The sequence below is a fragment of the Anser cygnoides genome, chromosome 2 (genome assembly GCF_040182565.1).
Source record: "Anser cygnoides isolate HZ-2024a breed goose chromosome 2, Taihu_goose_T2T_genome, whole genome shotgun sequence".
In the NCBI taxonomy this organism is placed as follows: domain Eukaryota; kingdom Metazoa; phylum Chordata; class Aves; order Anseriformes; family Anatidae; genus Anser; species Anser cygnoides.
In genome coordinates, this window is record NC_089874.1 from 56674489 (window position 1) to 56746577 (window position 72089).

The 72089-nt window shown below is 38.9% G+C and overlaps 1 protein-coding gene across 8 annotated transcripts; it reads right to left on the reverse strand.

The window, feature by feature from the left end:
* Positions 1–3165: 3165 nt before the first annotated feature.
* Positions 3166–55170, reverse strand: RAMP3 (receptor activity modifying protein 3). Of its 8 annotated transcripts, XM_048049014.2 has the most exons (6): positions 54950–55170; positions 43809–43895; positions 37062–37106; positions 35065–35197; positions 14163–14265; positions 4582–4712 (listed from the first exon to the last, which is right to left on the reverse strand). In XM_048049014.2, exons 1-5 carry the CDS (start codon positions 54999–55001, stop codon positions 14208–14210), a joined length of 375 nt encoding a protein of 124 aa, XP_047904971.1. In that variant the 5' UTR covers positions 55002–55170; the 3' UTR covers positions 4582–4712; positions 14163–14207. The 8 variants fall into 8 exon arrangements, with proteins under 8 accessions (XP_047904962.1, XP_047904961.1, XP_047904964.1 ...); XM_048049005.2 differs by lacking the exon at positions 14163–14265 and having other exon boundaries at positions 3166–4712; positions 37077–37106; positions 54950–55130; XM_048049004.2 differs by lacking the exon at positions 14163–14265 and having other exon boundaries at positions 3166–4712; positions 54950–55129.
* Positions 55171–72089: the final 16919 nt, after the last annotated feature.

The following is a 72089-nucleotide window of genomic DNA, read 5'->3' on the forward strand; positions in this document are numbered from 1 at the left end:
TGGCTCAAATCCAAGCCTGATTCCCATTTGGAATAGGAATGATTTCATGTGACATTGCCTATCTATTCAAAACCGGTTCACATACAAATTCCCATACAACAATCACTGTTTTGTTCAATTCTGATAAAGTATGTATTTGTTTTTAAAACAGTTAACCAAATATAAAATACCTAAAAGCTCTCTCCACCTCTATCTGACTAGATCTATACACAATGTTGTTACAGAATTTGACCGGACAGAGACATGCTTCATCACTTTTATCAGTTGATCTCCCAAGTTTATTTTGGTTCTGATGTGGCTTATCTCCATGTTCTTGCATGCAGCTGAAACATGTTGAAGTGGCATACGTGCCTCTCATGGGTTTATCATCTGGATAAACTGGTGGGAGCTCCTTGTTGAGGTGACAAGAGGGCACATAACCCTGACTGTTTCATTCAGTGTGTTATTTATTGCATTAGGAAGTTTCTATGTACAAGACAATAAAACCCACCTCCCAAAGTCAAAAACAGTATCACATTAATGTGGCTCCATACAGTTTAGAGCAGAGTGTCTTGGCACAGTTGGTATTGGCAGAACATGGCCCATTATGCACTATTACTGTTTGTCCCCTTTCCAAACACTCTGCTGAGATTTTACCTAAAAACAAGGTAGTAGCCACTGTGCTCCATGGCCTCTAGTAATACTCAGCTTTTAATACCTCAGGTTTCCTATTCTGCAGAAAATCTGCCTTTCTTATTAAATTCACAGAACTGTTTTGGGGTGTTGGTGCATTCTTGCAAAATTATGTTAGAGAAAGAGAAATGAAGATTTTTAACTCAAATTAAATAGCTCATGCCATGTCCTGAAGTACTTCTCAGTATTAATGTACCATTGCATGCTCTTATGTATTTATGTCTAAGCACCTACAGTTTCATTCTTCTTGAATTCAGAAGTAACATTGGTCATTAATTGCCCTTATCCTCTCAACACATCCATGAGGCAAAAAAAAATGTAACCTTTGTTTTCCCATTGGAACAGACACCACAAACTCTGCTCAAGACCTCTCATTCTCTGGGAATAAGGTACTGTCATATCTTTGAAGATTATGGCTTAAGAAAAATAATACCCACTATTGCAGAGTTACCTCTGAGATGTCCTGCTGCCCAGCAAAATTCATACTTCACATCCAGTTCCAAAAGATCCAAACAATGTATTTGAACCGGTACATATCTGCCACCAGGATCCACAGATTATATTTAGATAGGCAGAGACACCACCACCTACGCCAGGCAAAGAAAGGGATGATCCTAAGTCTCATTCCCAGAGGCAAAGGGTTTTCAGCCATGACTGACACACGCAAATCACTAAGCCAAGACAGCCTGAACACAGAGACTCTTCCCAAATCAAACGGCTCTGTATAGGCTAAGTAAAGATTATTTTCAAATCTCCGCTTAGCTTTACAAGGATCACAGATTCAAAACCAAGTCTTTCATCTCCAAGAATGGGGATTTCTGATACAGTCTGGTCAAGCTCCTTGCTGAAGCACCCATAGAAATACATACTTTCCTAGTTTTTCCTGAATGCAAAAAATTCCACATACAAGAACAGTGATACCAACTGTCTTTGCTAGCTGCTTAGTCAATTCTCTTCTGGCCTAAGTATTGCCTGCATCCAACCACTATTCTAATTAAGAAGAATTTTGGACCAGTTATTTTCTTTCTGTTTGAATCTCTGCCTATTTTTCCGTGAGACTGTTGTAACATAAAGTGAAATTCCAATTTCAAAATGAGCCAGATTCTTGGTCCTAGATGTGATTTTCTTGCCAATGCAAATAGACTTTGGGGGAAAGGTAGTCTCATGCTCAGAAAATCACCACTAACTCTTGCTAACACATAGTACAGGTAATGTCAAAAGATCCAACAGTTAGTAATCTGGTTCCCTACTAATGCACACAGTGGTTAAAAACTGGACTCTGTGGTTGCTTTTTTCTTTACAGACAAAGGAAATGAAGTGTTTCTACAGATTTAACCATCGAGGCTGCACTAAATTAGTGATGTCTTTTCCCATGCAATGTTTCAACTTATCTGCCCTTCTATCAAATGTATTGAAAAAATAATGCAAAATCCTACTTAGTATGGGGAAGACATGCACGCGCGCACATACACACACTGATTACATTTTCATATCCAAAGCGCAGAGCAGATGTAGAAACCTTCCCCTACCCCATTACATGCACATGAAGGAAAATCCACTGTTCTTTAAATCTTACATTTCTTACACACTTTGAAACCTTCACTCTAGGTTTTATTTTTAAATTAAACAAAATCCATTTAAACATGGCATTTGTTTAAAGATCATAATGCACATCTAGCAGTAAGATGTCATCAATGTGACAGTTTCTTCTCCAATTATTTCCTAGACCAATCTGTTTTATAATGAATTAGACTGGTTCATACCTATCAGGTGACTAGCTGATCAGTTGAATGTGATTTCAGATGAGCCAGAATTGGACAAGAACTTGAAGGAAATAAGGCAGTCATATTGAAATGAACATGTTTCTGAAAAAAGTAAGAATTTTTGCCACGTGGTTTCCAAATAACTGTTTTGCTTTTAAACTTGTTTAGATTTAAAATGAAATGAGTTAAATGAAACTCCATGCAAGCAAAAATAAAATTATTTGGTTCTGGCCACACAAAATGGTTGATGAATCTTTTGGTTCAAATGAATGCTCTTTTGTTTTGGTTTTTCTTTTGTTCACCACTGGTTTTGGAGGACAAGAACTTTTTAATACGTAAAACAATAGTTAAGTTGAAAAGTAAAAGATAATCCTTAGTATATATTTCACTTTTCTTTTACAACGAGCAATTTTCTATTAGCTTACAGAGAATGAAAAAAAAAAAAAAAAAAAGGAAAAATACACAGGAAACACCTTATGAAATGAATCATTCTACCACATAGGGTAATGGAAAAACAACCCAGTGTGTTCAACTCTTGTGAAAGGATGTGAAAACAAAACAATACAGCTACAGGTGTTCTTTATGTATTTATACATGAATGATTTTATAAAGGGAGCGCTTTTAATTTGATTCAGACCTGGAAAACACTCCACATACAGATAGACTTCAAACACCAAGCCAGAATCTTAAAGGAGAAAATCTAACTAGAGTAGATATAAAAGACCATTACTTTTCCATTCAAACTGTATTTTATTTATCTGTATAAGGTATAGCAAAACAAACAGTTACTTGTAACAGATTTTGGTCACTTATAACAGAAGAGCTTTTGCCTGGAAGCCATTCTGTGAAATGACAGAAAATAAAGGTTTATAATACAAACACAGAATTTGTTTTATTTTGGACATATTTATTTAAATTGTTACATAGGAATAACTTTATATAATAAGACTTTTTAGTGGATTTTTCTTCTCTTTCCTCCTATGTCTATTCCAAGCTATGCTCATACTTCTTTTGATGTCCATACTTCAATTTCCACACTCTTCATGGGATGAAAAATGCTTTATGTACAAAATCATCCTCTGAAAGGCACCTCAATCAACATCACACCTTTGTGTTTATTTGTAGGATGTCACTTGCACAAACTGAAGTGAGAACAGGGAGTTTACAGTGAACACAAGTCATATAGAATAATAGAATAATAATTATAAAAGTGAAAAATAGACTGGTATATCAAAGTTTCTTCCTTAGTGCATTTATAACCAAACAATATCCTCTCGCTGTTTTTCTGAAAGTAAGACCTGTATCCTTCCCAGAGTTTGTAAGCCATGCAATTCCAACTAACCATGCTCAAAGGCATTACCTAAGCTATTTTATAATGTGGCATGACTTTTCTCCTGTGTGAATAGTCACAGGACACATAAATTATTCCATTTGCCAAGACAATATTTCCAGTTCTTGATAATGATGTTTGTAACTATCTTCCAGAAAAGTTGCCACTTGTTTACATATCCACGTTCAGTTCCTTTGCTAATGATCTTCCATCCAAATCACAAGGTTCACAGATGAAAACCTCAACTGTCCTGAATGAAAACTCAAGAGATATCACCTCCCCCATAGTTAATGTTATACTGTGTGTACATACACTTACATACAGTTTTGCAAAACTTAGTTTACCAAACAGGTTTACCCATGGGAAAGTAACTTTTTTCTCTCTTGCAGCTAAGGGATCCATTTGCTCAGAGACTCCCGTTTCTGAGAATTGCCTGTAAATTCCAAGATGATGACACCCGATGGTAGTAGAGAGCTTTGCACCAGCAACACCAATGGCCAAGGTCAGCAGCACTATTTTTGGCGGAAGTAAGCAGCTGTTTGTTCACAGAAGCACTGCCTCTATCTCAGCATCTCACAGGTTCCATTTTTGCGGATCTGAAATCTTTATGTTGAGTTTCTCTTTTTGTCCTCCTTTCTTAGTTTTTGTTTTGGAAGAAGGAAACGGGAAAAAGAAAGCCCAAGGGAACAACTTACGCCAGGATATCACTTCTCTTACTGCACCATACTACCAGTGTTATCATGGCACATGTTAACATGACTGGGATCAAGATCAGAGTTATGAGAATTTCATCTGGCGGATCTTCCCAGAGAACCTCTTCTGAAGTACAGTTTGAAAAGAATTGTTTATGAATTCTAGTGATAAAGCCCTCTACAAGGGGGTTTGGCCAAAAGCAACTTGCGTAGAAGGCTTCGTGTTCTGTGCACTGGGTAAAGATATCATAATACCTAGGAAAAGAAGAAAATGAAGAGAAGTTTAAATAGAACACATATGTATATTATACTTACAGAAACCAAAAATGGGTGCGATCTGTAAGGTTGGGTCTATCATGTAGATATTCTGCTGAAGGAACTGTAATGGAACCTGTGGATATCAAACAACATAATGAGTCAGAGGGAGAACTGACTCACTTGTACTCATACAACCAAGAGATTTCATATGAAATACTGAGCTTCTGGATAGACAGTGGTCAAAATCCTGTCTTTTGGGTACAGTTACTACAGCCTGGACCTCATAAAGTCATTTAAGCACTGCAGAATTAGAACCCCTCAGTAGAGACATCTACAGTATCATTAAAAAACATGCACACAAATGTGGCATGAACAGGACTTTTTGAGCAAAATATGCATAATTTGTGCCTCACCCATCATTGGACATGAGCTTGTGGCAACAATGATGATATGATGTTGGAATTGAGCCACAGCATACATTACTGTGTAATAATTTCAGTTCTGTTGCACCCAAGGCAGCAAGAAGACAATGGGAAAATAAACACAAAAAAAGTCAGCTTTTGACAGCCTTGATCTTTGACAACCTTCTCAACTCCAGCAAATGCCCAACAGGGAAAAAAGAAAAAAAAATCATTCCTATTTATGTATGTTCTCAATACTCATGAAAGATTGGGAAACCCTTGTAATGCCAAATTTTTTTTTTCAACACAGCATGTGCTGAAACTTATTTGTACAAGGATAACTCGTATTTATGAGAATTGGCTCCCCCTCATAATAAATAATAATAAAAACAAACAATAAGACCTAATGAGTAACTGGATGGGTTTTGTGGTGTAAGCCAAAAAAAAATCAGGAAGCAAATGGGGTATGGGGGAATAGATCAGAAATTAAGAAGATGAATAACAACTCGTCAGTACATGAATAGGGGAAGAAATAAGGAAGCTGAATTATTGTCTGTTGCATTTTTTATATATATCTTTCAGTCTTATGTGACTCAGTAACCTCACTTCAAAGGGAAAGAAAAAATAGAAAGGAAAGAACAAGAAACCACATGATACCTCAAGGGACAGCATTCTGTATTATTATTTGAAAGCCCTACCCTCCCTTTCAGCATGCTTAAATAAGGTAACTTGTGATGAATGACTCTTTCTTACATTAAGTATCACCGGGGACAGATGTTCACTCAATCCTTTGCTATGAAGTAGTGGATGGGAGAAATTCAGTGTCTGGGTCAAGACTGAAGACTTCTGTCTCTCAGGAGAAAGGAATCCGCCTGCCCCTGCTACAAGAGCAAAGGCTGGGAATACAGGCTGCACAGTAACATTCTCAGAGAAGGAAAAGAGGCCTCCCAAGAAGTTTCTTCTGCAGCCCCATTTTCATTCTTTGGGAGTTTGAGTTTATACTGGGATAATCTCACAAGTCCACAACTTGATGCTCTGTCACACAGATGCATACAGACACAATGTATGTATATTTTTAAGCAAAGCAACTAGAAAGGAAGCTTTTGTGACAAGGTCAGCAGCCACAGCCAAAAAGAAAAACAGGAAATAAGCTAAAAATAAAACACAAATATTAGCTGTTTGTTATTTTATTAGTGCCATTCTTCCATGTGACCCCATTGCATCCATTCTCTTTGTTCTTGGACTAAATTAGAATCTAAAGATGTCTAGCTGAGTATGGAAGAGACAGTCCCAGAGGACCTGAAATAAAATACTTCTAAGGGCATGTCTACGAGGATTGACGGACTACAATGCCGACATGACAGAGCTAGCATCGAGTTGCCCAGACAGGTCAATGTTCTGTCTAGCACAGATACCTGGCAGGGCTCCAGAGAGCACTAGGCTCTGTTCCAGCCCTGTTCTGTGCCATGCTCTCGCAAGCAAGCCTGTTCCACCAAAGCTGCTCCTGCTCCTTGCTGCCGCAGCCACCTCAGTTTGCCTGTCTGCTTGTGCAGAGTAACAAAAACAACAAATCCAGGTAACCTGAAGACTTCACAGAAATGGACCCTAAACTGAAAGATTTCATGATGCTTTTTTTTTTCCCCCTGGATGGTCATAAAGTCATATAGGAAGTTCACTATTCTTCCACAAATTCTTTGTTTGGTTGTTGGTTTTTGGTTGTTTTTTTTTTGTTTGTTTGTTTTTTCTTAAATGTTAGATGGTGTAATCAAAAATATTTCCCACTGATTTTGCTCTTCAAGCCCAAACATAGCCAAAAAAATCTGGTTAAACGGTGCCAAAAGGCCAGATAAAAATAATTAGGGAGTTACATTATATTGAAAGACTGATTCCCTACGAGACAAAATAGAATATAAACATTATCTTAACAGTTTGAATTCCTCGCAACTTTCTCTTAATACTCTCTCTTAAAACAAAAAGGTTACCTGCATTGTAACTCTTTTTCCTTTCAATTGTAGAATGTAAGTAAGGCAAAAATTCAGCTATTTGAGAACTATGTGTCTGACAGTAAAGCTCAATTCACTCAAATGTTGGTGCAATTTAGCAATTCAGAGTTTATACACTGCAACAGAAAGCTCACATTTTAACAAAAAATTCTCTGCATGGTACTGTGTAACAGCTGCTTTAGAAGGGAGCAACTGAATTGTAATTACAATAGCGTGGGCGTTTTGTAGTTGATCAATTGGTTTGCAAGTGGGTTTTTTGCTTGTCTGTTTGTTTGTTTGTTTTTAAGAGGAGGTAGTGTTTAATAAATATTTAATGCAAATTTTATTTTCCTATGCTTCACTGTCTTATGCTTTATGTAATGCCCTTTATTCAAATTGTAAAGGCTAGAGTAGGAAAAACTTTCCTTCTGTAAAATAAAATGCCTATCACAATGAAATCCTGGCCTGATGAGGCACTTCAACACAAATGCATAAAAATTACACACTTTGTGAAAGGAAAAGAAAAATGCAATTTTCTACTTATTCCCAGAACAAGTAATTGGAAAGCAGTACAGTAGTACAAGCTCCAATACTTCACATCTCAGATTATAAGGACGTGTGGGAACATTATTATTCTCTGTGCTGAGCCATGTTTTGATCTCTTTTAGGCTAGCTACAAAGACCTTCATTAGTTAATACTCAGAAAAGGTATATTCACTGGGAGCCATATCACTAGCTTTGTGACTAGTGGGTTGAAAAATGAATATAGCCATGAGTTTCATCTCAGTTTACTAGGCCACTACTTCAGAACAAAAACTAAGCATAGTCTGAGCACTGTAATTCATATAAAGATATGCTTTCCACTGGTATGCTCAGGAGAATCACTGTAAATTTTATTAAGGAACCAACTACTTGGTCACAATGCATATTATTTAAAGTACTCACTTTCAAAGAACTAAAAAAAAAAAAACACTTAAATGCTCTTTGAAACACTCTCTGAGCTGTAACACAACTGTCTAAAATATTTAAAATGTTCTAGAACAATACTATAATTTTCAGAGTGAAAATACTTTCTCCCCAGCACTTTATGTTTCCACTTAAACAGATAGTAAAAATCACATGGTTAGTTTTTTGTAAATATATATATATATATTTATAACCAAGATATATATATACTTAGAACCAAGAACCTGGACAATGGTTATTTATTATCAGGGATGCTAACACACACATGTGCCTTAATGGGACAGTGCTTCATGGATCGCCCATTCACACTAATTAAATAGACATCTGGATGTATCGCATCTCACCCATCTCACGGTATGTAGTCACCTACCACTCAGGGAACTGCACTCAAAGTGGAGGGTTTGAATCTTATCTACATTTTCCCACATCCCTAGGGAGGAAAACAGTGATTTCTTTCTCCCTTTTCCTCAAGCTCCCTGCGCAGAAAAACTACAGAGATGATTGATTTACAAACACAAAAAAATACAACCCCCTCCTCCATATTTCTATTAACAATGAGGCCAAGAAACCAAATAGATTGCTTCACTACGAGCTTCCACGAATAAGCACTTTCCAGTGAAAATTGTTCTTTCAAGAAATCCCAAACAGTTCTTATAATGCAGAGTACCATATATCATGTTATTTAAAAGAAGGCTTTTGAAGGCCTCTGACAGTAGACCACTGGCAGTTCCAGTAAGAGAATGCCCCCTATCCAGCACTCACGGACAGACCACCCCTGAGACTCTCTGCACACATGCAGACAGGGATGTTTTGCTATTGCTTAATGAGATGGATCAGGAATTAAGAAAAAACAAACAAACAAGAATCATCCCAGTTACACTATCCCGTTTTACATAAATCAGCTGCACTATTAGTGATATAATACAACGATGGAAAGGTCTTGCTTTCAAACAGCCAGGTACACACAATATGAGTTATTTTTTGTTATTTTGAGTCTACTGAGTATTCAGAAAATAGGGGGAAATTCTATGTAGCATAAATAAGTCTTGGCATAAATCAGGAAATAAATAATTCAGGGGCGCTTGTTTCTGCTACTCCACAATCCTGATTAAGAATTTAGAATCACTGTTCCAGGGTACTACTAATTATGTGGAACATTTCAGTAAATAAAGATGTTTTAAGCATCTTCTTATTTTTTTAAAGATTCAACCAAGAAATTTCCTTAGACATAATCACATGCTTCATTACAGTTCAGACTGAATGATCATCCTTGTCATAACCTCCATCCAGACTGGAATGAGAAATGCTGAAATAATAATTACAAATAATATGCAATGAGAAAGGCTCTTCTTACAGCATTTCCAGTTGAAGTGGAGGCAGAACATACGGAACAACAACACCACCCCTCCCCCCCAACATCTTGTATGATATCTAGTCAGATTTTATATAATTTAAGGGTGTAACTGTCTGGATGAATTTCAAATAATATTCCAAACCTTAAGATAATTATCTGCTGAGGTTTCACCATTACATTTAAAAGAAAGCCTTAGTATTATCAGCTATGAACCTACAAATATGGTGGAATGCTTCTGAGCTTTTTTCATTTAACATATCAAACAGATTTGTTACTGTATCTATCTCACCATTCCTTTACTAAGACATCTGCCAAGAGGAGTGTTCTCACAGAAACACTTGAACTTCCTAATCAGATTTGCTGTTGTGCATTTCTATTACAGAATTCAGCCAAAAGAAAATAGCACACCACAAAATGTAAGGAAGGAAATGAATGTGGAAAAAAAAATCTTGCTGGTTTAACGACATCATAAAGTATAGTTTACACTCGTGCCACTGAATAATGGACAGATTTACTCACTTGGCTTGAAAATAATAAATACATAATGTCCTTTCAAATAATTACAGATCTCCGTTCTTGGCTTCAAATCAACAGCTGGCCAGAAAATGAAAAATGGCTGAATAAATCTAACAGAAAACCCCCAAATACATAACTATTATTAAATATTATTGTTTGTTAATTTCCTAAAAATATAGCAAGAAAAGATAAATGTAAAGAGTAACTGTAGATTCAAACAGTAGTTTATATACATAATATTAATCTCCAAAAGGCAATAGAAGCTACAGTATTAAGCAATTCTAGAACAGGGAGGAAAATATAGCCTGACACCAGGTACTACACTATAAAAATCAGAAATTTAGTAGCATTGGAATTTTACCAAGGCAGAAGCTACTACTAGGAAGTGGACTTTGCCTTCCACCACTCCTGAGCTATATTTTAACAATAACTTAGTTGTAAACACAATCCATGTTGGGGGAACACCAGTTTAGAGAGGGAGCATTCCCTGAAACCAACATTATGCAACGGCAACAGGAGCCAGTCCCATCACTCCTGTGTATTAGACAAATTCAAAACACGAGGTGGATGGAAATCCTAATCCTGCAAAAACTTAACCATATGTATCCAACATCTTAAATGCACCTCACGACCCAAGTAGCCATCGCCATCAGTGACAATGTGTGAAAAAAGATGTACTTAATATACTGAAGATTCCACACTGGTTCTCAGATGCTGTCAGTCACCTCATAAATTCTTACCTCTGTGGCAGAGAGAGAAACAGAGATAAAGGGAAGGCACTGGGCAGGGCAAGGGAAAATGTAGGATTCAAGAGCAGCGCGTGGAACTGGCATCATGGGATTCAAACACCAAAATGCTTTGCCAACCGGCAAATTTATTTGTGTACTGTATCTTCCAGATAAAGAGTTTCGTTTAATCCTTAGAAATTATTAAAACATTGCAGTGTCACTCTGCTCTATGCAGTGATCTGGCTCAAGAACTATGGCTTTAATACAGTTTGTCAAAACCTTTATTTACTATCCTATTCCATAAGCAATGAGTTATGTCAGAGCACATTACTTAATCATGAACTCTTCAGGGACAAGGGTTAAAATGAAGTAGGCAAACCTACTCCAAATAAATCCTTCTAGAGCTAGCTTTCAGAGGAAATATGTATGTAGCAATGAACAAATACACACTATTTTAGTGTGCTCAGTATTTACAGGAGGAACTTAAAAAATGTATACTATTCATGTCCATTACAACAAAATTCTGCTGGCAATGAGATTTTATGCATGTATACATTTATACGCGTATACATACAACTGAACTTCAGAGGCCATGGAAAGCTAAACAATCTTCTAATACATTCTGCTGGAAAAAATGCTTCTTGATTTTTGCAAACCTTAATGGCAGTTATCACTGTGGTGAACATGGGTACTATTGGAATTTGCCAAGTTGAGGCAATTCCCCTCACCAGTTCAACGCAACAGATATTAAGCTGCTATATTAATATTAACATGCACACTGGACACTACATTTCTGGCTTAGAATTGTATGTTACTGTAAGAATAGGATCATTTGTGAGTCACTAATTTTAAACCACTGCTCAGTTTATGAAGTTGAATTACAGCTTTGGTGATAGAGCAGCTGATAAAAACCTAGTTACAACTAGCAGCTCATTTCTGTGTAAACTCCCAAGACATACCAAAGTGTTTGCTAAAAAGCTCCTCAGTAAACAGATGTCCTCAGATTTGCAGCAGCAGCCGTGCTAACGCAATTCAGAATGAACTTAGCATGTAACATTGCAAACAGGACTGAAGACTGGGTCCAGTACTATTTTAGGAAGTCTGATGCCTGTTCTGTGCCCTGATGCAACACCAGCAGATACTGTAGTAACACTGACATTTGATGGAAAACAGAGGGAACAGCAAGAGGGAAAGGAAGGATCATTTGTCATTCATTTTATGTTGTGAGCAGAGTTAAAGCATGTAGTCTGTATCTGGAGGGACATGAGCCATTATGGGAACTACAGTAAGTTGTTTAAAGACAGATTTTTAACACTGTTGAAATCCCCATAGTCACTAAAAACCCCTGAAATTGTGTGTGTTATTCTGCAGTAAACAGATGACTTGATACACATGAATTCCCTGTGAAGTATATGCAAGTCCTGTTTTTTCCCTCTTCTCTTGGTACTACTAAAGTGTCTGTAGCTGAACTGCAGCTACAATCATTACAAAATTATTTGGGAATTCAGGTCATATTACCAAAAAGCAAGGGTGGTTTAACTTTGCAGAGATAACAGGTTTTCTATGCTCTGTTGTACTCCTCCCACTCCAGCACCATGATCTGCACTTTTCAGGAATCAGTTTCTGAGCCACTGCACCATGCAGCACCATGCCGGACCACCATGAGGAACTGTGGTGGCTTGCCCTGCAGACACTCAAGAAAGGGAGGTGCTGCCAACACAGTCTGCATGGGCTCTTCAGTCACACATCTCTGTTCCTTCTTTGTCCCTCTGTAAAATGACGCTAAAGTAGCATTGTCTAACCTCACAAAAATAGTGTGCACTAAGAGACAATGCAGTCTCTAATGACTACCTTAATAGGGACCATATGAGTCATATGCAAATAGTTGCACTCAGTTTAGAAGTCCAAAAACTTTCCAAGTACATAACAACAATCCCTGTGTTAGATTGCCATGCAAGTGTTAAAATTAAGCTACAGTAGCTGTATGTTTCTCATTCTCAATTCTGTTCGCTGTGCTGCTTCAACTGTAGGTAATAGGTTAAGCAAAGAAAAGAAAGCCATCCCTTTACATTTTCTGCTATAAAACAGCCAAAAAAATGTGGCATATTTTCAGCATCACTTCACAATTTCTTCATTCAAAAAGCCACACAAGTAAGCATCCCTGCAGTGACAGTGAGAGACCAGATTCACAGATTCACAGATTTTTCTAGGTTGGAAGAGACCTCAAGATCATCGAGTCCAACCTCCGACCTAACACTAAGTACTCCACTAAACCATATCCCCAAGCTCTACATCTAAACGTCTTTTAAAGACCTCCAGGGATGGTGACTCCACCACCTCCCTGGGCAGCCCGTTCCAATGCTTAATAACCCTTTCGGTAAAGAAGTACTTCCTAACATCCAACCTAAAACTCCCCTGTCGCAACTTTAGCCCATTCCCCCTCGTCCTGTCACCAGGCACGTGGGAGAATAGACCAACCCCCACCTCTCTACAGCCTCCTTTCAGGTAACTGTAGAGAGCGATGAGGTCGCCCCTGAGCCTCCTCTTCTCCAGGCTGAACAAGCCCAGCTCCCTCAGCCGCTCCTCGTAAGACTTGTTTTCCAGACCCCTCACTATTTTTTCAGATAGTACTGAAAAAATGAGTAAGCAAAGAAAACCATTTTGGATGACTGTATAGTTTTTGTTTCAAAGTCAGAGAACAGTTAAGAAATGCCACCTAAAATAAATCAACTGGTTTCTAAATATGGGATTGTAATATAAAAAAAAAAAAAAGTAAGACTGCTATCTGAGACACCGACTTTTGCACTGAAACGTCCAAACATTTAAATGGTTTCTATTTTTTTACTAATGGTTATATGAAAAAAAAAAATAGTATGGCTAATAATGCCTATGTTTCATCCAATACCTTTCACTCATTTATTTACACAGGAAGCAAATGTTCTCTTTGTCTTATAGATGACAAAACTCAACTATAATACAGATCCACAATTTGCCTGCAGCAAAGTAGTTCATGGCAGAAATGGAGATAGAGCATGGGTCTCCCAGGCCCTAGATACAACCCGAGCTGCTTACTAGGACTGTAAAAATCTGGAGAGCCTGAAGTACCCAATCCAACTCAGAAAGCAAGGCAAGAACAGAGACTATACCTACATTTGAGGCTGCTCCCGTTACTGGTTATTTCCTCACAGGGAATCACACTCTGACACAGACAGGGGAGAAGCAATGACTTCCCACGGGGTGCAAGAACACAAGCCATGTCAGACTGTGCATTTGAGGGGCTAAATACCAAATACCCTATCCTTGCTGGTAAATCTGCATCCATACTCCATAAGAAAAAAAAAAAAAAAAGAGAGAGAAAGAAAAAAAAAATCTTCCGCTCAATTTTGAAGTCCATTTTAAGCTTTCAGTATGACAGGACAGGTTTTCTATATAGTTTCTATATAGTTATATAGTTTTCTATATAGTTTCTAGTATAGTTGATACTAATTTGAGAGACTCACCACTGCAGACAAGATGCATGAAGACAGCATTATTTATCGCCACTTTTAAAAGGTAAGTAAGGAAACTACGAAGGCCCAAGGGGTCAAGGTTTCTGGTTCCTGCCTAATGAAAAACAAACTTTGATTATTCTCCTGTAACTGCAACTGGGGTACTAAATGACTCTCTCCTTGTGAAATTCCCACTAATTAAGCTCCTCCTACAATGCTTCCCTCAGTGAAAGCAATCTCTTTTATGTAGCTGCCCACTTTTGTGAAACTTGTAGGAACTTCATGTCTTAAGATTACCTTTTCTCTTCCAAATGTTGTTAAAGTCAGCTAAGGGGCTCAACAGCTACTAAGAGAAACTGGCACACTGACACACACAGAACATGACTACATGTGACTTAATTCCTCAAGAAACCAGGCAGTTGCCAGAAAGTGGCCTGTTTTTCAGCGGAAGTGGAGCTCTTTTTCTAGAGCTTTTCTGCTCAGTCTTCAGTCTTTGCAATTACTCGGATAACAGAGCACCAGGTCTGCTACAATCTGACAGAGGGGAAAGGAAGGATGTCCTGAACTTCTTTCTGTTCTTTCCTCCGTGTCTGACTGATATGCATAGGAAAGGAAAATGCTGTCCATGGTGAACTCATGGACAGAAAGCAAAATACAAAGTTACACCTGATCATTTTTCTCAGGACATACATAAAAGTGCAACAGTATGAAAGAGATCCATCAGTGACTGAGACCTGAATCTGCTTGCTTGCAAATAAGGACTATATGAACCACCATCTTTAATTCACAATATTTACCTGGTATGCAAGATACCCTGTACCTCAGTCCTGAGCAAATGCAAGAGGCTCTGTTCCCAGAGAGTTCATGGATGTAAGTTCCCTTTACATCCATGTTGCTGAAGATTGCATAACAGTTCCCAGGCTAAAGAATATTTACTTTTAAATTAATTCTGCAAAGTTATATACCTCCTATCTCACTGTGTTTCCAGACAAAGCAGACCTCAGCACACAGGCCAGATGAGCCCCCAGACAAGCTTCAACAGAGCCCTGATAAAGGGCTATCAACAAAGAAAGCTTCTGGCGCATTGCACAGCAAGTGAACCACAACAACAGAAATCAGACACAAAATGGAGGTGGGACTCATTACATCTTGCTTTGATATTGCTTCATTCCCCTGCAAATGTATTGAGTTTGTATTTTTCACCCAATGATCAAAACCCTGCCTAGATTCAGCAAGTCACTTGCCAATTTTAAGTTTTGCACAATTCCAGCAAAGCTCACTACAGGAAATTTATGTTACATGGACTTGCATATCCTAACAACTTGAAATCATACTTTTGAGATATGCTGCAAACAAATCAGTAAATGTGATAAAACAGTAAAACAGATTTAAGGATTCATAATACTTTTGCAACTACTTTAAACTTGAGTTTCACACCTGTTGTTTCTCCCTTCCATAATTTCTCATTAAAACAATGATCTCATAAAAGATCTTTGATGTTTGGAAAAAACATACATTTCATAACAGAACAGAATATCAGGAAATACACAATTCCATTTATCTATAGACCAGTTAAGCTCAGCTACACCAAAAGAAATCTCAGGTGTTTCTTATGTACATGGAATTGGGAATGTTCTTAAAAGACCCAATAGCATTTATGTGCCCTAAAGAAGCTGATCTTTCAGAGTAAGCTCCGGACACTGACTCCACTTTTAAATACAAATTTTTGCTCCTGGCAATACTTTTGCAGAATGTTTGCCATCACTCATGGAGTCTTGTCACCACAAACTCATCTGTGACCACTTGCCACCTCTTCAGGTACCAAAAAAGGGAACATGATTCTTGACATACGAAAAGCAGTTTTTGTACATCTAAACATATATTGCTCATGGCTAGAAAGGTTCTTCAGTATTTTCAAAACATCTGTCAGACTTATCACAAGACCTGTTTTGCAAGCCTGTTTGTCCTAAGATTACATGAACTACTGTCGTGGTGGATATTACTAACTGATGCCGCTTTCTACTCTCTCCAAGTACTATTGGCTTTTTTTTTTTTTTTTCTCCATAATGCAGAAATTTTGCTTTTGGAAAGACATACTGTGCTGCTAGTTTTACAGCAAGCAAAATGATGAATGGGTACGGTTTAAAAGACAGAAACCTGCATGAACAGCAGCAGAGTTTGTAGTTTTGCCTGGGGCCCTGGCTAGAATCTCTGTTGAATAACTACATCTCTAGTTGAATAACTAATCAGTTGAAAAACTAAGCCTCAACAGTAAAACAAATGCATACAAAACCACAAAGAGATTTTCTCTAAGATTATTATCAATAATATAAAAAAAAAAAAAGCACGGGGAAAAAAAAAAAAAGAGCTCTCCTGTTAATTAAACTAAGCAACAATGAATTAGCCCTAATCCTTCGAGAATTAATCCCAAACCAATCATATTAATCTTGCTACCGACAATCTAACTTTTTCAAATGGAGATTAAAATCTAGATGAGCATGGCCATTTTTAATTAACTGCTTTACTGGCAAAGTAATGTGGGAGTGGTCACTGCAAAACCATAGCCATGTTCTGCTAAACTTAGGTCTAATGAAATGTAGCATTCCCCTAGTAACAGAGCTCCTCCTCCAGCCAAATCACTGAACACACTAAAAAATCCTAACCCTCAAATTCAATAGCAGAAAGAAATAAACAAAATTACAGCTAAATCACAGACCTAGAGTGGAATTCCTCAGCCATAATGTTTTATTGCAATTTAAATCATCATTTCCAGACCCAGACCCAGATAAAGGAGGTGGTATTCTAGTGGGAATGGCAGTAAAAAAACCTCCATGTATATGGCCTACATAATGTCAAAAAACTTCTGCCTTTAATATCATTAATAAAGTGACAAGGGACTAAACAGTATAAATCTGGCTAAGCAGCAAGATAATAGTTTCTCAATAATTATTTGCTGGAAAGAACTTTGATAACTGTACCACAGCAACTTTCCCAGTATTTATAATTATACAACATGAGTCCATAACCGTTATTCCTACACCAAATGACTCATAAATAAAAAGATGCTTTTTCAGTATGTAGATCTGTTTACACTTGAGCCACTAAACAGTGCAACACAATTACAACACTGTAACTTTCTATTAGCCAGCCTGAATATTAGACATGGTTTAGCTTTACCTACATGCACCTCAGAACAAGTTAATGTACCTCATTTTTGCAGACAGTTTTGCTCAACTGTATTCTTCTATGGAGTTGACTAGTATCATTACCAATATATGTGGTTTAAAGGAAGTCAGTTGAGCTGACATTACATCCCATCTGGTGATGGAGCTTCTATGTGGACACATCCACTGCGAGACTCCTTTTTCTTTTTCTTGTCCTTTTCTAGGAAAGCACAGTTTCCTAGTTTACTCCAAAAGCAATAACTCATATGGATGAGATGAAAACCTGTTTGATCTCATTTAATAATGAAGAGATCATTTGAAGAACAGTAGCCAATAGGGAACATCCATTCTTATTAGTAAATGTATTTTTATGCTTCTGCAAAGTGAGTCGTGTTTTTGGCACTACTTGGTAATTAAAAATAGCAAGACTCACATTATCTAGACAAGTGGTAAGTGCCCTTGTTGATCAAGTCCCATCCCATTTATATTCAAAACAGTATCACCGAGTCTAAGGAATAAGGAATGTCATGGCAACATTTGTAAAAGATTACTGAGCTTCATTGTTCCAAGACTGCTACTGCTCCCCCAGTTTCTTTCAAGAAAAACAAAGCTGAATGTAAATGAAAGCTAACAACAGAAGGAATGTTGCTTGACATATTCCTTGATATCTTCAAGTAAGCAGGGTCAGAGACAACAAAACTAAAAGACACTGAACAATGTTCAGGAAAGCTATATTTGAGTTCATATTGTTACAAAATATATGTCTTCCTTCCTGGAGTATTTTGACTGAGCAAAGCCCTTCCTGTATGTAGAAAACCTTGGTTGCATAAAGTTTACAAATCAGATGGTGACATTGCATCTTTAAACACCCCTACCACAATCACAGACAAACTAACACTCATCACTTATTTCCTGATCATCATTATCTTTACCTCCTAGCTCCCACATGCAGCTGCCAAAATTAAAAAAAAAAAAAAAAAAAAAAAAAAAAAAAAAAAACAAGTAGCTGTGAACTTTCCATGCACAAACTGGTATTCACTTGATAACAGTCAGTAGAGAACAAAACTCCAGCTTCACACAATATTGGAAAGGAGAAATTATACAAAAGCACTACGTAGCTGAATGGCTCAGAGAATTTAATTGTATTAAACATCCTAAGTGAAGACAGTTATCTTGATACAAGAATATTATACTGAACAATTCAATACTGTTCAGCACTGATTCTTCTTTAAGAAAAGAAGAAAAAAACTTTCCCCCAAAATCTGTGTAATTCATATTAGAGTATTAATTTGAAACTTAACCTCTCTGACTCTGAACACATTTAAATCCTGCATTTTGTAAAAGCACTGAGTACTTCCAAACCTCGGTGACATAGCATGTTTTTGAGGAAAAGAAACATTACTTAAGGACAGTTCTTTCTAAAAATCAGTGTTCTGTTTTTTGCTGTTTCTACAATGGGAAATTTTTACCCATGGAAAATATCTTCAGTGCATACAAACAATACATTTACAGTTTAGCAGTAAGGACGTTACTTTGAATTCTTACTTAATTCAAGGTATCAAATGCTACAATTTTGATAGACACATCTCTAATGAACGGGAATTACAACAATGAGTACATAGAACAAGTTATAGCGAACTGAACTGCTGCAGGCACCTCTTCTGTCACTAACAGTCTCCAACCTCTGAATTCAGAGAGACAAAACTGTGTTACCTGCTGCTGGACAAACCCAGCAGAAAAGTTCTTCTGCCAAGGAACAATACATCAAGAAAGATGAACAGCCTGCTACTAGAAAACAGCTTTTTTGCTCAGAATATCTGCTAACACATGCACACCTGCAACGCTGACATGCTAACAAGATAAAAGTAAACATCAGAATCTTTACGGACCCACATAGAGTTTACTTCCAAAGATATACATTTTTATATGACTCTTTGTCTTCTCGTTTTTAGTTTGCTTTTCAATACCCGTGAAATGCTTAGTGGCTACTTCAGTATGACTAGTCCCTTACGCTGATCTCTAACTTCTGCATTTTGGACAGAGATACCAAAAAACTCTGTCAAGAATTGATGTCTGTGTTTTCAGTGCTCATCAAATATCTTGTCCACTATTTCTTAGTGTCTCACCCTCTTATTGTATGGTGCAAACTTGGCAACACTTTTTATGTAAAAACATAATATCTTCAATATAATTTTTCCCCTCAAAGTAGCATCTGAATTCAGAGCATTTTCTTTAGATTTTTTTTTAACTTTCCAAAAACGTATATCCACAAGACACACCCATATGTAAAGTACAAGAACTAGAAAAGGGAGGAAAGGAAAGAAAGAAGTGAGGTATAGTTCTGAAATTAACAGGGTTAATGTGTGACAATTCCAACTAGCACAATTGAAATATCCTTTATGTAAGAATACAATTGGCCAGATAACATGCTAGGGAACACCCTGGTCTTAAAAACTTGTACTGCTTCTCAGACCACAAACATACATGACAGACAACATCAGTTCACTACAAGTAGCATGAAGCATTGCATATCTGCCCCTTGGAGTCAGACAATTCAAGCTTGTGCTTCTGTAAATTAAATGAAGACTTTAAAACCAAGTTTCAAAGATCAAGTTTCAAAACCATTGTCACCTTGGTTAATTATTGAACTCCTTTCACCTTCTTGGGTTTCTCATGAAAGGAGATGACATGTTTCCGGCACAGGCATTCAAATACATCTTAGAATCATAGAATCACAGAATGGTTTGGGTTGGAAAGGATTTTAAAGATCATCTAATTCCAACCTCCCTGACATGGGCAGGGACACCTCCCACTAGCCAAGGTTGCCTAAAGCAACCTGGCCATTAACACTTCCAGGGATGGGGCATCCACAGCTTCTCTGTGCAAGCTGTTCCAGTGCCTCACCACCCTCATAGTAAAGAATTTCAGCCATGTGTTTTTGTGTCAATTTACTCATCAGTATCTAAAATTTAACATCTAAAATTTTAATCCTTGTATTAGAACCTATCAAGGGAACCAGGAAGTACACCAGAATTCAGACCCAGGTAATCAGACCATCTAATAAATACTTCTCAGTGCCAAAAATCACAGATGCACATTCTCAGCTGCCTCAGATGCTTTTTCTCTATTAAAAACAGCTATTTCTCGATACAACTCAGATTATTTCATAATATGTCAAGGTAAAGGCAAAAGCAGATGAAGACCAATAATTTCTTCTTTCCCACCAGCTTTGCCTCTCCCTTCAGTCTCACTAAGAATATCATTATTGTTTTCTAGTGTGTATCCTCCTTCAAAAGCCCAAGCATGAAGGCGATGAGAAGTCCGAGAAGCAGTGGGCTCATCTTCTCTGCTGGTCCTGCACTGAAACTTGCTTAAAAGCAAATATTATACAACTTTGCTCATGGGAAGGAAAGAAAGAAAGAGAAAATAAAATGAAGGAGAAAAAGATCTTGCTAATTTGACAACGTCCGTGATCCAAGCTACTAACACCACTTGAAGACACATTTACAATATTTCTTGTCAGGTTAGATTTCAAAACAAACTTCCACACACTTATAAAGTGGGATGCCATTACAGTCAGTGGAGACATTGGAATAATTGTAGGGCATGGAGTACATGATCTCTTTTAAGATGTCTTCCTTATGCTTCTATTAGCTAGGAAGTAAGTCTAGGACAACTAGTACACTGGATAGATGAATCCCACACCTGAATCAAGAGAGTCACCAAAAATCAAGTTATTCAAGAATTATGCTCAAATATGCCACCATCAATGACAGAGAAACATCCAAACAATATGCTTTCCTTGTATCTACCCAAGCTTACCTCCTTCCCAGAGATATTATGATCAGTCACCATTTGTTTGCACAATTATCCCTCCAATCAACCTGATTGCAAATGCACTAACTGCATGCAGGTATGCAGGTCAGTCCCTAGCATCAGACATCTGCTGATGCAATTCTGCTTTCTCCCAAACACATCAGTCACTTTGATAATTCACTTCATAAAGTCTGCTGAAAATAAGGGCTTATTTTACACTACTCTTCTCAAAATGTTCCAACTCCAGCAATCATACTATAATGAGTATTCCACCAATGTTTACAAAATGAACACTCAGTCAGGTCCAATACAGTCCTCCAACATTTGTGGAGGAGCCAAAGTCATGAGGAAAGAGCCAGTTCCCCACCCAGTAGTATTGCTCTGAGCTAGTAATTCTCAGCACACTCCTCATATCATTGCAACAGCTCTAGGCTTTTCTTTCCATGTAGATGAATGAAACTGACTCAAAAGTAGAAAAAATGTGGCTCTAATCCAGATCAGCACTACACAGCTGGCCCTCCAGACAGATATTCAAAAAAGCACCTGTGAATTTAGTCATTTTTCTGACCAAGCGAAAAAAAATCACAGGGAAAGAAGGAACAAAAGGCATGGGAGCCCTCCACTTTCATTTCAGCTTTCATTTACAAACAACTGCTTCAGATTTCATTTTTAAAGTGTCATCTGCTGAGTTGAAGCTGTTATTAGATTTCACTTAGTCCAAAGTAGCACACGCCTTTTGTAACTCCAGAGCATCATATCTTAAAGTGGAATCAGGGGAGAGAAACATTTGATGATATACAGCTGTAAAACACAAATCACAGCTCAACCAGGCCTAAGACTCTAGGAAATACCCACTGCTGCATGTGTGTATGGTGAAAAATAAACTAAACACAAAAATAATTAATCTGCTTCTAAGCAGAACTTTCCATCACAATTTCTATACCCCTCCTTACTTGATTTTTTTTGAGCACTATAAGAATAAAGATTTTTTTCTGACTTTTAAGAAAAACATATGGGTTTTATACATATAGATAAAATTCCTCTAATTACAAAGTGCATTTGTTTTGGGAGGAGAGTGGCAGTTTTTTTCTGCTCAAATCGTACCACAAATAATAGAGTCAAAAGTCAGGCAACTAAGTTCTTAAGATTAGAGATCTTAAACTTCAAATCTACTATTCATAGTAGAGTACTATTACTGCTACTATCTAGAAAATTAATGAAACAGTGGTTTCACTTTCAGGTTTGAGTAACAAACATTTTCTTTAAAATTGCTATCTGCCCATGGACAGTTCACAAACAAGACCAAAACTGATGAAAAATTAACCACAGAATCAGAGGAACAGTAACAACATTAGAAAGGAATGAAAAAGATTGCATAAAGATTAAGCTGTGTATAGAAAAGTCCTGCTTAACAACTATTCAAGTACATGATTATATTTTCCCATGAGTTTTGAAGGTGCAGCCTGTACACCACTGAAGGTGGATTTTTCTTCCTTTTGCTTCAAAGGTACTGTAAACAAGCAAACCTGTAAATACTACATAAACTCTAATATCCTTTGGATATTTATCCTTATTTCTATTTCAGTTTTCCTCACCCCTCCCCATTCTGATTTATTCCAAATCCAAGAAAAAGTTTCTTCTATCTTCCTCTCTTACCCATGTTACCAATATGTTTGTTTTAACATTTCTTCTTCTTAAAACATGTCTATGTTATGAAATGATAATCATCTTAATATGAAATGGGTAACTTCAGCAGAAATGTGTGAAGGAGATCTGTATACCCCAGAGAAATGTAAAACATTTGTTTCTTGGAAGCTGAAAAGAATGGTGCTTTTAACTGTTCACCTATCCACTATGCCTTGGAAACTTTTGTTCTTTCCACCCCTTATATACTCAGCTATTACCATAGAAGAATTTTTTTTTTCAGTTTTACAAAGCTGCTGTATCTCTTGGGTATCATTTTTCCTAATGACTACAGTCATTTTATACATTGCCATCAAGATAATCAATGGAGCTAGTAACACATCTATTTGCCCTTTGCAAATTATTCAATAGGCTGGAAAAGGTGACTGATCTCTTTAAGAGTGCAGAACACAGCATTTCTTGTCTTGGAACTACTTTCCAACATTGAATTACATACCATTTTGCAAGGGTGAACAGAAAAGCCAGAACCTTGTCAATTAACTATGTACAATACTTTTTTTTTTTAAGTATCGTTATATAATAAAATTCTGTAATTGAAACAAGACTCTGAATACAGAATAAATGGATACTGTTAATTCATACCTTGTTGTGCTGTCAACAGATTACCACATGACTAATACCACATCTAGCTTGAAGCAAGAAAATCCAGATTTTGCCTCTGCAGAGTTAATCTTATTGCTATTATTCATGGTGGATCCATTTGAAAAAAAAGAATGTAGAAACTTTCTTGCAAAAGAAAACAGAAGAACCACAAATGTTTGTATCAAGTATTCATTTTCATAACATATTTATCGTCTTCTGCATATTCATTGCCTCTAAAAACATGCTGTGAATTACATTTGTATTGAATAAATGATGCCAGTATATTGGTTATGACACATTATTTTACCATCAAATAACTTTAGACAAAATTTTTACAAATTGCTTATATGGAAATATAATTGCTTATATCTTTAATAAAAAGATCTAAGGAGATTGTTTTCTGTTAGTGATTACTGTCTACAACTGACATGGAGAAGGCTGAGGTATTCAACATTTTTGCTATCTACCTGGATATGTGTAAGGCTTTTGATACTGCCCACACAACGTCCTTGTCTACAAAATGGAGTGACATGGATTTGACGGATGGACCACTCGGCCATAAGAAATTGGCTAGATGGTCACATTCAAAACTCTGTGGACAACATCTTGATGTCCAGGTAGAGACCAGGGATGACTGGTGTGCCTCAAGGGTCTGTAGTGGGACCTGTATTATTCAACATCTTTGTAGATGACATGGACAGTGGAATTGAGTGCGCCCACATAAGTTTGTAGATGAAACCAACCCGAGTGGTACTGTCGACATGTTAGAATGAAGGGATGCCATCCAGAGGGATTTTGACAACCTGAAGAAGCTGTCCCATATGAACCTCATGAAGTTTAACAAGGCCAAGTGCAAAGTCCTGCACCTGGGTCAGGTCAATTCCAAACATGAATATAGGCTGGGCAATGAGTGGATTGAGAGCAACCCTGTGGAGAAGGACTCAGGGGTATCCGTGGACAAAAAACTGAACACAAGCTTGCAGCCCAGAATGCCAATCATATCCTGGGATGCACAGAAAAAAAAAATATATATATATTATATATATATATATATATCAGATCAAGGGAGGTTAATCTCCCCTTCTGCTCTGCCCTTTTGAGACCCCAGCTGGAGTACTGAATTCAGTTCCGGGGCCCACAGCATAAGAAAGACATGGACCTGTTTGAATGGGTCCAGAGGAGGGCCATAAAGATGATTAGAGAGCTGAAGCACCTCTCCTATGAAGACAGGCTGAGGGAGCTGGAGCTGTTTAGCCTAAAGAAGAGAAGGGCCCAGGGAGAACTTATTGCGGCCTTGGAGTGCTTAAAGGGGACTTATAAAAAAGATGCAGAGCAACTTTTTAGCAGGGACTACAGTAATAGGACAAGAGGTAACAGTTTTAAACTAAAAGAGGGTAGATGTAGATTAGATATTAGGAACAAAATCTTTACTCAGAGGGTGGTGAGGCACTGGAACAGGTTGCCCAGAGAAGTTGTGGATGCTCCATCCCTGGAAGTGTTTAAGGCCAGGCTGGATGGGTCTTTGAGCAACCTGGTCTAGTGGGAGGTGTCCCTGCACATGGCAGGGGGTTGGAATTAGATGATCTTTAAGGTCCCTTCCAACCCAAACTATTCTATGATTCTATGATCTTGTCACAATAAAATTCAAATATAGCATGAACGATGTTGAAAGGACATATCAGCTGACAATCATAAGATTTAAGTGGGGATTGGTTACCAACATCACTTCTAAATTGCTTATTTCTTGCAAGTGACTTTAATCATTAGGATCATTATGTTTATATATATTAAACTATTTGTTAAATGATTTGGTAAAGTAAGCATTGTTCTGACAGAGTTTTTAACAGTGGTGAAGTTAAGACCACCAGTTACAATATTTTAGCAAGGCTACTGTGACTCAAATTGATCTGTGCCACAGTGGATGCATCTGACTAATGGCTGGTAACTTGCATGCACAAGGTGGGACAAGTATAGAATCACAGAATTATATGATCAGATCAATTTAAGTCACAGCAGCCTTGCTAACTTTAAGAAGAAATTACCAATATTTATACTGGTGACTTTTTGGTAAATGACAAGTGCCAGATTTCACTCTCTTTCTTTAAAACACTGAGTCATGGCAAATAAACATAACCAATGTCAAAACCTGTTGAAAAAAGCACTTGAAAAACTGAAACTGAAAACTTGAAATCTGACATTAAAAATTGATGAGTTTTCAACTATTGGTAATTAAAATGTCCTTTTTTTTTTTTTTCTGTACATAGTAGCAGCCACAGAATATCCCTCTCTTTTCTTAATAGGTTGTTAAACCTTTCACAAAGATTTGCAAAAGTGTCTGTAAAATGATGAACAGGAAGGTTCTTAACAGCCTTGATAGAGATGGAGAATGGGCAGCAAAAGCACACTACTTTGGCATGAGAGTCATCATAATTATCTCAGTTGCAGACCTAGAGTTTCCAGTGGTTTAACAAGAAAGAAACAGTTATCCTAGATGAAAAAAAAAAAAAAAATCCAATCATTTTCTCTTCTACCCATTCCTCAGTAGTGGTATCCCTGAATTGAAGCTTTTGTAGACTGCAATTGTAACATATACTGTGGTATATATGTAACAAATAAGATTATTTTGGTTAATCAAATCTGAACTCTTGGAAGTTTGTGCAGCCTCCCAAAAAACTGGTCAATTTGTCCTTATACTGTTTCATTCAAACCATTTACCTGTTTCAAAGAAGCTCTTCAAAGAGATTTTTTTTGCAAAAAGTAAGATTTTCAGTGTCCAGAACTGGAAAACCCAAGAAATCACATCAGATGAAAAAAAAATAACACTTTGCTAGTGTGTAATATAGTCTTGGAGGAACTTCTCTACAGAAAGGGTGTGCAAGCATTGGAATGGGTTGCCCAGGGAAGTGGTGGAGTCCCCATATCTGGAGTTATTTAAAAGATGTGTGGATGTTAGTGATGGGAATCGGTTGAAGGTTTAACGTGATGATCATGAAGGCCTTTTACAACCAGATTCTATGATTTTATTGCTATTTCTACAGCATGCTGCAGCCCAGCCATGGCTTTGGATTTATAAGCAAAACCATCTGCAAGGTTTTCACAGCATTCATAAATGCCAGTTTCCTTATTAAATTCTTAAAATTCAGAAGTCATACTTAGAATAGTTCATTAAAAAACTGATGTTTTTGAATGCTCTTCATCACCTTGCAAGGTGGCCACAGCAGACTGATATAGGAGCACATTGCCATAACTTTATACTAAAGAGAGGAAAAACCTCTCGTCTGGAATTATCAAACCTAGATTCATTTTCACAGCCATGACTTGTATAAACAGTCCTTCCCTCTCCTATGTAGTGAAGGAATTTATAACTGTGTTAAGAAACCATATTTCAGCCACTGCATCTATCAGGAGGAAAGCAGTTATGCAGTAATAAATATTCTTGCCTAATAAGGAATCCTGGTCTCTGAATTCAAACTAACCACTTTATTCACATTCATCAGGATATACTCTTATCTACACAATACAAACAAAACAAATATCTTTTATATGGAAGTAATGGAGATTCACGTGAAATGCAGTTCCTCTTAAAGATGTTCTAATATAGCCTCATTCAGGGAAAAGCTGTGCCTTTGCATTACCTTCACATTTAGAGCTGATCAAAAACAGTAGATGAACAGACACATTTTCAGCACAGACCTGCATCTGGCAGCCTACTGAGAAACTGTAGGTCTTTTTTACTTCCCGTTTTTTAAATAATAGATTACCGTTTTTGCAATTAATGCAAATTATTATAAATATATTATATATAATAATATATATTATATATATTATAAATATTATAAAAATAATGCAATTAATTGCAATAGATTACTATTTTTGCAAAATTGTCAGCTACCAGCAAGACAGCAACACAACTGCTCAGATGTGATAGCCCTTTCCATTATTTTACTTGTTAGTACCTAACTAATTTGTGTGTGGCCTTGTGTGCCCAGGTGGCCAAGAAGGCCAATGGCATCCTGGCTTGTGTCAGGAACAGTGTAGCTAGAAGGACAAGGGAGGTGACTGTCCCCCTGTACTCTGCTCTGGTGAGGCTGCACTTCAAGTACTGTGTTCAGTTTTGGGTCCCTCACTACAAGAAAGACATTAAGACCCTGGAGTGTGTTCAGAGAAGGGCTACGAAGCTGGTGAAGGGCCAGGAACACAAGTCCTGTGAGGAGCGGCTGAGGGAACTGGGGTTGTTTAGTCTGGAGAAGAGGAGGCTCAGGGGAGACCTGATTGCTCTCTACAACTACTGAAAGGGAGTTGTGGGGAGCTGGGGGTCGGCCTCTTCTCACAAGTAACTAGTGATAGGACTAGAGGGTATGGCCTCAAGTTGTGCCAGGGGAGGTTCAGGTTAGAAATTAGAAGAAATTTCTTCTCAGAAAGAGTACTCAGACAGTGGAACGGGTTGCCCAAGGAGGTGGTGGCATCACCATCCCTGGGGGTGTTTAAGGAAAGGTTGGATGTGGTGCTTAGGGACATGGTTTAGTGGGTGACATTGGTAGTAGGGGGACGGTTGGACCAGAGGATCTTGGAGGTCTTTTCCAACCTTAATGATTCTATAATTCATAAACTGCTTTCTTTGCTTTTGATAAGAAAGGCATGAGTCCCAGAAGGAACATAAAAGGTTACTGGGGGCAGTTACTACAACTACCTTACTGCTGCCATGACCTCTAGGAGGTTTTAGAAGGATTTTTTCATCTAAAAATATTTTAAGTTTTGATATCTAAAGAAGCAAAAAAGAAATACACAGGGAGAACAGATGAAATATCATTGTTATCTGCATTTCACTGAGAGCTCAAAAAAAAAAAAAAAAGCAGCAACTATGTCTATAGAGGAAGCCTGAAGGAAGACCACCCTATTAAAAAAAAGAAAATAACACTGTATCACAACAGTCCTTTCTATACCAGAGCACAAAACATTTAAAGGTAAATAAACTACATATAATAAGAGGTCACATAAACTGCAGGCTTCTTTAACCTTCCTCCACAGAGACACTAAGCTGATGAAGAGTATTTTCTTCTATGAAATCTGGGATGACAAAACTGAGAAGGGTTACAGCAGGCTAAATAAGGAATTTTGGTTCCCTTCCCAATAAATCTTCAGGGAAATAAGAGAATTCTTTTCAGACATATAGAATGTTACTCAAAAACATTGCAGAAGATGATCCAGGGACCCAGCAACAATACAGTGAACTTTTGCTGTGCAAGCACATTTGTGATTTGCAGCATTTTAGCATGAATTTGTCTAAAATAAACCATAACCACTGTATTAATGTGTCTACTGAGATATAAATCCTGACACAAAAATGCACACACAGCCCTAAACGTCACAACCGAGGAAGAGTGGTACTCCCTTTAAATCAGTACTACTCTGGATCTAAAATCACACACGTGCTGGATGCTCAAAGGTTCAGCTCCAAGAAGCCCCACCTCCACCTCAGGACCCCGCAGCCAGTGTTTTCTAATAACTGACTCTTCTCATTCAGAGGTGCCCTGCCAGTGTTAGATGTAGGTATGTAGGTGACCAGGTCTATACCGGAGCAAGAGCCTGCACTCGCACCAAAGACGTGCACTCAGTGTTTCAAAAAGTTGGTCTTTATTTACAGTATACTCCTGCTTTACCAATCATTTTTGTTCTTTTCCATCTTTTATGTGAGAAATACAAATGCAGAAATCCAGAATTTATGTTTCTGTGATAATGCTGAAAAGAATGAGCCTAAGGTATCCACTTTCTAAGTATGAGATATGTTATTGTGAAAAAGAATTATCTCACTTGAATCAGTCCCTCAGCTTAGCTGCAAAACAAATCCAGTGATTTTCTAAGATTTTCACATCATATTCCTCTTCTACAGATGTTTTGACATGAGCAGCTGGATGTGATCACCAGTCAGCATCTGGATGAGACTTCTTGCAGTAGTCAATAGGAAAGATGAAGAAAACTTTCACAACTGACCAAGAAAATGTCTCAGTTTGGAGGGCTTTTGGCCCACTTCAGTCAAGAAAGGTTATTAACTCAAAGATTTAAGAACTAGGGGCATATAATATCATCCTGTTTCCTTCTACAGTTTGTTTTCCCATTGATATCAATGTCAACGGGCTTTCTTTTAATATTTGACTATGTTTCTTTGCAAACTAGTCACTTCTATAATTAGCTTAGTTAGGTCAAACTTGAACAGGCAAAATTTATGTTAACTTTAAAATTGAGCAACAGCTTTAGGATTATTTTTTCAGAAGATTAGATCAAATTTGGCTCTAGTCATATACATATTTTTTTCCTTAATTCCTTTTTCAAATCTTAAACATCTGTACAGAACATGGGTGGATCTTCTTAGTAAATTTCAGTGGGAATGAAGCCTATTGCTTCTGTTTATACAATTCATTTTTGATGTAAAGGGTTCTCAGAAAACTACACTGAGGCTGTATTGAAAAGAAAACAATTGATCAGGGTGGAGATGGACCTCAGACCATGCTCATGCCAAAGCATAGAATTCCATCAGGTACATGTTTACTTGCAACGTGTCAGCTTTGGACATGTAGCTAAAGACAGGTTTTTCCCTCTCCTCTTCTGCTAAGGACTCAAATTAAAAACTTTGTAAAAAATCAGAATTGTAACACCTTCCAGGTGCCCTAAAGCAGTGCCATATCTCAGCAAAACTGAGGGGCTCTCTAGGTCATAGACAGACATGGGGTCAAAAGAAACATAGGAACAGCAAGAACAAGTCTGTTGCAATTAATTATTTTGCTGAAATAACAAATAAAAAATAAAAATAAAAAAATATTATTTATAATTTATATATATAAAAAATATTCTCCTTACATATACTACTCTGTCAGAACTCTCTTCCAAAACATAAATTTCTGTTTCATTCCTAGCCTTTTAATCCACTACTGGCAAACACAGAATGATTGGCTGGGAGCTCCCAGGGAAACAGATATGTGACTGTTGCAACAAGATGATTGTTCCAACAGTAATATAGGCTTCAAATAACAGAATGCCCTACACTGAAATAGATGACACATGACTAACACAGAGAATACAGATAACAATGAAATCCTTTATTTCTCAATTTCAGTCCAATACCAAATAAATGTTACTGAGGCTGGTCTGTCCCCTCAGGAAACGGTCAGTAGATTCAAACACTGGGAATTTCATAACAACACTGTCTTTTGGATATTAACTTATGAATTGTTATTTCATTTATTGTTCAAGCTGGAAAAAAAAGCACTCCATAGTTTTCTTTTTTATCCATGAGAAATGAGTTTCGGGATGTGCTCCTTAGAACTCCAAGTTGCCATGCTTCTCTGGAAATTCAGTTTAAGAGAGGATTGTTGGAGTGACAAGATGTGTAAGGATAGAAGATGAGTGACTGTGCAGCAAAAGACATACAAAACAAGTAGGCATCCATTTGTCTTTGCTGAAAGGAATTTCTTTGAAGGAAGATCATTTTCTGGACTCATCTGTCACCACTGTCCCTAATTACATCGGAGAAATTGGTCGGCTCTAATGGGAAACATAAGGATACTCTCTTCACTGTATCTTTCACTGTCCAGAATCACACAGCATCCTGCCCTCTTTTTTATTTCCCAATACATTTGCTTAAAGGACAGTTGTAGGATTGCACTCTTTAGTGACATTTGCTTCTCAGTGTCTCCAAAACACAACGTGCATCTTTTGCCTAAAAAGGGATGCTTCTGGCAGCTCAATAAAATGAACATAACTCTAACAGCTGAATCAGAGAAAGGAGATGGCTTATGCCTAAATAACTACATTGTGGACATCTTCACTTTTCCAGCAGTGACCCCTTGATTATTTATTTCTCTGTATTCTTAGTCTTTTAATTGCAGAAAAAAAATAAACAAGCCCAAATCACTGGGAAATCCACATACTTCTGAACAGAGGTGCCTGGTAATCTGTAAACAAAAGGAGTATGTAAATGCCATTAGCCCTATCACTATCACTAAAAATACTTGATTTCTAGAGATGATAATGATGTAAAATCAGGAAAGGTGACAGGACTGTGCTACAATACCATTTATTTTGGACAGTTTTTTTTTAGTGAATGTTCTTTGAATCAAGTTACTGGATGTATCCATGTGAAAAAAAAGTAGTACAACTCTTTGTCTTTAAGAAATGCAGTGCAGGATTAACCAATAGCACGTATTAATCTAGCAAAGCTTGATATCATACACTAAGTAAAAGCTTCTAATTAATCAAAGCTCTTTATATACGTCACTTTTCAGTATAAATTGGTACTAAAGTTTTTAGCATTGACATGCCATGTAGATCTGTATTTCCTACATTTGTATAGTGTTTGTTACCACAGCAGCCAATCAATCAACCAGATTGTTCAGTTGCATACTATAATTCCCTGCCATTTTAACTACCTAGTCATGTTTTTATCTTCAGAGCTATTTCTGAATAACATAAAAGCACCAACAAAACTGTGAATGACTGATCCGCTTCCCTTTTGTCACTGAAGGTCTCCAGCCTTTTTTTTTTTCCTTTTTTTCTTTTTTTTTTTTTTTTTTTTTTAATAAAAGGGGTGGGGGGGTTACTTTTCTACTTTCTGGTTGCCTTTCATATTCCAGCATCCAAACATGAACCATTGAAACCCATGCGTCTAAACAATTTGAAAATATTTGAAAACCCCACTTGGGCCCTTAATATATTTAAGATTTCAAAAACTTTTGACAATCTGACCCAAAAAATGTGTGTCCTAATTTCTGTATGAATCCTCACAGAAAAATAGGAAAACTGATGGGGAAAATTTTACCAGACAGTGCTTCTGTAAAATGTTACTTGGTATCTTGATATTTTGTAGTTGATATGTGATTGCTATACATTTTCAGCAAGATCAGGATCAGCTTCAGAGATTAAAAGTCCCATTTTGTTTTCCAGTACCAGTTGCCATACATGACAGCATCGCCTGCTTAAAACTAGCCAAAAGTGTGGTTTTTAAAGAATACAAGTTTGTTAAGAATGAAATCGGGAAATAAGTAACAGAGCTGTCAGAAAATCTTGCAGTAAAACTAAGTGACAGCAAATTGAAGTCACTGAAATCTCTCTCATGACTGTTTGGCCAAGCAGTGAAATAATGCAGATTAATTGATGGCATTCTTCTTCCAGTGCTGCATATGAGGAAAAATCAGGAAAGCTTCAGACTGACAGGTAATTTCAGGAAAAAAAACAGCAGGAATTTTCTCATACACACAATGAAAATAACACCAAAGGGGAAGCACTATCACAAAGAAGAAAGGCATTTTTAACCCTATCAAAGGGTTCTTAACTAATTGAATTTCAGGAGAATTCAGAAACATCAATCACCTCCAAACCTTGGAAAAATCTTGCACGAGAATACTTAAACTCTTGAAGAAATTTTAGCACAAGGTGTGTAAAAAGCTGCCTGCTTTTTCACCTGCATTAACAAAGGCAGTCTACTACTTTGACTCCTGTAAGTATCCTTCTCTCCTGCAGTTAATCCCATTAGTTAAGGATACTTACCAATATGAACAAGATATCACCAAAGAACTCAGTTTCATGATTATAATACATTTGTAAAGGAGATCAAACAGGGCAAAACTATAGTGCTTCCTTCAAAATAAGTAAAATTACTTTTTTACTTAGATGAGTACAACCCAACTCATTCTATAATTCTGTGAATTGAAAAATTAAAATTATTGCTCTATAACATAGAGGTATTTGTACTTGCAGTACCTGTATTGCAAAACTTTTTCTTTGTATACAGATGCCTTTGTCAGATTTCAATGCAATTTTTGCTAGCTGGACAAGAAGGGCTTACTTCCCTTACCTCCTGGTGCTCTTCCCCACAGTTACAGGGGAAATTCATGAACATATGTTTCACTCCAATGCCATGAGCTCTAAGACTTTACCCTTTAAAAGGCTGAAAGGTTGTAAAGTCACCCACCATGTGAAAATAAAAGTCCTAAGGGAAAACATCTAAGTTGTAAGATTAAATTATGAAATACTGTCAACAGGTGGAACATCTCAACATGGATATCGATGGTAGGGAAACATAGGGAACTGCACATAGCAATGAAGTACATTTCATTATCTACCATGTCTATCAGTTGGTTAAAATCTTGCATAATACACATGAGGTGATACTAAATAGGAGAAAAGATCGGAGACCATATGAGGTAAGAATGTAGCTGGGGCAGATGCGGAAGCAGCTGCCTTGCGACTACCCTGCCTCTAGAGCAGCACCCAAAACAGCACCAGTGCTGTTTCAAATCCAGTAAGATGTTCTGCTTTAGGCTATCTTGTATCACACCAGAGCTAATTCATTTGAATCTCATTTTCTGAAGTGCTGAACAGCTGCAGTTTCCTCTGATTTCAGTTGGTGTAAAGGGTACTCAGCACTTCCGAAAACCAAGCATTATGCATGAGCAGACATGCATCGAAGAAGCTGATGCTCCACAAAGCCAAAAATGCCACAAATTACACAAGCCCTGTGAGTTTCCTCCAGAGTAGAGTTTGAAGTGTGCAGCTTTGTAGAGAGATGTCTAAATAGCTCCAGCAACTACAAAACAGAAATAGAGATAAGATAACCTCACTGCTGTCAGTCTTGCAGTACTATGGTCACTCAAACAAAATACACTCACTCTTCACGCTCTCTGGCAGGCATAGAAACAAACTGCAGCAGTTTCAATACAACACATCATTTTATATTTGGACAGGATAGTTTCATACAAGAGGTGGATTTCTGAATTGGTGTACGAAGAAATGTTATTGTCGTCTTACTGAGAAGGAAATCAGAAGAGGGAACTGCACAGAGGAAAACAGGCTTGCATGATTTTAAAAGTACATTGCTTTAGTAATTTAAAAGAAAAAAAAACATGGATTTAAGTAACATTTGTCTAAATAGTAATGAAATATAAAGTAAATATAAAAACAACTGCCTGAGGTAAAAATAATACCAGCTAGTGTTGATTAACTCACTGGTTAGTTTTCATTAATGTGTTCTATTATGCACACGCGAGTTAAATGGGTCTACCTGTGTTCATGTGGCCACATTGCAGGGACTTAGGAGCTACAGCTTAGCCCTATGCAAGTGGGAACCAAATACAGGAGGATTTTAATTTATCTGGAACATAAATATTTTACATGCGTTAGGGATAACGATAAATCCTGGCTTCCATTATGTGATAAAGCTATCCAGCACCAAACATAAATTGTTGTGAAAGGTGTTCTGACATGAAAAGCTGAAGAAAGGAGTGTTAGTGGAATTATTTCTTCATGAAGCATTATCATGAATTTTCACTGTTGTCATAACTGAATGATAACATGAAGGCAAGTGAATGGCTAAGACAAAAACACCTTTCACTGACTTCAATATCATTTATGTTGAGTAGAGTAGAACATTTTCCTGAAAAGAACTGCCCAAATTTGGCAAGCCTAGCCTGGTATATGTGAGGAATAAAATAGAGATGTCCAAACTATTACGTTTTAGAGAACTTGCACATCCTTAATAGATATTATGCGGTTCACTGTTCTAAGTATTTGAGATCATCAGGGTGTGTTGTTTGTTTGTTCTTAAGGACAAATATTGTCGTATAGTGAGAACTATCAAAACTCAAACTAACTCTTACATGATAAATTCTGTCAGGTTGCACCATTTTTTGGAGTCCACTTTCTTCATCATCTCTTCAAAGAATTTTCCACAGGCAGGCAACTTCTCTAACATGAGAGATTCATTGCAGACTTTAGTCTGTTGATGTGCACCTATGTAAGATAAGAAAGCACCTTAAATGTCAAATATTGAAATAGAAGAAGCACGAACACATAATTTGCAAACTCCTTCACATAATTCTGCTTGCCTCTTTCTGTTGGAAACCTAAACCTAACATTCCACTTCTTTTCCTTGTATTAGTTACTTTGAAAGTAGGATCCCATCATTCCTGAAAAGAATTGGTGGCTTTTTCCTACTTCTTCCTCTGCTGCTCCAGAGGACCTGAAATCCTACCTTCTTCCATGAAAAAGGAATCTTACTTGCTGCCTACTTGACAACCAAGTACTGCTTTACGGTTTTCATTTTCATTATCTCTTTCCTCAGCTTCAGTTACTTCATTCACAGTTGCTACATAAACAACAAATACTAGTAACTTAAGGCTGTCAGGAAATTTCACAACAATAATCAAAGTTTCTCCCAACTTCTCCCTATTCTCTAATTATGTTCTAATTTTATGTTGGCCAAACACAGTCAGGTGAAGTATGCAAGTCTTCACTTAAAGAGAAGTCAGACACAGCCCTCACTCTCAACAGTGTACTGTTGCTTACTATTTAGTCCAAAATTACTGAGGTTAGATGGTTAGTTTCATACTTCATATCAAGACTAACCTGTCAATCAGAAACTTGAACATCTCCATTCAAAATGGGATATGTGACTGTAAAACAGCCTCAAGTGCACGTTACGTGTCCCAGTCATGAAGATGACGGCTCCTTCAGAGCCCAGACAGGAGCGCCTTTTGATTTAACTCAAGCTATCACAGATTACTTCAGACGGTGAAGTCACCGACTCACTAATTCCATGTGCAAATCAAGAGACAGCTATCATATCTGTTGGAAGCATGAAAACAAGCTTTCAAACAACAGCACACTCATAACTAGACAGCCTATTCTAAACCTGAGAGCCTAAGCCTACAGTTTCACACTGGCCACAAACTTCTCCAGGTGTACAGATGACTAATTGGGACTATCTGAATAAACCCTTTACATCTGCCCATACCTCCTTCAGCACATCTGACTGGCATAGCTCTCACAGCTGACACTAAGCCTTTGTCAATGTCAGAAAAAAATCAGATCTACTATTAATCAATAGTGACAAAAATGGTGACAATTATGAAATAATGGGAGTGTAATTTTATCCTCTGGAAGTTAACATGATACTATGAACCTTTTTATTTGAGCATTCCCACAAATACATCTGGCAGCTGCAGCAGTTATAAATTATATACTTTGCAATGCTAGATGTGCAGATGAATATTAAAGCTGGACAGAATTCAAAACCAGATATGATAGTCTTATGTCTGACAACTTAAATCCTGCATTGATGCTTGGACAAAAGTTAGGCAATGCAGGCTTTCCTGGCAGGGCAATCTAAACTGCCAACTATCACTTGATTTATAATCCTATAAATCAAACAGAATACAAGTTTCTTCTCCATTACATAATGTACACTGACAATTTACTCCAGCTCCTTCTCAAATGAGTGTTTAAAATGAATTTTCCATAGCCTTGGTATTTTTGGTTGGCTCTCTTTAGAACTTCAGTATTTTGCAGGGTTGTAAGAAAAGTTCTGATAGAGACATCTGACAGTAACAATATGACAACATACTAGTCTGTCTAAATCCCTGGCCAAAGGGATTCAAAATTATGAATAATTTTACAGTTTTACCATCTCTACTGAGACTGACCTTTACAGAATACTGAAACACTCTCTGTTCATACAGCCAGTGGACAAGATCAACGATAAAAAAATGCCTGATGGTTGAATAATTGAAATGAGATAAAATGGAAGTGCTTCTCAAATGGCTGTCACTGACAACATAGAAATTTGTAAGTTTTGAATTTTAGAAGTAAAGCTCACCTGCTAATCCCTCACCTGCTAATCCAAGCGTCATTAGACCATTAACTAGAAGGGGGAAAAGAGAGAGATCAGTTAGATAGCTTCATTCTATCATCTAAAAGAATTAATGCAGATACAAGCAAACTTGAACATAATTTATGGTTCAAAAGAATATCAGTATATTCAAAATGTTAATTTGAACATTAGTTTTGGTTTTATTAAAGAGTAAATTTGAAAGGAAAAATGAACACTTAGAGAACATTATGTTTTAAATTGCTTTTTATCTATCCTTTAAATGGGAGAATCACGCAGACTTGTTATGGGTCTGTCTATACCACTCTTTCCTGTAATTTCCAATGTAAAGGATTAGGAACAGCAACATTTTTTAGTTTCTTGAGACTGCTGACATGAAAGAGCTGGAGAAGCTAACACATCTACTTGAAATGTAGGTCAACTGCACATTCTAAACTGTAAAGTACCCAAAAATCCCTTTGCTATTAAAATTAAGCAAGCACAGAATCATAGAATAGTTTGGGGTTGGAAGGGACCTTAAAGATCAAAGTTTCACTACCCCTGTCCTGGGCAGAGACACCTCCCACTAGATCAGGTTGCCCAAAGCCCCATCCAACCTGGCCTTGAAAACTTCCAGGGATGGGGCATCCACAGCTTCTCTGGGCAATCTGTTCCAGTGCCTCACTACCCTCATCATGAATCCTCATCATAAATGTGTTCCCTGTGCATTTGGAAATGTAATCTTGTATTTCATGGTCTCCACCTTTTACACAAAGGAGCCGTGCATTTTGGAAAAAAAAAAAAAAGTTAAAAAACCCTAAGCATCTCATGCAGATGTCATGTTAACCCAGGTATGTCAGAAGAGCATCCAAAAGGAAACACAGACTATGCCAACAAAAGGAGTCTTCTGATCAGCAATTTGCACTACATCCAGATGGATGAAATTAACAGAAGCCCACTGTGTTAGCACAGCACCAGCCACACTTTGGATTTCACAAACATAGCTAAGAGGGATGTGGCTTCAATTATTTTTGATCTCCTACAGAAAAAAAAAAATGCTGGCAAATATTTACAGTGTTAACCTTACATCAGAAATGAAATGAGTAATTTCACACAGATGGTTGCCTCCTGCTCCTTTTTCAGAACCAGCCATGTAACTCCAATAAAATAAACCAAGATACATGTCACAGAATATCAGTCCCAATCATATTGATTCTTTGCCTTCACTGAAATATGCCAAGCTCTCAACTGTTAAAATTGAATTGTTACATACATACATCTGAGAAAAATTTAGGTCCTTACAAGGAATATATTTTTATTCCAGACAAGCAATAATCTCTGCATTTAGTTACCAATGAACCAGAATGTACTGAAACCGTGAAGAGCAGGAATCCATGTATTAGATTTTTTTTTTGCATCTAAACACACAGGTGAAACATTATTATACACTCTGATGGCTGTATCTCTTTCATAAATAAGGCCTTTTTTTCTCCCAAGGGTATTAGTTATTATACTAGTAAATACACTTGATTCCCTGCATAGTTTTTCCTTTAATCTGTACTTGAAAATGTGCTTTATCAAGTCTAGAAAATTGAAGATCAAATTTAAAGCGCACACTCTATGAGGAAGCCAAACCCACCTGTTTTTAGGAAATAACCTAGATGCACTACCATACATGGTCCCCTTGATGACCACAGACTGCACCTGCAATTCTTACTCTATTATTTCCTACCATTGATATCTAAATCCTTCATAGTTATTGTTGCAGTGATCCTCACAAGACCTTGGTGAGGTAAATGAAACACAATTTACAATGAGAGAAAACCAGTAAGGGAAAATGTGTCCGTGTTTTATAAACAAGAGGTTGAGTGACTTCTCCAGTGTTATGCAGGGAAGCTGTGATAAACCAAGTACAGAATAAAGGCTCACAGATTTGTGGTCTCATCACAGATTCCCCTGGTCACCGAAGAACTTGTTTTTTGCTCTTTCTGATCTGACCAAAACAGAGTAGCACAGGATGTTTCACATCTACACTAAACCAAAGGAGTCCACATAGAGTCAGATAAGGGTAAAACAACAATAAACACTGGCACATGCTATTTTGCTCAAGCCTCATTGTTTTCTTTGCTCTCAGATATTCAACTCATAAAAAAGATTTAATCAGTAGACTACATTTTGTTGGTTGTGAAAATTTTCACAAAAAAACATGACCCTTCAGGCAGCCCTTTTTAGGAATGGTGAAGTTCAGTTTATTTCTTGAAAACTGATGTCATCATATCTCATAACACATGTGAAAACAAGTGGGTCACAGCTGCTAGAAGATGTTGCCATAATCCCAAAATAAACAGTTGCCAAAATACATCCCCATACACTCCTACCTGAACCAACAAAAAGGACGTTCAGTTTAACTGTACTAGTTGCCTGCATGTTAAATCATGTCAATAATAGATCACAGCAATGGCCTTCTATTTTCTCCATATACTGTAATAGAAAGTATGATTGCCCCTAGTGTTAGTGGAATCATACTACAAGACCATCAACTTGAAGCCAGAGAAAGAGGTGAAGGAAAGCACCAGCAAAGTACAGATGAGGAAAATAGGTTTGAAGAGCCTTTCATAAGAAAAAAAAAAAAAAGCAAACTATGATAAAGTAGTAGAAAATAAGAAAACCAAAAAATATAACAAGCTTTTATTAGCAATCTACTTCAAATTCTTGTACATTTAAAAAAAAAAAGTCCTAAACCTATATTGCAGCCTCTTATTATCTATACTATCCTTCTGTAAACAGACTCCATTTTTACATTAAAAAAGAAAGTCAGAATGGGATTCACAGCAATATGTAAATTCACCATTAGGATACATAAGAGGGAAACTGGTCTATAATGTTTCAGGTATAGAAACTTGATTTGCTGTGAGATGGATAAATACTTCTTTATGTTTATTTTTCTAATATACTGTTATTATTCATTGCTATTTTTTTTCAGAGGCTTATAGCCTTTACATCACAACTATTTCATAGATCAGAAACAACCTTTGGATTGCTGTGTGTACATCCTACTGCATGTTCCACTAATCGCTTTGCAATAATAATTTTGAAGACCTTGTATAAGTATATAAGAAGGAAATGTCAGAATATTATTTTCCCTTGCCTTAACATTTCTTGTGAATGCTGCAGTTACTGACAAGATAGATAGTACTATTTTTGAGAGGCTCCAATACTTCTTCAAAATAGACATGAAGTAATTCTTGTTTTATCTGACCACTGTGCAGTTTTTCACCAGCAATTACAGCAGTGTAATCCTACGCATATGGTGTCTGAGATACAATCAGTTTTGAAATTTTTGAAATTTCTGTGGTCTGATCCATAAACACATTTCTTCCCATCATGTTTTTCGCAAAAAAATAAAAAATAAAAATAAAAAATAAATGACTTCAAGTTGAACCTCAAGTCAATATCCCACTTACTTCTATACCTCTTTTTAAAGAGGATCCTGACAGTCACCATCATATAATTTATATCTACATTTCTGGACATCAGACCAATATTGGAAGTTACCCACTGAACAGCCATCTACCTTTCTCCAGAATCTGAAGTTTTATTGATAGCAGCACATTACTGTGTAAGAACTGATCTGACACACAATTCATAACAGCAAATAAAACAACAGTTTGAAATGACATCTGTTGCTCTTCAATCACGCACCTGTAAGTTGTTTGAGATGCAGAAGAGACTTGAAAATTCTATTAATATAATTTTTTCATACTGATCAAATCTCATTACTCACATTTATTTTATAAATCTAATTTTAAATACTGAGCAAATCAACCTTACAGAACTGTACCAAAGTTCTTCCAGGTATTTATTTCAATGTTACATAAAGTTACCTGTTGCATAGCCAGTAAATTCAACAATCTTTTATTTAAACCTGAAGTTATGCTGTTACACGTTTTCTTGCAGGAATGCACAGACACTTTAGGGTATCTAATCTACTAAAAAAATTAATGTGGAAATAACTTCACCTATGCTCTGACACAATGTCAACAAGTACCCTATTACACCACAAAAATACTGCCTACAGCTTGGGTAGGATTCCTTTATCTGTTGTCATGGGCATTTATGAGCTCAAGAACTTCACTGCACTAGAGTCTGTATAAATACAGAAGGAAAAGATAAGCTCAGATAAATGTCATGTGTCTGCCTTCCAAAGAGCTCCCTACAAGCCCTGAATGGGAGAATTTTCAAATGTATGTGTTCAGGACACCTCAGATTATAAAGAGGCTGAGCAGTCCTGAAACTTGATGGGAAAGCTTATGACGATCCTACACCTGAGCCCTCCTGGGACTTCCTGGTTGACAGAAGGAGCCAGTTCATATCTGGAGTAACTTTGGATCCACTTTTATCTCACCCCTCACTTTACCACAACTTTCTGTGGTGATGGGGTGTCTTGGGAGAAAAAAAAATAGTTTCCCAATTACAATCTTTGGATAAGAGGACTGTAAGACAAACCTTCAAATATATTTTGTCAAATATACCTTCTCTGTATAACCTCCATACCTACCTTCATCCAACTATCAACAGTAAGCATTTCCTAAAGGCAGATGAACATACATCTCTCTATTCCAATTTTGCATTGTGTTAAGAGTACACAGGCTTGTAATGCCAGCTCAAGCACAGTGCTGGAAGGAAGGGCAGAAGTACACTTAGTTAGAATATGGTCATGGAGCTCCCAGAGCAGAAACATGTCCTGACAGCAAGAGAAACATGAAAGAATTTATCGTTTCTGTACCTCCAGCTACAAGCTAAGGTTTGCTGCACCAGCTGTTGGGAGAAAACGGGATGATCCTTAGTTAGCATGTAAGACCGCTGATTGAGTTTCAATCATCTCAGTTCGCTAAGGATCTGACTCTGGCATATGCTGACATACCCATCTACCAAAAGCGAAAGCAAACATGATAACCAAGTTACTGAAACAGATTTGGCTTAAAACGTGCTATGCCACTGCCTACAGCTCAAAGAGAAGAGTCTTACCAGTTTTAGCTTCACAAAGGGCTATGAAAGCATAAGGTCATATAGCTCCCAGGAACCACACCATACACCTTGCTCAAGTACCTTAGGCATCTGACTGGTCCTCTCCATGCTGCAGCCCATCCTTAAGGATCTAAGTCTTTATCCTTACTGTCCTTTTAGGCCTACTTCATACTCCCACATACTGCAGATCTGGCTTATTTTTTTAAAATGTTGAATCACTTCTCTGAGCCCAGTTCTTATTCCAGCTAATCCCACCAGGATGTTAAACCCTCAACAGAGGTAACAGTGATATTATAGCATTAAATTTATACATAGATGTGCAAAGCATAAACTTCTTCTAAGAAAAAAAGCCTGAAACACACTCAGGAAAGCAAAAATTCTTGAGGACTGTCCATTCTGATGTGAACTCTCAGGCAAAGCACAGGGACCACTCACAATTGCCAGGCTGATTATGCACAGCATTGGCAGGGCATTTATCAGGGAGCATCAGGAGCAGGGCTGTGTGAGAGGGACAAGCTGGGGTGACCCATGGTGCAGTTCATACCCTTGCCAATGGGATGCTGCCGCCCCAGCCTGAACCAGGTGGGCAGAGCTGTGAGTGGATAACGTGCTGCACCAACAGCCCCAGCATGGCAGAGGACAAACCAGGGAGCATGGACATAAATGAGGAAATAGTGCCAGAGGCAGAATGGGAGACAAGGTGAGTTACTACTTAGGTTCACAATGCATACAGGAAAGCTTGCCAGCAAGCCAGAACGTGTGCTAGGGCCAGACCACCTATGGTGCACATCAGTGAATGCGACCCCCCAGACCAATACACAAGGTTCAGGGGGACCTGGTGAGGCTGTTCAGGGGACTTATAATGTGCTGACAGTCCTGACAAGCACATGAGCAAGTGGCAAGCAAAGTCCAGCCTTCTACCCAGTCTTAATGAATGTGATTCAAACCCTACAGCACAAGAAACAAACAACAGGAAGTTACAGGTAAGAACACGTGTTAGGAAAAGGCTGTAAAAGCAAACCTAACCTTTTAAAATACATAGATATGTCATGTATTAATTTACCACCTGGTTAAGCTAATTAGAAGAATACTTCCCCCTTTAGGATGTTAGAATTTCAAAATGTTTGCATCTCCCTATGTATTTTTTTTTCTGCTCTGTTACGCAAGGACATAAGCAAGTCAAAGATATTCCCAGAGCCTTCACTTCACTTGACCCTGAGCGAGGGCCTTCCCAACAGCTCTGCACCACCTGCAGCCCCCTGCTCCACCACCCAGGGCCAGCCCTGCTCTCCTGCTCCCTGACAGCGCATGCCAGGTCTCACCACCCTGCAAGGCAACTGCAATTGAACTTGTTCACTTGTTTCACCATCATCATTCAAAAAGTGGTCCAGCTGGGTATCTCTACCTACTATACAGTGAAATGTAAGCACATACTTACAGTAAAATGAACCACATCTTCTCAGGTGGCCCACCCTTTAAGAGGAAACTAACATGTATGTCTGCATTGTTTCAAGTCTAGGAGGTGTTGTAAAAGTACAAAAGGAAAAATAATGCTATTGGTACAAAAACTGAAGTCCCACCTGCCAATCTTTAAATAATCCTCACTACAGTATATATGACTCAGAAGGTTACCTTTTGTTCTCAGTTACTAACTGTACTTTTGACACTTCTCCTTATAAAAAGACCAGGACAGGGAGGGTGGACAAGGACAGGACACAGGAACATTACCATATAGTGTGAAAGCAGCAGAGGAAATGAGGCAACTGAAGTTCATGGAGCCAAGCAATGACAGGAATCCAACACAAAGGAAGGACGCTGGAAATAAACAGAAGCTTGCAATAAATATAGTACTTGGAAAAAGAAAAAAAAAAAGTGTCAAACTGGCATTCAAAATTGTCCCCAAAAGAAACATGCCTGTATCAGCACATGGACATGCAGGTGCAAGGTAAACAGCAGGGTAGATCAAATTGTTGGTGCATCAGTAAAGTATAATATCATCCCAGCTCTCTGTGACTCCTCCTACACATCACTAACACACTACAAAGCAATCTGGTTTTGGGAAGGAACACTGGGCTAACTAGGGGATGTGAGCATCCAATGTGGCACATATGAAAAGATTTTTACTGGGCTGAACTCAAAAGGAAAGCCTTTTTTTTTTTTTTTTTTTTCTTTTTTAATCCAGGTTAACAGTTTACCAGGTCTGTTAAAGGAATGTAGACAGAAGAGATACAATTAACTGATGCAGCTGGTTTTGGCTAGGGTACGACCTGAAACCTTTTTAATACTTTATATTTCTTCTCTTGTGTCAACTGCGTGTAAGACATTAGTCAAAGAAATGTAATATTTAAAACTAAATGTGCAGTTCAGTGCTGCACTTTATCGTGGTTTGAGGCATTATGTTATTGCCTTTGAATTGGTAAAGTAATTTCAGACAGTTAACAATTTTGGACATTAGAGTCTTCTTCCTGCAGAGCAAGAAAAGCATGAAAGGAAGCAATTTAAGCTTTTTCATTTCATCAGTGCAAATCAACAGGGAACGTTACTGAGGGCATCAACTGTTCAGTCTCATGTTGGTTCAGTTCCCCAGCTTTCCAGTGACTACAAAGAAACGTGCCAATTATTCTGAACTCATACTTCAATTGTGAATTTTTCAGAGCAGAAATACAAATGTCTTTCACATTCCTTTGTAAAGTGCTTAAAGCACTGCTGCCAGCATATAAATTGTACTTGACACTTTCTGAACAGCCTACATCTACTTCCAGAGTTGCTCGATGGGTTTTCTACTATTTTGCTTGAAACCAGTGTGCTTTCTTTATTTAAATAAATATATAGCCAGTGCGCAGTATTTAAATAAATAGCTTAATTTAAATAAAGCATATCAGTTCAACAACAGACTTAGGAGAGAGACTTTTTGCAATCATCCAAATATTTAGATCTGCATTACATGGAAGTCATGTGGCTCAACATGAAATGCCAAATGCTTTCTTCAACTCTTTCCTGTCCAATTATGATGTTTTTGATGAAGCACTGTGTAATTGATAAAATAGTATTTTTTACAACCACTGATCTTCAGACAGTAGATGAACTAAATATTCCAAAAGCAGAACTGTTTGCTTGAAGTAAATTCTCTTCACACTGTTTTAATAGAGTGGTATAAATGAATGTGCTCCTTGAAGGAAATCCTAACTCAAGATCCTCCTGGAGAGGAAAACTGAAGAAGAATAAGAACAGTGTATTTGTTTCCATAGTAAAAATAAATTCATGGCATTAGAAACTTTTTAAAATGTTTAAACATGATAATAAGCAACATTACAGGGACCATGACCTGATGTATGGTGGCCAGAAGAAGGTTCCAGAGGACGATGCTCCTCATGAAGTGCTATAGCCTACTGCCTGCAGAAATGATAAGAACAGCTTTTCCTAACAAACCCAAACCATCTCTGGTTGTATTCACTTCTGCCCCCTGTTCCCAGGGTAGTTAGGAAGGAATGCTATTCAGGATGTATCTACAGGCCTTGCAAAAGCCTTGTGCTCATTTTCATCTAAACTTCTGTGAGACCTAGTCTTTGGGTCTTGGGATACAGTGCTAGTCACACAGTTTTATAATCTCTTCATCAACCAAATCATAGCTCTTAATAATTTATGATCAAAGATAAATATGCTTTTAGCAAGAGGAGGTGAAAACCTTGTTTTCCCCCCTAAATGTCTGCACTTCAAGTTCATTATAGCCTTGTGAGGAACTGCTACTGCAATCTCCATTTCACATCAGCTATGAAAATAATGATGGAACTGGAAATTTGTCCAAAGCCAGAAACAGAAATCAACATCACACGGAGTACAGTGTCACCCCAACAGCAGTCCTGTGCCAGAACCTGTCACACAGCCATCCCCTTCTCTCAGATAATGTTGCCAGAGCAACTGAAGTACATGACAATCCCTCTCTGCCTGAGCTAGCGGTGAAATGTGTCTGCTGTGTAATTAATAGAAAAGGTACATCAATAAATGAGGCAACACAGTTCAGATTTACTCCCCCAAAAAAGCCATCCAACCTGCAACTACAGTGGAGAGACACTCTCCCAGTCTGAGAACAGTGATATCCACCAAAGGCAGTATGCATATCCAAGACCTGTCTGACACTAGCATCTGATCACCCTTGAAGCATGTATTTGATGTAATGGGTACTCATTATTGCAACTCGGCTGCCTGTCATTAGCTGAAGAGGCAGGAAAAGACAAAAGAAAATGTGATGGAACATAAAGTTTCCCTATAATAAGGAAACGTAAGGTCAGCACCATACTGACTTTATGCCTATCCACCTGTGAATGAGTGTAAAACACCAGTCCCTCAAGGCAAATAAGGACTCTAATCTGCTTCTCTAGAATAGCCCAAGAGAGGTTAAGTGAGTTTTTTCTTTTATTTTCTTTTAAATAACCTTGTGAAGGGGAAATGACCCATGAAAGTTTCACAGACAAAGGTCACAGCACACTCCCTCCTGAGGAAGTCTTTAAAACCGTGAGATACTTGAAGACATTAAAAGTTTCTTCTTCCCTTGACAGACAGAACATTTAAATGAAGATACTGCCAACACAGAAGGCCTGGGAAAATGTTTTTTCACATTCTGACCAGACAACTAAAAACCCCACCATGCAAATCCACCTTGTCTTGATGCTACATGCACTCCTCTCCTCATACTGTTACTTACCATGTTGTGTCATTTTACCAACATAACTTCAATAGAGTCACATTTTCACTGAATTCTACGCCTATCATGAAAGAGTAAGTTGGGTTGATCATTCAAGTGTGAGGTTGTTTTCTTAAGTAGACAAAATAGTCTATGAGTGCTCCAGAGCTTGTAGAATTCTAGAATCATACCATAACCAAAGTTGGAAGGGACCCCCAAGGATCATCAAGTTCAAATCCAAAAATCAAACCATACATCTGAGAGAATTGTTGAAATACTTCTTGAACTCCAGCAGGCTTTGTGTGCTACTTCCCTACGGAGCATGTTCCAGTGCCCGATCACTCTCAGTGAAGAACCTTTTCCTGATATCCAACATGAACCTCCCCAACACAGCTTCATGCCATTCCCTCAGATCCTATCGCTGGTAAACACAGTAGGAAAAAATGCCAAAAAGTATTTCTCCCACTGGGTCCCCTAAGGTAAAAGAATTGCTAGGGAGTGAAGAAATTATTTATGGAGTCAGGTTAAAACACTGAACACAACCGACCTTGAACAGCAGGCTCCTGAGATTCTCAAATTTACACATTTCTGAGCTCTGTGATGGTTGATCCATCATCCAGAGTTCCCTGATGCACAGCAACCCTATTGTTTCATTATCCCAACCTTATTTGCATAGCCTTTTTCTCAAACTTTGACACCATAAATAATTAAGAACTTCTTCCGTAATTTAAGAATAAAAGAAAAGCTCATTTTGGGGACTGCACAAATAAACATCTGCATAAATTCAGATGCAAATATATATATATATATATATATATATATCTTGCTATTCCAAAAAGCATCGGAGCTAACTGTACTGTGTGACTGCTAAGACTTTGGTTTCATAACTGGGAGTTTAGTTAGTGGCACTTGAGCCGACTGCTTAGTTTTGCACAAAACCAGCCTCCCTGCATCACTATAAGAGTGTTTCTATAACTCTTTGCTGCTGTACTAGGGAGTAAGTGAAGTGTTTTAATTCACCCTCACTTACAGAAAAGAGTGCTTCATACAGTTCCTGTCACTTCAATGTGTATTCATATCTTTCATCCCAAAAAAGGGGAACTAAAATGAAAGCGTAGACATAATCTGATCAATATTTGTTATTCTCTATTGAACCATACACCATAAGAGTTTCTTAAGCACAAATACCATCAGTGAAGCTGCAAAACAGTTTATCTAAGTCTGCCTGCTTTCACAGTCTCAGAAACATTCTTGGTCTGAAATTTTCCCCTCCTTTGATCTCATATTGAGGTGAAGCTGTTTTTCCCTGAAGTCTGAGGAAAATTATTCTCAAGATTTTTGAGTCATGTAAGAAATCAGTACAAGAAAGTAGGGAAGAGCTTCTTCCAATCATCTCTACACCAAGCCAATAACTTCTGCTCAAATGACAATATATTCTTCAAAAATATTTCCAGTTGCAGATTTCAAGATTGCAAGTGATGGAGAATTCCCACTTCCTATGGGAGATGTTTATTTTTGATTGTTTCTGCCAATATTTATTTCTTTGGCAAGGTTTTTTATAATTCATTACATGATAAAGTATGAAGTAGCTCAGAGGAAAAGGAAGCCAAACAATGTCTAAGCATACAACAGCCCAAATCTCCAGAAGACCAGTATAACAAACATCCTTACGGCAGTCTATGTGTCCCGTACTGCCCTGACAGAAAAGCAAGAAAAGGATAGAGCTGAAGCCTCCTTTAATTAAAACCCACTGAATAATGCCAGATTTAAAATATTACTCTACCACACAGATTTTTTTCTTTTATTAAAAATACATAATTTAATGCATGAAGAGCATTAAGATTTCTTTCCAAACTCTTGAAATGCAGAAAGACAAGAAAACACAAATAGTTTGTGGAGCTTAATTTTCCTTTCACCTTTCCTTCAAATTGCTCTGACTTTGTTTGGTGTTTCTGGTTTACACTACAGCTAGTAAAAAATAAACTGGACCCATAGTTACTGCATCAATACTAGCTCTATTTCACTGTGCATCACTAAGTATTTTATGGCATAACACTTCCTATTCCGAACAACCTCCTGGAAGTATGTTCAGCAGCATCATTAACCTAATGACAAAGGCAGAGTTGCCGGAATGCAAATCCAGCCTAGGTCCAGTGATCAAAAACAAGGAAGGAGGTATTTCAATGACTTTTTAATATGATACAGTAAGTACTAAGTTTGAGTTTATTTTGTGGTGTGAGGTTTTTGTTTGTTTGTTTTGTGATACTTAGCTTATAACAAAACTATATACTGATGTACTTTTCTAAAATAGGAATATAGGAGTTTTGATACGTACTGCATTACAACCAATGACTCCATGGAAATTCCAGCTCTGAGAGTCTTTGAATCGAAAACCAAACTTTTTTTTTTGTTTTCATATTTCACTTGAAGATGTAAACTTAATTCTGTACATAGTAAACATAGCTAAACATTTAAATCTCTTCTAACATTACATTAGACAAATTATGTTCTTGATATGTGGAGATCTGCTGGGAGTAAAGCTGGAATAGCTCATGAACTCATGAGGTGCAGAAGGACTGTGCAACACCTGCAGTGACTTGCCAAACACAAACATGAAGAAATTAGCTCCACAGCCCCAAGCAGCTACCAGGCAGCAAAGCCAGATGGCAAGGTTGAGATACCCTCCAAACAAAGGGTCCCCTTCACTTCTAAACTGCAGAATGTGTCCAGGTACCCCACAGACAGTGGAGTCTCTTCTATAAGACTGACTGTGGGCACCCACATGGCTGCTGTATTATCACATCTGTGAGGACATCTTCCTCACAGCCACGATGATGTTCTCTAGTGCACAAAGAGGCACAGGGGGGTGAGCAACAGGGAGGACTACAGATCAAATCCAACAATTTCTAACCCTCTTCTGTCCCAGTACTCTCTAACCTAAAGTTCAAGAGCTTAAGCCTTGGAGGAAACCCAGATTTTCTGTCCTATTAATGAACACTTGAATGGCTTCTACAAAGTGTTATTTCTGTCCAAGTATCTCCCAGTCTGTTCACAACACCCAACAGCTGTGAACTCTCTTTTCCTTGATGTTGAAGGCAGGAGGGCCACACAGACCAAGCGTAGCATATCCTGTCACATCTCGAACTAAGCATTTTTGAAAAATCAGAAGTGCAAGAATATTTTCTAAAAATTACAGTCTTTAGCATTAATCTCTCTGCACACAGAGGAACACAAAAGAAATTGGTCACTTACAACATTTGGAAACAAAACTCTGAGTTACTACGAAAAGTGACAGTCATTATTGGCTGATGTAAATTACAGTATTTCCTCTCACACTGCCTGAAGAATTTTTCCCCATATCATGCTCTCCAAAATAAGGGCAAATTAGTCACATTTATTAGGGTGTGAAAGTAATAAAACAGATGCTTTATTGTAGGGTGCGGTGCTTCTGCATAGTCCTTTGCTTACTCAGCTTAATCTGGTTAGATGCGAACAAGATGTGCCTTTGTCAGTCCAGTGCTGTGCTATGGCCTCAGCAGGGCCTATCACATTATCATCTTCAGATCAGAGTCTCACTTGGAGAATAGGTGGAGCAAACAAAATCCCTTCTGCAAAAGGCCATAAATCTGGCCGTCTGCTTCACACTGATAAAATTCTCTATTCCAGGGCTAAATATAGGCCACCAGCTGTTAGGCAGACATGCCCCTCGTTCAAGCCAATATAGTAGGTCATGTCAAGCTGCTCTCAAGATAAAGGCAGGGACCCTCTCTAGCCTTCAGATCATTTTAAACAGCACCATCACACTTTCTTTTAAAGCCCTTTGAGAGGAACCAAACTGCTTCCTCTCTTCAGTCTGGTCTCAGGGAAGCATAAATATGAACACAGATCAAACCTAAAAATTTCTGGAAATGAAGACTTCCTTTTTTGCTTTCTACTCACTTCTTTCCTCATATTCATACCCACATATCTTCCTCCCAAATGACCCAAAAGCTTCAGGCAGATTTTTAGGTTGTTCTACACATACAGCCACTCGAAAATAGTCTTTTTTTTCTGTCATTTATATTTTCCAGTTTATCTCAATACAAGACTATATTTTCAGACTCTTATTTTATAAAAAAAGTACAGGCTGTTTTCATAAAACACAAAATAATATACCTCTATTCTGAAATAGGATGTTTCATGCAACAGCTTTTGCTAAAATAAAAAGGTGTGAATTAAAACAGGCTTCATTATGTTTGTGAAAATTAATCTCTTTATGAGCCTTAAATGAAAACACGCTTTGCTTTCTTCGTACCTCTCTCTCAAGCACTAATTTCAACAGCAAAGACACAGATGGTAGCAAACAGAGTTTTCTAAAGGACACCCTCACTTTGTTTCTTTCCTGAGTTGGAAAAACTGAAATTTGATTCATTTGACTCTAACCCAAGCCATGAATCATCTCTTATCAATGGAGACGTAGGAGAAACTGGAAAAAAAAAAAAAAAAAAACAGGTGCTGCTGCAATGTTTGAATACAACTTAATGGGCAAAACCTCCCACAGTTCTCCTTGAGGTGACCTGTTCTTGCTCATGACCCTTTTCTTGAAATCTCATGGTGCTTGTGTATCTTCACCTACAGTGCTACCTGCCTATCTCAGTAAAGAATTCTAGCTTCAGTTTGCAGCCTCTCATAGATTGTCTTGCAGATATGGCTAAAACAAACCTAAAATCTAGGGCCTCACACCTCAAAGCTATTTACAAACTGACCTAGTATTTAGGCAGGGAAATCTTACGAAGTCAAGAGGAAGTGTTTACTACCTTAATGGTTTTCAGGATTGGATCTCACTTAGATTGGTGTAAACTGGGTTCAGAAAGCCCACTTCCTTCCAACCCAAATTCAATCTGGAGTTACCTTCAAACCCTTTGGTATCATCCCAACTGGCTTCTGGGAGCAAGAGAGTTGGAAATGGCATTTGATGCTCTGTGCTACCACCTACAGTCCACCCCCATAAACTTTAGATAACTGAACTCAAACGGTAAATACTGCTGTCAAGTGCACATAGCATGAACCTGTCTCCCGTTGCCCATGCAGACCTCAGTGAAAGGACAACACTTTCCCAAGAAAAGGGATCAGGAGAAACAGAAAGGGTGAAGGACAGTGGGAAGAACATATGGATCCAACAACAAGTTGGAATACAGGTTGCTTATACACTTAATGCTTTGCTTTCAGGTGATGTTGATGGGGTCTGCTGATCTTCCTGCTCATCTGGTTTGAAAATCATGTATTTAGAAAATGAAGCATATTTATTTTGGTAGAGAAGTATTTTTGTTATAACCTTCTGTTCTGTTTCAAAAGCAGATGTTCTGCCTTGCAAAGGTTTATTTGTTTTACACGCACACCCGCCTGGATCTACTAAATTCAGCACTCCCACACTGGTTTTCCCTTTCTTCATCCCACCCTTTGCAGCTGCAGAACAGCATGATAGATTTATAAAGAAGTAATACACACACACACACACGTTGATTTGGTTTTCAATCTTTAACCTAGCAAAATGGTTTCCCATTTGTGTTCCCCACCATCACAGTTCAAACTTCCTAGGAGTTATGGACACTGTGTTCCAGGCAAGGGGAACTCAGGACCTTACAAAATTCAGATTTTGATACATTATTTTTTTTCCAGGATTGTTTACAGGATGAGATATGGTCTTTAAAAAAAAGATAGTAAGAACAGGCATCTGAAGTCAGTCTCTGTTCCCAGCTTTCTAACCGTCCGGTTGTTCCCCTCTTGCCAAAATGTTAAGCTTCTGCTGAGAAACAGGATTATGAAATGTGAACAACTATATACAATCTTGGAAATCTGCATAGGAAACTATTCCTGATAAGTATTGTAATCTCTCTGTATGTGTATACATACACATGCTGTATATATACACATACTGAGAAAGATTCCTCTAGAATTTAGAAAAATTTCCAGCTTTATTCTGATAGCATCTTTCAACTCATATACAAATAACATCACTGAAATATGGACATTATGCAAACGATGAAGGAGCAAAGTTTTGGACAGGGATGTCAAAACAACAACTACTTGTATAAAAAGCCTACTTAGTCTGTTAAATGTCTTGGTCAAGCCCTTAAGTTTCTCCTTGCCTTAGCTTCCATACATAGAAGTGGAATATCATAATATCCTACTGGATTCTTTTAAATATATGATTATTTCCCAGGTCCCTAGATCCTGCAATCCACAGATACCTTCTAAGCATCTACACTCTCATGGGAAACTATCAATTACGTGCTCCTGTGCCAGCCACCTCAGTTCGCAGATTCCTTCCCACCAGCAGACACATACACACACCACTGCAAACCCAACTTCTCCTGTATTTTCTGAGCTTCCCAGAAGCAAACTCACTGCCTTTTTTTGCCATCTTTGCAAGGAAAGACAACACAGCCGATGATTCTATGTAGTGATAATGTTTTCAGAGCCACAGACTGAAAGACACTCAGAAAGCAGTGTACTGAGTTGGGAGAAGGTCCCAGTCCCTACCAAGAGAAGCTCCCTACAGAATTCAGTGAGAGCTAACACTGGAGACTCTTCACCTTCCAGAGAGTTCATGGGTCTCTGGTTAATCAAAAGAAGCCATTAGAAAATGAGGAGGAAAGCAAAACAAAAACCTTTTGAAATAACTGATATTAAAAGCATGTTTGCATTGCTTGAAGAAGTTTAGTTTTCAAGCTGTTAAGACTTTCCTTATTAAAAACTTTCCTTATTTTATGTCATAAAACTTTCAAGGCTCCCAAAAGGCTTTTCTACCAGGAAATGACTCTGATTTAATTTAGTTTTTGATTATATCTATCCTTTCCAACTTAAAGTAAAAGTGATGTATTATCAGTTAACAGATATACTTAAACTCATTTCTTTGCTGTTATGCTTTTAAGAAAGCAACTAGCACAGTCAAAAATGTCTAGCACAATTGATTTACCTATGTCTCTGGTAAAAAATGTCTGCTAGCTTTCTGAGCTACAGGGATATTGTCCCTCACTCCACTCATTCTCTGAAAATGAATCTTCAGTAAGTAATTTTGTTTTGTAAAAGTCACATAAACATCAGGATGTCTCCACAGTCAAAAAATAAATAAATAAAATTACTACTTGGTTCCCTGACTTCAAGACTGCATAAATCCTCATCTGTCAAGGCAGGTGTTAGCCATTTTTTTAATTCCTTTTCAGATGAGAAGTAAAGAAAAATAAAATGAGTGATCAATATAAGATTTTAGCAATTCTCAAGCCACAGAGATCAGAAAATTTATGTATTTGACCTGTAATTCTTTTGACAGAACATGTAAGACAATGCTACTGAACGCTATCAACACAACTACTCATTTATTTGTGGGTCTTTTTATAGAAAGCTGTCCAGTGTTTACTAGCTTTGTACTTTGGTAGGAGTATGAAGTTAGTGAGTGAAGTTATAAAGTCCTCAGATAACCCTTCTAAATCTACAAGGTCTGATTTTCTTCTCCGCTATCTGTGACTTGTGGGGAATTAACCTCATCTCTGGGTTTATTGTAGAGGGAAGGTCAGAAATGCCTTCTCCCAGCAGCTTTTGACTTCACTGCAACACACTATATATCTGGGAGTCCTAACACTAGATACCTGATTGGGGGAAAAAAAAAAAAAAAAAAAAAAAACACTACACAAGTGTTTCTAGCAATAAAGTTAATCTTACATTAAGCAAAAGAGCTGAAGGCTATCTACACTTCTAACCAATGCCCATTTGTAACTCAGTGCTCTAATAACAGCACCCCCTTCATCGGCAGCTGCAAACTTTCCCCTTCTCCCGCGACCAAACCTGCCTCCCCCAGGGTCGGATTCGGGCTCCGCGAGGCTGACCAAGTCGGGTCCGTCTCTCAGAGGGGTGCTGTTTGCGAGACCAGCGGAGCAGATGCTGCGCTCTACCCCAGCCCACCCCGCTCCGCGGCGGGGAGCGCTCTCCCGCACCGCACCGCACTCAGCACCCTCGGCCCCCGCAGAGCCCTGCGGCAGGCGACCCTTCCCTCTCTCCCTCTCCAGGAGATGCTCCAGCCCCTTTTCCGAGCTTCACCCCCGCGCCGTGCGGATGCTCGGCCGGTCCCCGCCGACCCCCCGGGGCTGCTGCGTCCCGGAGCATCCAGCGCCCAGCCCCGGGACGCCCCGGCCCGGCCCCCACGACTCACCCCACAGCAGCAGGACGGGAAGATGCCGGCGGCAGCAGCCGGGCGCCTCCATCCCGGCTCGGCTGGGCGGCGGGGGGACAGAAGCCGCATGGGGCGACCGCTCGGCAGCCGCAGCCCCCCGGCGGGCGGCTCCTTGTCATGCCGCGGCGGCCAGCCCCGGGCGGCGGCGGGGGCGGGCGCGGGGCCGGGGGGGGGGGGGGGGGCGCGGAGCAGCTTCCCCACCCCCGGGGGGCTGCCGGCAGCTGGGGGGGGCGGCTCCGAGGCCGGGCTGGGCTGGGCTGGGCTGCACCGGTGGGGTGCTCCGGTTGTAGGCAGGGAGAGGGTGTCCCTGTATGTGTGTAAGAGCGGGCGTGGGTGCATGTGCATGAGTGTGCGCGTGTGCCTCTGCGTGCACACGCGTGCATGTGTGCGCGGGTACGTGCCTGTGCCTCCAGGACCTCCCAAAGCCACGACAAGCAGAGGAATACCATTCCCACCCCACTGAGCCAAAGGTGGAGGAGAGACCCTCCCGCCCGTGGGGAATGTGTCTCCCCGCACACACACAGCTCCTCAGTGTCGGGGGGGGAGGTCGGGGACCCCTACTCCACTGCCCCAGGGAGCTGGAACAGCCTTTCCCCTCCTGCCACCACAGCCTGGCTGAAAGCACAAGGGGCTGGAGGCCACCTGCGTTAGTCCGCCCGCACGCAGCCCTTGCAGTTTGGCCTACGCAGCACCAACACGTTAACTTGCTTAATATTTACAGTTGAACATGGGCAGAGAGCTAGCCTAACCCCACACAGAGCCAGAGTGGCCAGGAGCTCTACAAAAACGCTTATTTTTCTATTTCATCTCTGCGTGGCACTATACAGAGGGAGGATGGTAAGGCTCCTCCTTTTCATCAATACTTAAAGGCTTTATTCTTTGAGTTCTCTCCTCTCTCTAGTAATTTACCATCTCCAGCAAGAAACAACAGATTGAGAAGCTGCTAAAGAAACCTTTTCTTAGCTAAAAATATTTGTACTGCTAGGTACAAATAAAAAAAGTCAGTGTGTTTCTAGGCACAAGGAACGGTTCACCTCAGTAACTGCCTTTCAGTGGAACATTAAATCACGGTCATAGTTAAAGGTTAAATGCACGGAAAAACTTTAAATTTCAGAAAGATTTTCATGCTGTGCACAAGAACATAGGTGCTTTTCTATGTCAGTCATTTCACTCCCGAAAACTTCAAGCACTTGCCTAGAACAGTGCTTTCAACTGCTTTTGGAGAGTGGGACCCCAAAAACGGCAGAACTACACATTGCACGTGCATCCAAGTGCAAGCTACTGAATATACAAACTGAGAGTTACTCTTATTGATGAGTTTATCTAGGCTGAAGAAAATAGAAAACCTGGGAAGCCACAGAGAAGGCTGTGATTCCAAGGTGCTGAAATAGCTCTGCAGACATTTAAGTGCGTCAGTTATAATAAACCTTCTATTTGTGTGTCACTTTTTCCTCTTAACTGAAATGAAATCTTGTAAAATGCCATAAGCAATAAATTACCCATAGCTCAAGGAGATCATCCTTCTGCACAGGGGCTGCCACTTGTGCTTTGCCAGGAGCACTTGCAAGCTGCGAGGGCAAAGGGAAGTACAAAGCACAGCGCAGTGACAAGCACGAAGCTTCTCACACCACAGACCTAGTATAGTATCCTTCCTATTACTATGATCTTGGTTCCCCTTATAAAGTCAGTTACAGGCAATATCTGAAGTTACAATCAGTATTTTCAGGAATTTGGACTGATCTTCAGGAGTGTTATGACGTGCTTAATTTGCAGCATTGTGTATTCAACAATATATTTTACAATATACAGCATACAGCCAATATTTCTGTCACATAGGATATGGAAATAACACCGCTAATTTTTCTTCTAATCTGTATTCATCAACCTCACATGCTTCAGATGAGAAATCTACAAATTTTACAAGTGGAAGTTACTGCTTTCAGCTAGCAAGGTTCAGCATGCACTTCTCATTTTATGCTTGCAGCAGACAGAATGAAGGTGCAATTATTCAAGGTAGAAAAATAGCTAAAATATATAGGAAAATGCACTAATTTAGAGACAGTCAGGTTGTAGTATATACCAGGCCAAGTATCCTAGGTGATATCTTCAGCAACATGAACTAAAGAAAGTATGTGTGATACACAGGTGTACCCGTGAACAAAAGTGTCAATGGGTTAGAACCATTGGTAAGAGGCAACTTAAGACATTTAAAGGTTTTCATTTAGACTGTCTCTCCCCCTCAGCTGCAGTAATGCCAACAAGTTTACTTCAGAAAGGTTGTGAACTCTTTTATTCTGCAAATCTACCTTACTAACATCATGTGTCTGTGCCAGTCGAAATCCAATTCAAATAAGAAACACTACAAATTCCCTCTGCTGTGCTTAGCTCTGAACCCCACCCCAACAATATGCAGTTGCAATAACCTCAAAAACGTAGTTTGTCCTAGTGTCCCAAAACACCACCTCTGCAGATCACCCTTTTTCATGTACCCTGCAGTTTAAAAAAAAAAAAATAGCACTGAAGGTTGCCAAGGAGTCCAAGACAATAAAAGATAGAAGGAGCCAAGCCATATATGACCATTGTTATTGTAAGCACAAGGGTATTCAGGACAGCGTTACATACAGCAGTAAACTCTCATACTCCAGAGCCCGAACTGATCCAACAGAAAAAAAAAAAAATGCTTAGAAAATAAAACATAAAAAGCTGGAGGTGTTACACTATGAAAAGCATCACCTTTCTCCGTAGCCTCAAGTCTCACTTGCCTGTGTGAAGAAATACCTTGTTGGGTTACAGACTGGCAAGTTTTTTTGTACTCTTCTAACACAACATTTTTGCATTAAGATTTTAAAGCCATATTTTATTAGAATTGCTCACTGGCATGAGGACTGAAAGAGCAGGTTCACTTCATCTGTGTTCCTCAACTAAAGTAGGTCATTTTGCTCTCCCATTCAATGTTCCTAGGAATGTGACTTTCCTACTCCAGCAGTTTAAAAAAACAACTGGCACCAGCAGGTCATTAAAATAATTTCCTCCTCTGTATTCTGTTTGCACAATTTCACACCTATGTTTTCTTCTGTATTTTTACCACCAATATAGGAAATGTACGAATATGCCAACAGACATTGTTAAAAAGTTCCCCTCCCTACGAATGGAAAACCACAGTGCATAGAAAAGGTAAATTGATTTTAAGTCAGTCAAATTTGATGAGCAGAAACTCTTTATGCTTATATGACCTGATCTGAAGGGGAAGAAAAGGACATTTTTGTATGTAAGGATCTTCGTTTTTTTTTCAAAAAAGCAGATGTGGATTAGAAAAGCAAACTTACTTTGACAGTATTCTAAAAAGTCACATTTTTTAAGACACATGTGAACGTGTTCTGTCATTTGAGCATAGTTCATAGTTAAGTACCTAACCAATCAATACGTATTTCAAAATGCACTCAATTTCAGAGGTGCTGAGCTGTGACTATCTAGCATCTCTACGACCATTTTATTTTACAAACCCAGCTATTACATGACAGCCTTGAACCTTGAAAATTTGAACCTTATTTCTAAGAAATCAGAACACACAACTATTTTATTAGGTTTCTAGCATGTTAACTGTCTTCATGCAATAACAAAACAAAAACAAAAAAAAATTTGGAAGTAAAATATTCCAAAGGCAAGCTATCCTTGCCATTATCTCCTGAGACTTTTAAATCAGAGGAAGGATGTGAGTAAGTGGATGATAAGCAGAGCAGGTGTTGTACCAACAGAACACATGCACACAAAGCATCTCCATCTAGTATATCAGCTGGCTGATTAATCAGTTGCAGCTCAATGATGTGAGGTGGAATTTACGGCTTGATGTTGGCTAGGGTCACTGGAACAACTGAAGTAAATCCCAGTGTAAAAGAGCCACAAGGGGAAAGTACAGCCTTGTGCTAGGGGAAGTAAGAGGTATCAGAAAACATGAAATCTTCCCAGACCAAAAGCCAAGATTTAAAGTTCACAGTGATGTCAAGCAATGTTGAATACACGCAAGGTGTTTTTTTGCACTGCTGTTGCAAGTCTGTCATTTGCCTCAGTCATCCCTAAGGTTAAAACAAATGCATATATCAAAGAAAACCTAGACAGAATACCCCAGAACAAAAGTATAATTATACTTTCCCAAAAGTCCTTAAAGTGCCTGTGGGGGGGAAAAAAAAGCATAAATATTTAACCAAAAGTATCTATTAGTGCACACCATAAATCAGGCAACTACTTTTAAAGGCAGTATTACTCCCAAATATTTTTAACTTGCCTTGTCTTCTGCCCATGTTCCAGCTGTTCCTCTATCTGGATCATCTTTATTTATCATCTACTCTTCACAACATTGGTAGTGTAACTCTGAATAAATGTCTACAATTGATCTCATAAAGAAAGCTGTTTTCATGGGTTGAGATAGCAATTCCATCTCTTAAAGGATTTCCTTTAACATTCATTTAACATTTCTTTCTTTCCTAGAAGAAATGACTAAAATGAACAAAAGGATCAAAATTTCCTGAACAACATTTCTTTAGTTTGTCTACTTTACTAAATACAAAATCAGCATTTTGGGTAGCAGTGTGATAGTTTGTGAGATGGGTTCAGAAAGCCCAAGAATGATACTGTTCCTCAGGTGAGTGGTTCCGTGGATTTACATTAAATCAGTCTGTGTAAGAGATGGGCATATATGTTTCCTGCAGTAATAACATAGATGTTTACTTTCTTCAATTAATTAATTCTGGAACCTATCAAATATTCATTAATTGATAGAAGGGCTTCTATTCAAACTAAACTTCAGAAGACTCTTATCTTCCTTAGAGGGCTATAGAAAAATATGCTGTCCAAGCAGTAACTGAGAAGATTTATGCAAAGAAGCACATTTCCGTTTTTATTCTAGAAATAATATTAATGGATACATTTAATCAAAGAAATCCTTTGAAGTGAGTTATCTCAACTAAAAAAAGAGAAAGTAATTATCGGACCAGAGATTATATGGGTCATAAGAGATAGGATATCAAACTTTACCAGGGAGAGACACCCTGTGGTAACAGCATAAACTGTCACTCTTGTACTCACCTGCAAAGAAACAGACGAATGAGTGACTTACGATGATTAAATAATAGACTATAGAGCAATCTATTCTAATAACACAGCTAACAAAATACAGAAATCCAACAGAAAAACGATAATTTCTGTTTCCAAAACGCTGCTCCCGCTGTTTTTCCAACGCCACTTCTTACTGCTCTGTCCCTGTTGCACCCTACCACCTCCTACACCACCAAGTGTGTCACCCTCCCAGTCCACACTTCTGGCACAGCCCCAGCTGTGTCCAGCACCTGGCCAAGGAAGCCAGCCAAGAGATGGGGCCAGAGGCAGGCCTGGGCCAGGCCCACCAGCCGTGGGGCTCAGGGCAGGATGGGGCACTTCAGCCTGAGCCAGAGAGGTGTGCCCCCAGCCCCAAGGGTGGAGGAGGGGGTGTGGGGGGGTCCTGGGTGAGGTTCATTAAGGCCTGTTAATGAACTCAGGATCCTGACAGCTCTATCTGTTCATAACTGTTGTCTAGTTTTCTGTCTGTTTCTCAAACATCACTCTATCGTCTTCCAGTCAGCTTTTTTTCTCTCCTCAGTCTCCTTGGCTCCCTATTGTTTCCCACAGTCTCTGGATAACTTAGTCTCCAATCTGCTGCTTCGATCTTGACCTCTTCCTCTCTGCCTAATGCTGCCTCTCACACCATCATCCTAATGTCTCCTTTGAGACATCCCACTGCTAGTTGTGAGGTGACTTGGTCAAGAGGCAGCTCTTCAGAGCTGTTCCAGCACACTGTTCATCCCCCAGGCCTCATTCTGCCACTTGGGCGAGCACTGTCATCATCACTGTCTTTCACACACCCCAGCTGTTGATATAGTTAACTTTGTGGTCCCATTTAAGTTCACATATCAAAGGTTTGATTATTTTCATGGTGCCCTCTCCTATTACTTAAGGTCTGTCTGTCCATGCTGTTAGAGTTCTTGTTCTATTGTATCCCCTGCTAATTGAATTCAGAGTAATTTAAGCCACGAGTTCACCTGCTCATCACATTAAGAAAATCCTGCTGCTTAAATTCATTTTTCAAACTCGTCCTTATTTGAAAACTCCTTCAAAACACTCCCCTCTCTACCTTTTGCCAACACCTTTATACACTTACATTTCCCCTATGCTTCTCTAATCCTTAAACAGACAGAAGTCATGAAGGAAAGCAAGGCTCCTCCAACTCGTAGTGCCACAAGCACTCACACCCACAAAGATCACAATGGCTTTGGCCAGATGCAGTGTGATGTGCCTAAGCTGTATTATGAGGTCTCTATCCTCCACCTGCTCTGCCTACTCACCCAGTACAGGTGTAGTGCCACACAGCAGATGCACCCTGAGAAGAAGCAGATTGAGCTGGCCCTCTCTGTAATTAGTAAAGAAGCTGGGATATAGCCAAATTACTTGAAAGAAATTCTGTCCTTAGCAGAGCAGGGAAGTCTCCCCATACTCCTCTGCATCTGTTTAGAGACTCCTAAGAAATTACAATGAAGGAAACTTGACTACTTGTTCTTTGATCATTCCTGATCATTCCTGAATGTGTTGGAAATAAACACTGATCAAGGTACTTTTTATTAGAGCATATGAGGTGCCTGTAGATCTGGGAAGGCAGGAGATAAGACTGGTTTATACTTTCTTCCAGATCTAGCAGCACAGCTAAACATACAGCTTCTCCCCTTGCCCAGTTTTATCAAAATGGGTTTAGCATAGATAGTTTAATCCTACAGAGGCAGGAAAATGAGAGGTTAACCTGGATCATTTTCAAGGAAACAGACTCAGGAGCAAGTAAGTACATGTGGCTTTATAATGGCAGCTCTGACAGACCAAATCTGAGGCTGTACTGAAACCAGCCTGACAGAAACTAAAATACAAGATGACAGAGAAAAAAAAAAAAAATCTGGATTTCAAATCATAAAAAAGTAACTGAAAATTTTCTCATATATGTACATGTCTTTCATTTAAATTGTTCCATTAAATAAATATTTGTGAACATCAACAGCAGCAAGGCAAGCTGTAGTTTAATAAAATCAGCTGCAAATCATATGGTTGAGCAGCATGTTGCCTCTACTCGTAGTAGTGCTGCCATTTAAGGCCATTAACGCCACTAACTCACAATCCTCTGACTCGCTTCACTTAATGGCTCGGAATAAATGTCCATCACCTTCCTGAGCTGCACTGTTAAAACCTCATGCATTATTCCACCCACATGTCTTATCTTTACAGGCAACAACACACTGAATATATTTTTAAAACTTCCAGCTCCCTCTACTGTGCAAACATTAAAAAAATAAAAAATAAAAAATAAAAATAAAAAAATAAAAATAAAAATAAAAGTTTAGTGATCAGTTGTTTAAAACAATGGAGTGATTTTAAAGCCAGAGTATTTTCTCCTTCTCCCTTGAGTTCAGCAAGTAAATTCAGAGTTTGTTCTGTGCTAATACGCAGGAACCAGGGATCAAACACCTATTTCTGAACTACCCTAGAGCATGACATCCCAATACAGGAATTGGTCAAACCTCACTATAGCCTCTGAAAACTCCTTAAAAAGCAGTTATATGTGGTGGACATCAGTACATAAAAATCTGGATGCAGCTATCAGTCTATCTCATGTACCAAAGTACACTGAAGATGCAATGGACACCTTTTAGGTCTCAGCATAGCGCAGTGAAGGGCAACAGTCATTAGATCCCCTAGCATGGGACTAGCATTTAAGAAATCCATTTTGCATTTGTTATAAAGGATGTTTAGAAATTTGTTGACGTTTACTAACATTAATATGTCCAGTTTGGAGGGTTACCTATTGCATTACTAATATTGATCCTGAGAGCAATAGTTCACTGACTGCTGCTTAATTTCATGTTGTTGACAGATCAGTGTAGCACTTTGATCCTGATTTGGTTTAAACCACATGGAATGAGAAGGTTTTCCCCATGACAATTGAAAAAAAAAAAAAAGTAACTGACTCAGTAGGGTAGAACAGTTTTTAAAACCTCAGCTAGATATCACTTAAGCAAAGGGTATCGTATAGAGAGTAAAGATTTAGTTAACTGACAGAGGCAGAATATACACTTCATGACAAATCACCCCAGCAAGTTTTTTCACATCCTTTAAATGAAGAAAGACTGCTGGTCTGTCTCCCATAAGCCTTATTTGTTGAGTGGTGTAGAATGAGAAAAGGGAAAGTTACTGATTTTGTTATTGTGGATGTTACAGCAGGCTGCAGAAGAAAGCCCCAGCTGGCTTCCTATCTGAAATGAGAATTTTTTAGAGTTTGTCAGAACAAGCTGTTCTTTTACATTGAAAACATTGTTGTTTGCATTAAAAACAGCTTTTACTTCTGCCCACTCATAGTACAAAATGATCATAATCACCTCTTAGAAACAACCAGGAAAAAGTAACATACACACACACTTAATACATATATACATATATACACACACATATTGTATCAGTGAATATATATATAGATTTCAATGTATGCATGTATGTCTGTGGGTTTATATATTTATATATATATATCCCAGATTAGTGTAAATAAACCCTCACATAACAGCAGTTCTTGTAAGTCTAATGTATTCATAAGTCTTCAACATGAGCTGAAGATAACAACTAGAAACAGCATACCTGCAGCCAGGACAAAAGGAGACAAGCTCGAGGGAACAGCAAAAACAATATTGTTGTAAGAGATGTTAACAAGCAAAGATTAGAAATTTAAGAAGCTATGAAGGAACAGCTTGTAGCTGACTAATGCAATGTCCTGTGTTGTTACCAAAAAGGAAGGGTGGACTCTGGAAGTAAAGTATCAAGAAACAGTGACCTGTCTAGGTGGGAGAAGAGCTGGGCCATAGGACAAAGGAGATGATGGAATTCACTTTGTTTTTTGTGCTAGAGAAATACATTGCAACTTCAGTAAAGGACATTACTGATAAGTTTTGGTCTGCCAGGCTAAGGACTGACATCCTTTGTCACTGGCTAAAATATCCATTAATGGGCTCTAATTTCAGTGCTATTATCAACAATCTCTTTAAAGAGCAGTCATGAAACCTTTTAATACTCCATGAGCTTCTAGAGTACCTGTCCCTGTAATATTTACACATGAACTCAGGCTCCAAATATCAAAGTCAATGATCCAAAGGTCTTTCTTCAGCACAGGCTACATTTCAGGGAGTTTTTTTCAAGTATCATTTCTTTTCCTGACCTCTCAAAACACCTCTCTTCTTACCATTCCTGCCAACATTGTTACATTGATACCATACACTGATATATGAAGATAATGTATTAAATAGCTACAAATCATCACATCTTTATTGTTATAATTCACTGCTTTTGCCTATCAAGCTGGTGAGATGTTGGGATACAAATATTTTGTCTATATTCTTCTGCCAAACCAATAAACAGCAAGAACTAAAACATATGCTTTAGACATGTAGATTTTGAAATATTATGTCAATAAAGAAAAAATACAAGCTCCTCAGCATTTAAATATATTGCTACCAATCTCTTTAAATTCTCTTTATAATACTTCTCTGCTTGGATAAATTTTGTGTACAGTGGCTAAATTTTATATTGATAAGAGAAAAAACAATTCCTCTAAAAAAAAGGATGTGCCTTTGAACTACCTAAAATGGATCAAACCAAGGAAGCTGAACAGAGCTGGCGACTCTTTAAGGATGTTTTCCTTAGAGCACAAGAACTCTCCATCCCTCTGTGTTAGAAGGTGGGCAGTGAGGGGAGACAACCTGGATGGCTGAGCAAGGGCCTGATGGTCAAACTGAGGTGCAAGAAGCAAATTAAGGAACTGAACTTGTGCAGGATTTGCTGCTCCACCTGGATGCATCCAAGCCCATGGGGCCTGATGGGATTCATTCCAGAATACTCAGAGAGCTGGCTGATGCCATCGTGGGACCTCTCTCAATTATTTTTTAATGGTCTTGGGAATCTGGAGAGGTCCCAGCTGACTGGAAGCTGGCAAATGTGGTCCCAATATTCAAGAAGGTCAAGAAGGAAGATCCTGGCAACTACAGGCCTGTCAGTCTCACTTCAGTGCCCGGTAAAATTATGGAGAAGGTTATTCTGGGAGTTATTGAAAAACACCTAAAAGACAACACAGTCATTGGTCAGAGCCAACATGGGTACACTAGGGGAAGGTCATGTCTAACAAACTTAATTTCCTTCTAGAAAAGATCACCCAGCTAGCTGACCAAAGAAAGCCAGGCAATGTAATCTTCCTGGATTTCAGTAAAGCTTTCAAAACCGTCTCTCACAGTATCCCTCTGGACAAAATGAACAAAATACAGTTAGATAAAAGAATAATAAGATGAGTGAAAAACTGGCTGATGGGTCGGGCCCAAAGGGTTCTTGTAAATGGGGTTACATCAAACTGGCAACCTGTTACTAGTGGGATTCCCCAGGGCTCCATTTTAGGAGCAGTCCTCTTCAATGTTTTCATAAATGATTTGGACAAAGGACTTGAAGGTTTTTTGAGCAAGTTCACAGATGATACCAAATTAGGTGGAGCTGTATACTCCATTGAAGGTGGTAAGGCCTTGCAGAGAGATCTGGACAAATTAGAAAGCTGGGCAATCACCAGCAATACGTATGAAGTTTAACAAGAGCAAGTGCTGGATTCTGCACCTGGGAAGGGTCAACCCTGGTTACATGTACAGACTGGGTGACAAGATGTTGGAGAGCAGCCCCACAGTAAGGAATATGGGGGTTTTGAACAACAGCAAGCTGAACATGAACCAGCAGCGTGCCTTGGTGGCCAGGAGGGCCAACCATATCCTGCGGTGCATCAGGCATGGCATTGTTAGTCGATCAAGCGAAGTGATTGTCCTGTTCTACTCTGCGCTGGTGTGGCTTCACCTCAAGTACTGTGTGAGGCCTTGGGCGCCACAGTATAAGAAAGACATAAAGCTGTTAGAGAGCGTCCAAAGGAAGGCAACAAAGATGGTGAAGGGTCTAGAGGGGAAGGTGTATGAGGAGCTGCTGAAGTCACTTGGATTGTTCAGCCTGGAGAAGAGGAGACTGAGGGGAGACCTCATCATGGTCTACAGTTTCCTCACAAGGGGGAGCAAAGAGGCTGGTGCTGATCTCTTCTCCCTGGTGACCAGTGATGGGACCCAAGGGAACAGCTTGAAGCTGCAACAGGGAAGGCTCAGGCTGGATATCAGGTAAAGGTTCTTCACAGAGAGGGTGGTTGGGCACTGGAACAGGCTCCCCAGGGAAGTGGTCACAGCATCGATCCCCACAGAGTTCAAGAAGCGTTTGGACAATGCTCTCAGACACATGGTCTTATTTTTTTGGTGGTCCTATGGGGACCCAGGATTTGGACTTGATCCTTTTGTGTCCCTTCCAACTCAGATATTCTATGACTCTATGATTCTATTAAATGCACAGGCAGTGGAAGCAGCAACATGTGGTCTGGGAAGAGTACAGGGATGCTGTCTGGATGTGCAGGGATGGAATCAGTAAATCCAAGGCACAGATGGAACTGAGCTTGGCAAGGGATCCAAAGAATAACAGGAGGCGATTTTATAGGTATATTGCTCAGAAAAGAAAGGCCGAGGAGAGTGTATGGTATCAATGCCCCCTCTGATGGATGAGAAGGGTGAACATGTAACAACAGACATGGAGAAGGCTGAGGTACTCAACAACTTCTTTACCTCAATCTTCACTGCCAGTCAGGCTTCCCAAGTCTTTTGTTTCCCTGAACCTGTAGATGGAGGCTGGGGGAGCAAAGTCCCACCCACTGTAAGTGACAAGCAGGTTTGAGGCCACCTGACGAAACTAAAAAAGTACAAGTCTATGAAGCCTGATGACATGTGTCCTGAAGGTATTGGCTGATGTAGTTGCCAAGCCTCTCTCCATCATATTTGAAAAGTCCTGGCAGTCAGGTGAAGTTCCTGGTGACTGAAAAAAAGTAAACATCACTCCCATTTTTAAAAAGGGTGGAAAGGAGGACCCAGGGAACTGCAGGCTGGTGACGCTCACCTCTGTGCCTGGCAAGATCATGGAAAAGATCCTCCTGGAAGCAATGTCAAGGTACATGCAAGACAAGGAGGTGATCCGAGACAGCCATCATGGATTCACCAAGGGCAAATCATGCCTGACCAATCTGGTGGCCTTCTGTGATGGAGTGACTGCACCAGTTGACAAGGGAAGACCAACCAATGGCATCTGTCTGGACTTCTCTAAGGCCTTTGACACAGTCCCACATGAAATCCTGGTCTTCAAATTGGAGAGAGATGGATTTGATGGGTGGACCATTCAGTGGATAAGGGGTTGATTTGAAGGTCGTGCCCAGAGAGGTGCAGTTAGTGGCTCTCTGTCCAAGTGGAGGCCGGTGATGAGTGGTGTCCCTCAGGGGTCTGTCTTAGGACCAGTACTATTTAATATCTTTACCAACGACATAGACAGTGGGATCAAGTGCACCCTCAGCAAGTCTGCAGATGACACCAAGCTGAGTGGTACAGTCAATACACCAGAAGGAAGGGACGCCATCCAAAGGAACCTGGACAAGCTTAAGAAGTGGGCCTATGTGAACCAAATGAGGCTCAACAAGTCCAAGTGCAGGGTGCTGCACCTGGGTTGGGGCAGTCCTGGATATGAGTATGGACTGGGAGAAGAACTCATTGAGACCAGCCCTGCAGAGAAGAACTTGGGGGTTTTGATGGATGAAAAGCTTGACATGAGCCGACAGTGTGCGCTTGCAGCCCAGAAGGCCAACTGCATCCTGGGCTGAATCACCAGAGGCATGGCCAGCAGGTTGAGGGAGGTGATTGCCCCCTTCTACTCTGCCCTTGTGAGGCCCCACTTGGAGTGCTACATCCAGGTCTGGGACCCCCACCACAAGAAGGTTGTGGGGCTGTTAGAATGGGTCCAAAGAAGGACCACAAAGATGATCAAGGGGCTGGAGCACCTCTCCCGTGAAGAAAGGCTGAGAGACCTGAGGCTGTTCATCCTGGAGAAGAGAAGGCTCAGAGGTGACCTTATTGCAGCTTTTCAGTACTTAAAGGGGGCTTATAAAAAGATAGAGAGTAACTTTTTGCTCAATCAGATAATGACAGGACAAGGGTTTTAAACTGAAAGAGGGAAGATTTAGATTAGAGGTTAGGAGGAAATTCTTCACTCAGAGGGTGGTGAGGCACTAGAACAGGTTGCCCAGAGAGGTTGTGGATGCCCCATCTCTGGAGGTGTTCAAGATCAGGTTAGATGAGGCCCTGGTCAACCTGAACTAGTGGGTGGCATCCCTGCCCATGGCAGGGGAGGTGGAACTAGGTGATCATCAGGGTCCCTTCCAACTTGAGCCATTCTATGATTCTGTGAAGGAAAACAAGCCATGAAATGTTTGGAGTTTCAACTTGACTAAGCATGCAGAGAGAATAAACTCGTTTTAAATCTTCTGAGTGTTAAAAGCTGAGTTGCAACTTGTACAAGAAGTGTATTCCCATGAGACTTCTCTTCCTTATTCTTCTGCCTTTAGGTAGAAATACTGTGAGAAAGAATTTCAGAATTTAAGCCTGAAAAGCAGTATTATAATATGAAAAACATTCATGCAAATCATTTTTATCAGTTTGCTTCAATATACATGCCATGTCTGTGAACAGCTACATCTATATACATTATCATAAAATACCAAACCACTGCAGAAAAAAAATTGAATATATCATTTACTAAACATCAGTGAAACACATTGATCTGCTTCAGCAGGAGTAGGTTAGCTGATGTTAAAAAAGAAATTAATTAAATTAAATTTTTAAAAAATCACAAGAAGCATAAACTAAGTTGTCTATCAGTCTCTAAAAAACTCCTACAAATAAAGAGCTCTGAAGGGTTGAAATAATTCTGAATCTCAGTCTCAGGCCCCAAAGGAGTTTTTAGTCCAAGAAGACAACAGAAAAAGGTAGTAGCAGGCAGTATCTAAGTGAGTGATTTGCCACAGTCCACAGCAGAGGCACTAGGAGTGTCATGGTTTTGGCTGGGATAGAGTTAATTTTCTTCATAGAAGTGCATACCTTCTAGGTGTACCTGCTCTGGCATGGCCTTTTCCATTGGCCACAGTCCCTTCAGAGGTCCCTTCAGACACCTGCTGTGTCACGGTCCTATTCAGGGTCACAGATGTTTCAAGGTATTCTGCATAGCCTTATATTGACAGACATGGACACGGAAAGGTGTACCTCCTGCAGCACGGATTTCTCTGCAGCCACAGATGCTTCAAGGTGTAATTGCTCTAGAGTGGACTTATCCATGGCCAGAGTTTCTTTGGGATGTACATGCTTCCATGTGGGCACATCCACAGGTCACAGTCCTTCTGACTCGAGATCAGTCCGGAGTTCTAGCCTGTCCAGTACAGCAGCAAAGGGACATCAGCAATGCCCTGGCTGTCTGCCAGCCCAGGCTCATGACAGTAGCTGTTATCAAAATGTCCACAGGCACAGCAAAGCAAGATAAGGAGTAGAACAAACAGCAGAAGCAAAGGCAACCACTAACAAGCACTGGACTCTGCCATCACTCCAAATGTCATCGTGTCCCCTGCACCCCCAACCCACACCCTTCCTCCTTCTTTACTCCAGCTTTTATTGCAGAGCACATCATCATATGATATGAAATATCTCTTTGGCCAGTTTGGGTCAGCAGTCCTGGCTGTGTCCCCTCTCAGCTTTTGTTGCAACCCCAGTCTCCTCACTGGCTTGGAAGCATGAGAAGCTGAAAAGTCCTTGGCTCTGTGTAAGCACTGCTCTGCAACAACCAAAATCATCAGAGTGTTATCACAACTGTTTTCATCAAAAATCCAAAACACAGCATTGTGTGAGCCTCTATGAAGAAAATTAACCCTGTCCCAGCCAAAACCATGAGAAGTAGAAAGACAAAAATTCTGATTGAAAGCATTTAATCTACAAATGATTTAGAAACAAAACCAACAAATTACTATCACCTACTTTTCATTATTATCCAGTGCAGATGTGCATTTTTAGATGTGCAAACAAATATTTTTGGTTTCAGAATATATCTTAAAGTTGAAAACAAGGTGGAGATTTACGCATCTTTCATCCAAAAAGACATAATTAGTTTTTGCTCTGAATGAGCAACAGTGCTCCACTTATAAGCTTGTGATATTACTACATGAAGCCTCAACATCTTGTCTTGAGATATTTTAAGATTGCTTTGTAAAAATTTCAAAGGGTACTTTTCCTTGGATATAATTAAGTAGCATCAATGCAGCTGTATCTCAGACAACAAATTATCTTTAATGTACTTTTCTTTTAGAAGTGTTATTATAGTGCTAAACAATTAATATAAGGTAGAAGAGAGAAAGACAGAATTAACTGCCTACTGTAGCAAATTAGCTTTTCGAATAGAGACAGCCCTACAAGCATTTCGGGATCTCTGTTTGCTATTGAATATCATTGCTTTATAAGTGAACAGCTGAAACATCTGTGTTCAAGCGGTTGACTGATTAAAATGCAAGCACCATGCAGAAAGCATTTAAAGGCTGGGAAAGGTAATCATTTACCTAGTAAAGACACCAAGAGTTTGATGAAAATCCATTGCCTCTATTATTTTAGAGGTGAAGGTGTTCATATCTGTGAAGAAATCATTTCAAGAAATAGGGTAACAGAAATACCAAAGCAGAAAACAGCTGAAAATTACTATCTGTAAATAACAAGAAATGGGAAGAAATAGGCGGATTTAAAGCTGTTAAAGACACTGCAAGTCACTATAAATGACAGGGACAACACTGATGATGAAAGATCTTTAAATATCCAGATGCACTCCCATAACTTTTGAGGTCTCTTTTTCCCCTCATTTCTGCTCCAGCTCAGCTAGGGTCCCTCACATATTATTTTTAAATTGAGCTGAGTACAAAAGTTTAGAGAAGAAAAATCAACAGTAACCTCACCTGACTTAGGCTCGCTTCCTCATCCCTTCAACATGTCTACACCACCAGTGCTGTAGCACTCCCACCTCTCCCGGTGGATAACCTGCTTGTCTCTTGCTCTCTCTCTCTGCATTTGGTATTTTCCCCTGAACTCCAGAAAAGTTCACTAGACTCTAATGCTATCAGATCCATCTGTCCAAAGACTTGGATAGATATCCACTATGCCTCAGAGAAAAGGAGGGAACATTCCCAGTGTTTGCAATAACCTCACAGCACTCTCAGGATGTCTGATTTAAGCCTCACTTTCTCGTGTGCTGTTCTGAAAAAGATACAGGTTTCAAAGCCTGTCCTTTGAGGAAACAACTAGCACAAAATTCACTGTCTTCATCCATTTCATCAGAATTTGTCAATGGAAGGGGGCTGATGGCTTATGTGTTCCACCTGCACTGAAGTGCTGTCTTTTTCCACAGCCCCACCAGCTAAGTGGCTGATAAATCAGTAATTTCAATTTATTTTTTTTAAGTTCACAGAAGAAAAATGAAAAAAAAACTTTCTTTCTTTCTTTTCCCCCAATTGTTTCATTCCCCAAATTGGATGCAGATACCTCAATTTCTTTATCAAATTGAAAGGTGCACAAAACCCCAGATAGGACCACATCCTACACTGTGACATGCTGCTCTGCAAGGTAAGCCCCAAGGCAGCTGTGTGGGCAAGGTATTTTTCAAGAGGGTGCTGGGTCATGCCAGTTTCATAAATTCTGGAGATTGGATTCCTGATCTTACAGCAAAGAACAGAGAAGAGATTGCACATGAGTGGAGGTTCTTCTCCCTTTTCTGGTTTCAGTCCCCCACAGAAATGGATAATTACCTTTGCACTTTCACATTTCCTTGCAGATTGTCGAGGATCTCAAAACACAGTATATGTACTATTTTTTGTTGCCATTATGTCAATTTAATTTGATAATCATTTACTATAACCTGAAATCCAATCTCTTCCATAGTGGAATAGAACAGACATTTAACTACACTAAACACAGCTTGTTTAGACTAGAAACTGAAGAATAATAATAAATACAGACAAAGCTGCAAGGATATCATTTGTTGTATGTCCTATGCTGGAATCTGGCTAAGGTGATCACAAATCATTCATCTTTAAAAACAGAAG

Coding starts and splice junctions, on each gene's coding strand:
- RAMP3 (XM_048049004.2), bottom strand. CDS start 55,001: ATGGAGGCGCCCGGCTGCTGCCGCCGGCATCTTCCCGTCCTGCTGCTG. Junction 35,198..37,061: donor AGCAGGTGAGGGATTAGCAG/GTGAGCTTTACT, acceptor TATCTTACATAG/GTGCACATCAACAGACTAAA. Junction 4,713..35,064: donor AACCTGACAGAATTTATCAT/GTAAGAGTTAGT, acceptor TTCTTTTCCTAG/GTATTATGATATCTTTACCC.